This window comes from Plecotus auritus (genome assembly GCF_963455305.1).
Source record: "Plecotus auritus genome assembly, chromosome: 3".
In the NCBI taxonomy this organism is placed as follows: Eukaryota; Metazoa; Chordata; class Mammalia; order Chiroptera; family Vespertilionidae; genus Plecotus; species Plecotus auritus.
In genome coordinates this window covers 159,478,070-159,545,857 of record NC_137772.1, presented here as the reverse complement: position 1 = coordinate 159,545,857, position 67,788 = coordinate 159,478,070, and the positions used below count along the sequence as shown (strand labels likewise).

The 67,788-nt window shown below is 39.8% G+C and overlaps 1 protein-coding gene across 8 annotated transcripts; it reads right to left on the bottom strand.

The window, feature by feature from the left end:
• Positions 1-11,673: 11,673 nt before the first annotated feature.
• On the bottom strand, positions 11,674-54,104 carry MDM1 (Mdm1 nuclear protein). Of its 8 annotated transcripts, XM_080663081.1 has the most exons (15): positions 53,915-54,104; positions 52,799-52,913; positions 48,829-49,199; positions 47,212-47,346; positions 38,717-38,884; positions 37,098-37,201; positions 36,916-37,015; positions 29,410-29,439; positions 28,909-29,084; positions 27,592-27,894; positions 26,182-26,294; positions 25,977-26,086; positions 15,922-16,174; positions 14,300-14,356; positions 11,674-13,024 (listed from the first exon to the last, which is right to left on the bottom strand). In XM_080663081.1, the coding sequence occupies exons 1-15, from the start codon at positions 53,930-53,932 to the stop codon at positions 12,912-12,914; spliced, it is 2,166 nt and encodes a 721-aa protein (XP_080519207.1). In that variant the 5' UTR covers positions 53,933-54,104; the 3' UTR covers positions 11,674-12,911. The 8 variants fall into 8 exon arrangements, with proteins under 8 accessions (XP_080519207.1, XP_080519208.1, XP_080519211.1 ...); XM_080663082.1 differs by lacking the exon at positions 29,410-29,439; XM_080663085.1 differs by lacking the exon at positions 47,212-47,346 and having other exon boundaries at positions 53,915-54,084.
• Between the last annotated feature and the right edge of the window lie 13,684 nt (positions 54,105-67,788).

Here is a 67,788-nt window from a genome sequence, read left to right as displayed (position 1 = left end):
AATTTATCAGGGTGACATTGGTTAATAAAATTAAATAGGTTTCAGGTGTACAGTTCTGTAATACATCATTTTTATATTGTATTGTATGTTCACCACCCCAAGTCAAGTCTCCTTCCATCATCATTTGTCCCCCCTTTACCCTCTTTTACCTCCCCTATCCCCCCTTTTCCTCTGGTAATCAGCATACTGTTGTCTGTGTTTATGAGTTTTGTTTTGTTTTTTTCTTTGCTGATGGGGGTTGAGAGTTGGGTGAAAAAACAAAATCTTTTTAATACAAGTGCAAATAGCAGCTTGGCTTCCCCCCTCCCCAGACTTATTGATACGTTATTGAGATATAACATATGTATGTACAAGGTATGCAATGTGATGTTTGTACATGTATGTATTGTGAAATGATTACACAGTAAGATTAGTTAAAATCTTCATCACCTCACCTTTTTTTTGAGGTGAGAACATTTAAGATCTATTTGCTTAACAACTTTCAAGTATATAATACAATATTGATAACTATAGTCACCATGCTGTACATTAGGTCCCCAGACTTATTAATCTTACAGCTAAAGTTTGTACCCTTTGGCCAATACCTCCTCCATTTCCCCCACCCTCCAGCCCCTGGCAAGCATTATTCTCCTCTCTATTTCTATGAGTTTGACTTTTTTAGATTCCACATATGTGAGATCATACAGTATTTGTCTTTCTCTGTCTGATTTATTTCACTTAGTATGATGCCCTCAAGGTTCATTCAAATCATTATAAAAAGCAGGATTTGCTTTTTTATTAGCTGAATAATATTCCATTGTATATATACACACTACATTTTCTTTATTCACTCATCCATCGATGGACACTTAGGTTGTTTCTATGTATTGGCTATTGTGATTAACGCTACAATGAACATAGAGGTACATATATCTCTTCAAGGCAGTGATTTCATCTTACTCACATATACACCCAGAAGTGGAATTGCTAGATCATACAGTAGTTCAAATTTAACCTTTTTGAGAAACCCCCATACTGTTTCCCATAGCGGCTGCACCAATTTCTATTCCCAGCAACAGTGCATAAGGGTTCCCTTTTTCTGCACGACCTGACCAACACTTGTCTCTTATCTTTTTATACTAGTCATATAACAGATATGAGTAGTTTGGCTTTAGCTGTTGCATTGTTCTTCAATTTTCTTCTTCAATTCTCTCATTCCATTGTTTACGGTAACAGTGATATCCGTATCCTAGAGGTAACTCAGTAAATACCATACTTTGTGACTAAGAATTGAACCATTACCCAGAGAAATCATTTCACTGACACGCCAGTGCAGGGGCGTTTATCTGTTATCTTCTGAGACACCACAAGCTCTAAGAGGCTGGTGCTTATCTGGGAATCCCATTGAGGGAAACCCAGCACACTTAACTCCAGTGGTATTTCTATGGCCCTTCCACAGTTTTGCAAAGGGGGCCAAATTTAGTAAGCCCTTTATTGGAATCAATGCCCTTGATTGACCTAGTTTCACAAGCAGTTTTTGGAATGCTGAGTTTTCAAAAAGCATTTGCAATTTATGTGTGTACAAGGATGTTTATCACGCCCTCAGTGAGACTGGTGGTGGCACCGGAGAAGATGGGGGAGGCTGCTTTGATTTGGAGAGGCAGGACAGAAAGGCAATGGAATGAACAAGCATAGCTTCATGGTCACACCCTGAGGCCCGAAACTGAATCAGCCTCATTGCAAATTCTCCCTCTGCCCTCTACTAGTTTTGAGAACCTCAGAAAGTTTCCAAACCTCTCTCACCTCAGGGTCCTTCTCTGAAAAATAAGGAAAACAGTAGTATTTATCTTATAGGTAATAAGTTCATTCATGTAGAGCACTTAATACAAAGCTCAAAGCTGCCATATATATAACCTGATAAACATTTCAAGTGGAAATAATAATTGTTCTTACTTCATAGGGTTATTGTGGTACTAAATGAATTCATATATATAAAACCCTTAAGCTCAGTTAGTATAAGTGCTTACAGCAACAAAGACTCCTCGTCCTATTATGATACGTAATTATAATCCAGTCCTACTTTGCAGAAGAAGAGAGGTTACACTGGGATTGAAGTGTTAACCTAATAGGTAGTTTGAACTACATAAATTGATTTGGGATCTGAAAAACTGGCAATTTCTTATGATGCAACCTAATTATTTAACTTAAGCCTCTTTTCATTTAAACCTTGTATCAGAGAAGGAAGTGGAACTTTCCCTGTTACATATGGGTAATATTATGGGATTGTACTTTTAAGGACAAGCCCCTCAACCTGGGTGTGTCTATGTATCTATTGATGTCACTCCTTTGGCATTCATGTAGCTGCCACCAGGTGAGTAGTGGTGTCTTAGTCTCAGGCTCCACAGAACAGCCAGCTGGGCCTTCCCCAGGCATGGCAAAAATATAGCTATATGAAATACCTACTGTGGCTATCTTCACTAATTTATGAATTCTTTGTAAAAACAAAGTAGTATACAATTTAGAGCAAGCTATTATGATATTTATTTTAAATAAAAATGAATACATGGGTCTATGGTAACACCTCTCTTATACCGAGTGGCTGAGCTTTCTTTGTCTGTTTAGAATAAACTTGATTTCTATATTCTTCTCTAATAAAAACCTTTTAGTTTTTCACTTATATTTCAAAAGTCAAAAAGATTTTATGTAGCTCCTCATGACTTTAGAATCAGAATCTCTTGCAGTTAGTTTATCCACAATTTTTTAAATATATATTTATTGATTTTAGAGAGGAAGGGAGAGGAAGAGAGAGATAGCAACATCAATGATGAGAGGGAATCATTGATTGGCTGCCTCCTGCACGTTGGACCGAGCCCACAACCCAGGCATGTGCCTTTGGTCCACAGGCCAACACACTATCCACTGAGCCAAACTGGTTAGGGCAGTTTAACAACATTTAACTATCAATTTGTCACTGATATGAGATGTAGGTGCCCCTTGTCCATTTATTTCTTCATGGCAGTGGAGAGGAACATACATGGTTTTGTAATTTAAAAATCTGAGTTTGGATTTCAACATATCTCAGCCTCAATATTTTTTAATTTAAATTATTTATTGTTTAAAGTATTACATATGTCTCCTCCCCCTCTCCCATTGACCTCTCCCCAGCCACTCCCACTCCCCAGCACATCCCCTTACCCCCTATTATCTGTGGTTTGACGGTCTGTTTGATGCTTCTATATCTCTGGCTCTATTTTTGTTCATCAGTTTATGTTCATTATATTCCACAAATGAAGGAGATCATGTGATGTTTATCTTTCTCCAACTGGCTTATTTCGCTTAGCATAATGCTTTCCAGGTTCATCCATGCCGTTGTAAATGGTAAGAGTTCTTTCTTTTTTACCACAGCGTAGTATTTCACTGTGTAGATGTACCACGGTTTTTCAATCCACTCCTCTGCTGATGGGCACTTAGGCTGTTTCCAAATCTTAGCTATTTGTGCTGCTATGAACATAGTGGTGCATATATTCGTTTTGATTGGTGTTTCTGATTTCTTGGGATATATTCCCAGAAGTGGGATTACTGGGTCAAATGGGAGTTCCATTTTTAATTTTTTTAGGAAACTCCATACTGTTTTCCACAGTGTCAGCCTCAATATTTTTTACTTGCAGAAGACAGCATTCATAAGATTGTTCAGAAAGTCTAATTAAATAATGTAGGGCAAGGACAAGCCACATACTGCCTTGATTACTGTTACTTCTCTTCTAATAATAGCTAGAGTTTGCTGTGTACAAGGCACTGTGCATGGAACTACTCATGGGAGCTATTCAATAACGTGTATGGAACTATTCAATAACTTGCCTAAGAGATGATATCAACATTTCAAAACGAAGATCTAAACCCAGAAAGTCTAACTCCACAGCCTATATGCTAAACCACCACATCACCCAAGGAGATGCTTTTCCCAAAAGATATTCCAAGTTTATTAATATTGTGGTGCTTTTACTTACTAAAAGTTTAGAACTTTATGAACTAAAAGGCTTCGAGAAGTGGCTCTCAACTAGTTGATGCAGAGAAACCCCACGGGGTCTTATGACTTTCTTAACAGTTCAAGTGGCAAGTCTAAAGCTCAGGCTACAAACTCAGGTGTGCAAAAAATAATATTTCACTCATTTTTCTCTATAATGGGACTTAACTTTCTTTCAAGTTGCATTCAGGTGGGTGGTAGAATGGAGTTCAGGTCATCACAAGCAATTAGGAATCCCTCTCACTTCTCTATCATTCCTGCTCACCGGTGAGGGCAAGAAGGAGACTAAGTCCTCTGTTGTCACCACTCTTTTTATCTGCTGAGATATACTGTACTAGTACATCTTCTTGACTGATTGGTGATCATCAAAGCCTACAGACATGGCTCCATTTCAATTACTTCTGAGCCCTTCTCAAAAGCATAGGACAAATGTGAGTGCTCTCTCATGCCATCTATGGCCATGGGAAATTCTGGGATACTGTTTTACTGTCTTACAACCTTTCTACTAAAATCAGCCACAGTCATTCCTACTTTTTGCCAAACATGGGCTAGACAGATTTCCAAAGGTTTGCCACTTCTCTAGACTCTACCTAGGGTGTGAAACAGAGATCCCCTTTCTTCTCATAGTTCCCAAACCAGTGGTGTGCTGGTAAATGTTTATCAATCAGTTCTCCAAGAGGAGAAGTCTTGATTTGTTAAAATTTCCAATGTCTCCATGGCCAATTTTAAGCTCTCAATGTGAGAATATTGAAGGTGCCACAGTTGGCTCCCATGAGCAGATGCAGCCAGCTCCAGCACACCATTGCCCCAAACTAGCTGATCTCAGACTTCTAGCCTCCAAAAATGTGAAAAAATAAATATTTGTTGTTTAAGCCACCCAGTCTGTGATACTTTGTCATGACAGCCCTAACAAGCTAATACAATGTTCTAAAAAAAAAAAATGCTTGCCCATTTTCACAAGACTGGTACCGTAGTTGTGGGACAGTCCTCAGACTTTTAGAACTTGACTTCAGACACTAGGAGTGCCCCTCCCTCTGCCTCCCCCCGGCCCTGTCCAGATTTCGTAGTGCACCTCTGCTCACCTCCAACCGCAGCCCCTGCTCTCCTCAGCCTGAGGGCTTTCTCATCCCTTTCTTCCGGCAGAGTTGCCAGGGTATTTATGCTATTAATGCTTATTCACTTCCCTCCCCATCCCAGCATCCTTCAGCCAGTGACTGACAGTGCTCCCCAACCCTCAGTGCTGAGATGTGAGCTCCCAGTGTTCTCAGCTGTACTACGCTCCAGTTAGCCAGCATGGTAGCCGGTTTAATAATACACCTCTTTACTGGATACTTCTCTGATTAATCTCCAGAGTAGATGCATTTGCTGTAGTTGTTTTCAATATGAAAAACATCCTCTGTCTTTTCTCTAACTTCTCTTTCAGGTCCCGTTCAGGTGGGTGGTAGGATGGAGTCAGTGGAGAGAATGCTTGAGATCTGGATCAAAAGATGCCAACACTATTATACACCTGTTAGGGTTGGCCCTCCTGGCCCTTTGGCCACTGCCCTAAATTCCTGTCTCACTTGCTTAAAATATTAAGTTAAAATAATTTTTATTCCTCCTGGAATCCCTCACCTTCTTTAAAATAGAGCAATTTTATAAAATAAGCTAGAAAGTAATAGTAATAATTACAATTATTGAGTTCCATTTGCCAGCACTAAGTGCTTCACATGCTTAAAATTATTTAATTCTCACAATAACCATTTGAGACAAGATATTATTATTCCTATTTAACATACTCCCTAATTGGTGCTCAGAATAATTAGGCAACTTGCCCAGGGTCACACAGCTAACAAGTGGCAGAATCAAGATTCAAACACTCTCTTGTCTGATTCAAGAGTATAAGCTGTTAGAACAAACACTGACGGATATTTCTTTTTCTAAGCTTCTTTGTGGACTTGTTAAGATTGTTAAAGAAAATCTATTATAGGAAGACTTGTGGAAGTTTACTTATTCAGCCAGAGGAAAATACGGTAATATACTCTAACACAATAAATCTTGTATCATCGCCAAGTCTGGATTTGAGACACCTTGCAGAGGCCACAGAAAAGACGAATTTTAAAGTTAACCAATGCCTTGGACCCATGGAAAACCAGAAGGCAAAGACAGGGCAAACACTCTTTAAAGCAGGTGGGTTTGGCAGAGGGAGAAGCTTACAAGACTTATAATTTTCTTTTAATGAATGCGAGTAAAGCACCTGCAGTAAAAGATACATGGCTGTGTGTTTGTGTTATTAACACACATGTAAACACATAATAGGCACACACAAACCATACACAATGTTTTATTGTGACTTGGGTTTATCATTATTAAGAGCTAGGAGTTTAACAAAGGGAACTTGACACCAGAAAAGAAGAGGAAGACTCGCTTGCTGGATATGCTGACCTTCAGAGAGAAGAAATGGAAAATAGTTGTCATAGAAAATTCAAAAATTCGTGAAGCATGGGTGAAAAAGGATCTTTCTCCTTATATGGGATTAACAAAAAACAATTGCTAAATGTCTAGTAACTTATTTTGCAACTTTCAATGGATTTAAGATTAAGTGGATGATTACCTGAAGAGACACTAAGATTAATGTGTTTTGAATAGCAGAAAATACCTGTGCAAATTTTGCATGCAGTTTTAATAAATGAGTGGATGAACGAACATAATCACAATTTATAAAATGAGGGTCATCAGATGTTTTTCTAGGAGCTTCTCAAATCAAAAGTATTTAGCTCTTAATTTTTATTTCTATTATGTTATTTCAGTGATGACTAAAGAACTATACATATAGGTATATTAGTCTCTACTATTCTGTATTTTTATATTTATTCAAATTTTAAAAACCTGAATGAAAATTTTTTTCTTGATTCCCCCATTTTAATTCTGAATGGAAGAAACTGCCATGTTCTTAGAGCATGGATTGGTGATGCTTTTAAACATCAGCTACCATTCACAGTAATTAATTTATGATTAATGTAGGGCGATTGTTTATGCCAGGTTATACTCTCTAGTTAGTAAAGCCCTTCAGATGTTTCATCTTGCAAAATAACAAATCAAAGTTTCTAACATTATTGGTTCTTTGGAACCAAAAGTGTGAGTATGGTCATACAAACCAATTTTCAATTTTCTTTGGATTTTCCACAACCTTAACGGCTTTGACCTGAATAATTTTTAACGGGAACAGCGAATGCAAAGGTACTCATTGTGGGCAAAATTTCTCAGAGTGATAAGCCCAAACCATGACCATACTTTAATGTAGGAATGTAAAGCTTCTATATTTTTCCATAATGTGTGGCATTTTACATTTTACATTTAGTTTAGATTTTTTCTTCTTGAAATTATAAAACTTTAAGTTCTAATTCATCTTTTTAAAAAAAAAATACCTTGAAGCACAGTAGGAAATCTTTGATATTGGCTGCACGTTCATCCAGGAACCAACCTTACTATCTTTCCTTTCATCGGTAATTAACGTGGGTCCTTTATCTCTGCATGGCCTGACTCATACTTGATAAGATCTCCAATTCATGGTTATAACAATACAGTTTGCATATATCAAGTAATTGATTCCACCTTCTGGAGTCGCTGAGTCATAATACTGTAGTCACAGACTTCTTTGCTTTACCACATAACGGAAGCAGACAAATCATTTCAGCACTCCTGCCCCAAATGGCCTCTGTGTGAGCTGAATGTAGGTCATCACAGATAGACTATGATGCGAGATGCCACGATTTCAGGAAACACTGCCTCCTGCTTTCTAAAGCACGCCTTTTTCTCTCACTGTTTTAGAGAGATTTTGCCTTCAACACAATAGAACATTTTGAATTACATAACATTGACTATATGAAACACTTTTACAGACCTTCCAGGCGTCCTCAAACTACGGCCCGCAGGCCACATGCGGCCCGCCGAGGACATTTATCTGGCCCGCCAGGTGCCGCTGCCTGTCCTGCTTAGCAGCCGACCCGTCCCCGGCCCACAGTGCGCATAGGAATTTGTTCATAGTTTGTTTTTGTTTTTTTAAATATAGTCCGGCCCTCCAACGGTCTGAGGAACAGTGAACTGGCCCCCTGTTTAAAAAGTTTGAGGACCCCTGCTTAAGCCATTGAATTGTAAATTTTGTAGATAAGGAACGCAGGCTCAAAAGTTTAACCAGTTTGTTCAAAGCTTAATATAACCCCAAAGCCAGTGGTTCCCAAACTTTCTGCATATCAGAATCACCTGGGGTCACATATACAGAATTCCATCTCTGGCTAGTCCCACGGGTGGATCATGGGTAGTTTCTCTCTACAGTCTATTATCTGCTATTTGTGGCTTGTTTTTATTTTCTAGATGCACTTCAGCCAAGAAAGGAAACTAAACCAAAGTACTTTATTTTTATAAGCCATGGAATATGTGAACAGTATAGTAAATTATTAGTAGCTTATCTTGAGCTGCCTCTTTTCTTTTTTTCTGGAGTGGGTTTTATCAGAAAATGAATGGAAAGAAAAGTCTTGACACCAGTAGTGGCTGCAGCAGTGGGGCTGTAAACTGCCCAGGGAGGGTAATTGGGGAGGCAGCCCTGATCTATAGCATTTGCTCACTTCCATGGTATAAATATGGCCACCATGGCAAATTTTAAACTACTGATGGTTTAATATGCTGCTCACAAAATTTCTTAATATTTTACAATTGGCCCAAAAAACAGATTCAGCATACTACTAGGTTTAGAATATATTGGGGGGAAACTAAACAATTTCCCAATATTATCTAAATTGTCCATTAGGTGGTTCAAATTGGTTGTGAACTTCCCAAACAACACTCTGTTGGCCTCATGCCCTGACTTCCAAAAAACCTGAATATCTCCCACCCCCACCCCGACTCCATCCCCGTCCTCATCGCTCTCTCAGTTTCCAAGGACATGCTCTGATATATCTGGGGCATAATGATGGCATGGATGGAGCTAGTAGATGGAGTGTTTGGTGGAAGAGAAGTGGATGTCCTCTTTCCCTCTTAGCTGCCCATAGAGCAAGGGTAGTTCTATGGGAGAGCTGCCCTCCACTATCTTTGACAGGCCTTGTAGGACCAGGGTGGGAATGAAACAGGAAATACAGTGTAAGCAAGTTTGGCTTTAAACCTGACAGGAAAAAAGGGGGTGAGTCTCTGTCTCCATTCACCACAGGAGAAAGACACATATGGTCAAAGCCGGGTGTAGGATCAACATTAGTGTTAAGTTGACCAGCAAAGGGCCAAATATACCACAGACCTGCCTTTAATTCATGAGTTAAGCTACAGGGACAGACTGGTTTCTCAGAGCCCCCACATGACCCACACCCAGCAGGGCACAACCATATCTAGTCTGGTGACAGAGACTTCTTTTTCCTGAAGTAGCCTTTGTGCAGCAGAAACTGAGTGATGATGGCATTTTGACAAAATATGGGCCCTGAGTATGCCAACATGCCCAATGCTACCACATGTAAAAGTACCAAAACATATTCCAAAACCAAATGTAAATGATTCCAGGATCATTTACATTTTAGATTACTTGTTCCTTTGGTAAATTTCCAAAAGTGGGGATAAATATTTTCTGAGTGTCTACAACTACAACAAAGGTATAAAAATCCATCCTGGGTAGCCAACTATAACATTGTTCTATGTAAGGACAAACTTGTGTTATTAATTCAATTTCATTCTGGTTGAATCCATTTGTACAATATATCTATATGCCCGTATACTCTTTTTTCCTGACTAGAAAGCTAGGTGTTCCATTTATCTTCTAAGAAAGCCAAGTTAAAATTTTTAATTCTCAAATGAATCAACCAGAGAACTGAATCACAGTAGGACTCAAGTTTAACACTAGAGAGTAGGCAACGTGGGTAGATTTCGAGTAAGAAGACCTAGATTTGATTTACCAGCTATGAGATCTTGGTTCAGTCATTTAATCTAAGAGTGTTTTCCCATTTGTAAAATGCAGGTTTTTATGTTTAAATCTCATGATAGCATTCCTAAGCAATTTATCATGTTCTTTATCCTTAATTCTCAAAACCATTCTTTAGGTGTTCTTAAGAGTTCAGATTCCCAGAGATGCAGAGATGAAAGCAAAAATGGACATGCAGTTTCCATATGCATATATGTACATTTTTGTCTGAGTTCTCAACCAGGGACACATGGGAATCTCAGCATCTAGGGTGAAGGTGGGGTGATGGGAAAACAAGGGTGGTAGGTGTATGCATTTTGGAAAAACTTCCATTGTGATTCTGATGTTCTCTCCCCAGTCCAGTTTATGAAGTACCAATTTTGACAAAAATTATTATCGCCACTTTATAATACTGATTTGGGTATATACTATATGGAGGGATGGAATTAACTGCTAAAGGAAATGAGGAAACTTTTAGAATACTAAAAATGTAATGTTTCTTGGTGTTGGTTTCAGATGTATACATTCTTTCCAAACTTAAGCTGTAGTTTTTTAAATGATTGAAGTTTATTATACATGAAAGAATATCTTAATAAAATTGATTAAAACACTGAATTAACAATCCCAGCTCCTAAATACCAAGAAATCTCATGAACCATTTCTCTAGTAAACTACTTACCCAATTCAAATGCAGGTCCTTTGAATTGATCTTTTAGTATGAGTGATAGAATACTGATCCCTCAACATTGCTCTCTCCCCTGGGCCACTCAGTAGGGCTTTTGAGAGGCAGTCAGCAGTACAAGAATGGAGTAAAGACCTCATGAGAACCACACCCTAACCCAACCAACACTCAATAGATCAAGTTCATGTGGAGTGATTTATTCCAGTGTGTGAACCCAGACTTTAGCATCTATAGCTTAGGTAAGATCGACTGAGTTATGCAGTTCCCTGCAAGATAGCTGTAATTCCTTTCTTTACTGTAAATCAGTAGTCAGCCATTGAAAACTCTGTCCTAGCAAACTAACCATCTCTCAGTTCCAAATTTATTTTGCAACTAATATGCCTCAGAAGACATTTATATAGAATCCAAGATGATTTGTGTTCAAAAACCCACTTATACACTAATTTTTAACTTTTATTTCCATATTTAGTGCCTTTGTAACTTTTATCAACAAACTATTTTAAAAGGTCAGTGAAATGTAAGCAAATAATTGTATGTCCCCAGTTCTTTATAACCCCACTAGAGGTCCAGTGCACAAAATTTGTGCATGGGAGGGATCCCTCAGCCCGGCCTGCACCCTCTTCGACTGGGCCTAACCTGGCAGTCGGACATCCTTCTCATAATCTGGGACCACCGGCTCCTAACTGCTCACCTGCCTGCCTGCCTGAAGCTCTCAACTGCTCCCCTGCTGGCCTGATCGCCCCTAACTGCTCTCCCCTGGGGGCCTGATCCCCCTAACTGCTCTCGCCTGCCGACCTGATCCTGTTAACTGCTCTCCCCTGCAGGCCTGATCACCCCTAACCACCTCTGCTCGGGCCCTGCCACCATGACTTTGTCTGAAAGGACATCCAAAAGATGTCCAGTCTAATTAGCATATTACCTTTTTATTAGTATAGATGATAATACTAAGATCTTTAACAAACTTACTGTGAATTGATGATTTTGTATAAGCGCTTTTGACCAAAGAAAGCAATTTAGAACAGATTATTTGTTTTCTAACCAATAAGCACAAATAATCGTATATTTTATCTTCAGTACGTTTTATGTACCATTATAAAACTTTTGTTTATTGTTATAAAAACTCTATTTTAAGAAAATTACATTTGTCATGATTTGCAAGGTAAAGACAGAACATGTCCTATGAGTAAAGAAGTACAGTCAAAAAGTTTGTGTTAAATTTTTAAAAAATTATTCTGCCTTGGAAATTCTATATTTTTCTACATTTATACAAAAATATCATGGACTTGGTTTCATTGCATTTGGATTGCTGCAAAAGCACTATAACATTTGACTAACCCAGTGGTCGGCAAACTCAGCTCTGTTGACTAATGAGTTTGCTGACCACTGGGATAGGGGCTTAATCACAAGGAACAACAGCCTGTAATTATTGGAATCAAGAGTCTAGGTCAGTGGTTGGCAAACACATTAGTCAACAGAGCGGCAAACCGCGGCTCGCGAGCCGCGGTTTGCTGACCACTGGACTAACCTATTATGAGTAAAATGTTTCTAAAATATAGTTATTTGTTCCATGTACTAATATTTTGAAGAAGCTAAACACTTAAACAGGGAATTGAAATACTTGATTTTTATTTTGAAATATCTACAAAGTTTTAGTTTTCCATTATACAAATAATTTTTCAAAATTCAGACATTATTCAAATGTAAGCCAGTACTTATACAAATAGAATACACACAAAGATAAAAAATATACATATTTTCTCAGCAAACTTTGTTACATAAATAAGAAAAATATATACAGCTAGTATTTTAAATCTAAAATAAAGTATCTTAACATTGTAAACACATACAGAAGTTACTAAAAAATAAACACTACAGAAAAATAAAGAGCAAAACATTCATTTTATGACATCTACAATTATAAAGATAATAGAAGCAATCTTAGAGAAATATATACTTCACACTGGGATCTTAATTTTTACTTAGAATATTTTCTGGATAGGTAAAATTCACAATTCTACCAGCTATCCATAACACTAAAAGTCAGGACACGTGAAGAACTTTATAATCTATGTCTTTATAATTTGGAATAAATGTAAAAAGAATTCTTTAAAAGTTAAATTTGTGTAAATCTGTGTCAAAATTTTCCAAGTAAATTGAATTGGCTATTGAAAAAAATCAAATAATTCTTCTTAAGTAGGAATTGTTAGAAAAAAATCCAAATACTTAAAAAGTCTTAACAGAATAAAGCAATAAAGAAAAATTGTGCCAATAGTTCCCTAGATAAAAGCAACTCTAATAGGTGTGTTTAATTATGATTTGCCCCAGAAATTCTCCTTCCTTTTCCGAGCTCGTGCCAGAGTTTGAAAAGCCCGGAGACTAGAAGCTGCAGAGCGAGCAGAAATCTCAGATAATCTGTCTTCATCTGCAATGAAAGAATTATGGTCAGTGCAAAAAATATCTTTTATAAAAATATTGTTTTATAACAGTAACAGAAAAGAAAAAGCATCAAGCTTTGTAACGTCAATATTGACTGACAGAAAAAAGTACTCTATTGAAATATAAGATACTAATATTTTCAGGACAGTTCATAGTAAATTTACCAAGTTTACCATATTCAGAATGAAACATTTAAATGTTAAATGAGCATTCTGTCTCCTTCCTGAAATCCCACAATGTCATCACCTCAACACACAGCTTATGATTTCAGTATTACCTGGAAACAATTCATCATCAAACTGTCCTGTCCTACTTTACTTTAAAAAGTATAGCTGTTCTGAGTGAAAAGCTTTTTAAAACTTCTTAAAAACCAAATGCCATAGCTTAGCGTGGTATTTACATCACATTTCTAAAATAATCTTACTTAATGTAGAAATATTATTTGACTTTAATATGCTACCTTTCATTATTACTGAAATTCCTCACTCTGAGTAAGCAAGTCTATTATAACATTATTTGTAAACGTTGTTCTTCCATTAAAAAGAAAACAGAACTGGATTCAAATTGTCCAGATATTTGCATTTGAAAACATAATAACTTAATTTCCAGCTCACTGAATTCTGAAAAAACGTCCCAAACTTGCTAAGAGGAAAGACAACCTTTAATGCACATGAACTTAAAATACATAAAGTATTAATTTAAATTTACTTTCAAACCCAAAATTTACAAATTCAGTAATTTCATATTTCTAAGGATAAATTAAAATTGTCATTTCAGTTGTTCACATCAAGAATTCAAAATTTCTCCTGGCCCTATTAGAAGCAAATGAATTTGTCATCATGAAAACTACACAGAAAAAAAAAGCTCATTTTTCAAAATTATATTTTTTTAGAATTAAAAATTTATAAAAATATATCGCATTTGGAAAAATAATGGATATAATGCTAGGCCAAATTCCACCTACACAGGGGGGAAAACAGAGAGGGTATGGACCTCAGTGTGATGTGAGGCTCAATCTTTTATCATCTGTTTGCCTTAGAAACTATTCACTGGGGCTTTAGGTCTCAGTTTACTCATTTGTAAAATAGAGATAACTTCACCTCCCTCATAAGATTTCAAGGATCCAATGAAGTAACACCTGGTGGAAGTACTGTGTAAAGTACACAGTGCTGATCAATTGTAAGATGATTATACTATTATAAACTAAATGCCATATAATAAACCTAATACTTTTATCTTGTGTTATTGACTATGGTAATACCTTCATCATAGGCTTCATGCTGCGGTAACTGGAAATTGTTCTTCCTTGCTTTTCCCACTTAAAAAAATAAGAGGCACAAGAAATTATCTTTCAAAGCTACCCAACAGTATATGTTATTTATAGCAAACCCTTAGTGAAAGTAAGCTATCAAAAATTTTATTAGCCCTAACCAGTTTAGCTCAGATAGAGCATCGGCCTGGTGACTGAAGGATCCCAGGTTCAATTCTGGTCAAGGGCACATGCCCGAGTTACAGGCTCAATCCCCAGTAGGGGGCATGCAGGAGGCAGCCGATCAATGGCCCTCTCTCATCATTGATGTTTCTATCTCTCTTTCTTTCCCCCTTCCTCTCCGAAATCAATAAAAATATATTCTTAAGGCATCAGTGGAGGGAAACCATGAAGCAACCATTTTGTTCTCCTAATGGCTCAGCATTTGGGAGTACTGAGTAGCACTGAAAGTTGAAGTGAGAATAAGACTGAACCAGGAAACTGGCTGGATACTGGAAATATTGGGGAAATACTGTGTAAAGTGTATGATTGTCTAACCACTATACTGTACACCTGAAACCAATACAAAATATTAAAAGTAACTATAATTAAAAAATAAAAATAAAAACTTAAAAAAAAAAAAAAAACACTGCCAGATCCTTCTTTAAATTTGCACAGGTGGGCAACTACTCCTCTCCCAAAAGAGAAATGGAGGTTTCGTCTCTAAAGGCTTATCAAAGCTACTCTGAGATCATATATATTATTTATCTTCTAAAAGAGATAAAACATGTGATCCATAAAATAAAAACAGGATGCTGTATAAAAAAATGCAGTGTTAAAAAAAATTCTTAAAAGTTAAAAATACAGCCAATTTCTCTTAAAAAACTCAGAAGAAGATAAAAATGTGTAACCCTTTCAAATTAAAATAAAAAGAGATGGCAAATAAGAGAGGTGAGGAAAGGTAAGAAAATAATATTATGGTTACCTGGTCAACACCTGAATAATAGGTATATCAGAAAAAAAGGAAACAGAATATGTAAGGGAAGAAATTACTAACTAAATAATTCAAGAAAATGTCCCAGAAGTGAGGAACTGAAAAGGCCTACTGAGTATCAGCGATATGAATGAAAAAAAGAACTATTGTAAAATTTCAGATTAGGTATAAAGAAATGATTGCAAAAAGCTTCCAGGAATAAAAAGACCCATACAAAAGATGAAAAATAAAGAGAGCATCAGACTTCTCAACAGTAATGGTATAAGCTAGAAGAGAGTAGAGCAATGCCCTATAAACCTAAAGGAAAATAATTCATTGAATTCTATATCTAGGCAACATTTGGCAATGTATGAAGACATTTTTGGTTGTCACACTGAGGAAAGGGTGCTATTGGCATCTAGTGCACTGCCTGTATGTGTATGGGAAAGAACTTGAGAGACACCTTATGATTATACAAAAGTAAACTTGGGTACAGTACAATGAACTGTTCCAAAGATTAAACTCCTATTTAAATAAAATACACTAATTAAAAAACTAAGTAACATAATTTATTAATATTTAGTAGATACTTACAGGCTTTGTACCTATGTGTATAAGACTTTCATTTTAAACGACAAAAAATTGAAACCAAAATAATTACCATTATGCTGAAATTCTGGATCTCTCAGAGAGCCATTAATTCGATGAGAGGGATGCCAGTAGGAAGAAGCACAGGGCGGAGAAGGAGACCGCCCAGACCTGTTTGTTCGATATTCTGGAATTTTTGAAACCGGAGGAGTGGCTTCAGAAAATTTGGGGATATTGATTTCAGAATCTTCTCTTAAAGGCAGGGGATCAACTGTTTTTATACCAGCAGTTGGAGAAGTCAGGAGGGCTACCACATGACCTTCTTTCTAAATGATCAAAAAAACACAAACAAAAAAAACACGTGTGTGTGTTTACATATGTGCATGTGTGTGTATAGTACCTATATATATACATATATGTGTGTGTGCATATATATATATAAAACATTTAAATACACACAAAAATATCCTATATAATAAAAAAGTGATATGCAAATTAACCATCACTCTGCTATACCCACAAGCCACGCCCACCAGCCAATCAGGAGCGAGTATGCAAACTAACCCAACCAAGATGGCTGCAGCCACAAAGAGAGCAAGGAGGCTTGGGTTTCCCTGGCAATGGAGGAAGCCAAGCTTTCCCCACACCCTGGTGGGCCCAGGCCTCCACTCAAGGCTACAAAGTTTCAATTATAGAAGACAAGCAAAGCCCAACAAAAATGGTAGCAGCCACAGAGCTGGAGAGAGCAGGAGGCTTGAGTTGCCCCTGGTGATGGAGGAAGCCAAGCTTCTGTAGCCCTGGCCTACCTTGGCCTCTGCTTGAGGCTACAAAGTTTCAATTATAGAAGATAAATAAACCCCAGATACCAGGGCCTTTGCTTGGGTCACCGGGGGGCATGGCCGGCCTGCAAACCACCACAGGCCCCTTGCCCAGGCCGCCCCACGCCCCAAGGGAACCCCCACCCTGATCTGGGACACCCTTCAGGGCAAACCAGCCAGCCCCGACCCGTGCATCAGGCCTCTATCCTATCTAATAAAAGAGTAATATGCAAATTGACCGTCACTCCAACACACAAGATGGCTGCTGCCCCCATGTGGTCAAAGATCCTGCCCCCATGTGGACACAAGATGGCTGCCACAAGATGGCCAGCAGGGGAGGGGAGTTGGAAGGGACCAGGCCAGCAGAGGAGGGAAGTTGGGGGCGACCAGGCCTGCAGGGAAGGGCAGTTGGGGGTGACCCAGGCCTGCAGAGAAGGGCAGCTGTGGGGGACCCAGGCCTGCAGGGAAGAGCAGTTGGGGGGGACCAGGCCTGCAGGGGAGGGCAGTGAGGGATGACCAGGCCTGCAGGGGAGGGCAGTTAGGGGAAAACAGGCTGGCAGGGGAGCAGTTAGGCATCAATCAGGCTGGCAGGGGAGTGGTTAGGGAGTGATAAGGCTGGCAGGCAGAAGTGGTTAGGGGCAATCAGGAAGGCAGGCAGGCAAGTAGTTGAGAGCCAGCAGTCCTGGATTGTGAGAGGGATTCCAGATTGGAGAGGGTGCAGGCTGGGCTGAAGGGCACACCTCCCGTGCACGAACTTCATGCACTGGGCCTCTAGTCTATAATAATAAAAGCATAATATGCTAATTAGACCAGACATCCTTTCCGGACGAAGCCAGGACTGCAAGGGAAGCCTGGGTCCCGGGTACCTGCCAGCATTCAGAGGGAAGCCTGATCCCTGGTGCCAGAGGGAAGCCGATGCTGGCAGCCGGGGAAAGACCTACTCTTGCATGAATTTTGTGCACCAGCCTCTAGGATTATTATAAAAGCAGGAGGAGAAAATATGGGGAAACTTTATGTAATGTCCATATGGAGAAGATTTTATAAGCCTAACAACCAATATAAACATATTTAGCTATAGAAAAAATATATATAAACATTAAAAAATAAAAGAAAAATCAAATTTGAGGAAAATATATAACATATGATTGATGAATTACTATAATCACTACATAAGTATTTCTTTATATATAGTAAGGAGAGATAAACCTAATTAAAAAGTAGAAAAAGGATATGTATAAGCAATTCATATACACACAAAATATAAATGTCAAACATATTCACTTCACTTATAATCAAGTATTTCAAAATAGAATCATTGAAGTACTAATTTTTTACCTCCAAAATTACAAAGATTACTTTTTGAAAAAAACAAACTATAATACCCAGAACTGCCAGTGCGGTTGGGAGCACAATCTTTTGGGGGAGCTGGCAAAACATAGCTAAAACCTTAAAATTTTGAATCCTTTCACCGCTTAGAATTTACACAAAAGACAACAGAAATTTAGCTAAAGGATGTATTTCAAAATAGAAAAATTAAGAAATAATAATAGGCATTTACTTTTAAAAAATAGATTTCAACAATAATCATGTGGTTAAAACAATGACTGTAAAATACAGACTGTATATCATATTATTAAAAATTATATAAAAATATTTAATTATATGGAAATATGTTCATAATACATTACTAAGTGATAAAAAATAGATTATAAAGCCTTATCTACAGTATAATAAAAAATACACTATATACCTAAATAATTCAAAATTTCAAAAGTGGATGTCCCTGAACAGTAAGTGTGACATAATTTATTTTCTTTTTTATTTTGACACAATATTTTAATTTTCCAGAATGATAATATATCATTATCCTAAAAGTCTCTGTGTAGTTTCACTTTTTTAAGAGAATGTAAACCAGTAAAATCAAATACAGCTCCAAACTTTCCTGATTAATCCTTGTAATTGTTGTCTTTAATTATTAACTTTGAGTTTATCAATGCAATATTCAAAACAATGCTTTCTGATCTTAGGCATCATTTTCTGTAATTAAAGAGCTTATTGCTTTAAAGTGGACATGGCCTAGGATCTTATCCAACAAACACATATTTTTAAATCAAGATTAATATAAAAACCACAAATCTTCTTGCTTCCCTTTTTTAACTATATGTATCACTTAGGAAAACTGTTCCTTAATATTTTTCATTTTCTACACATATAAATAGAATTTGAGGTCTCTGTGAAAATGATTTTACTATTGTTAAAAAGACCTGACTATTTTAAACACAGAGGGGTCCCAGGTTTAATTTAACTGACTTTGTGATCTATTTTTGAGCTTAAAGCCTCCTTACTGGCCTCACTGCTTCCACTTTCCCCCAGAATAGTCCATTCTCCACTGAGCAGTGAATGATTTTATTTACCATGAAAACCAGAGATTTATATTTTCTTTGTTGCTTCTAATCCTCCAACGGCTTCCCAGTGCCAGCAGAACAACATCCCCACTCCTTATCCAGCCTCCCTTTTCCAAACTTACTCCCTACTCTCTTCTTCCCTCTCCAGGATCCAGTCACACTGACTTTTTCACTCCTAAAAACTCTGTTATACACTTGCACTTGCTGCCCTTTCTACCTGGAAAACTATCTGTGCCCCAGATCTCTGATTGGGCAACTCCCCTCATTAGTCAGGTCTTAGATAAAACGCCACCTCCTCAGAGATGCCTCTCTTGATGGCCCAAAGTAAAGCAGCCTCATCCACACCTTGGAAGTCATCTGTGGTTTTATTTCATTCATAGCACTTACTACTACCTAAAATTGTCTTTATAAAACTTGTCTATTTCTCCCAATAAAAACGCAAGCTCCACGAGGACAAGGATTTTGTTCTAAATATCAATTAATCACCAGATCCTACAACAGTGCCTGGCATATAGTAAGAGCACATTAAATACTGAATCGAGTGAATAAAAATGAAACTCCTAATATTCCCCTCTAAAAGTGGTTCCTGTCCAGAGTTCTCTTCCTCAGTGCATAGCACCCTCCATCAATCCTTTTGGGCAAGCCAGAAACCCAGAAGTCATTAATGGCCTCTCATCCCTATTATCCAACCAGCACCAGGCCTTGACATCATTGCCCTTACACAATTCTTCAGTCTCATCCACTTCTGTCTATGCCAACCCTCCTCAGTTCAAGCCATCAACATTTCCTACCTAGACTACTGCAATGACCTTTTTACAGGTATCCACAGCTTACTTTCACCTTCCATGGCAGCCAGAAAGTTCTTTAAAATATTTCAATGGCTCCCCATTGCTCTTGAGATAATAACAGAAATTCTCAATATTGCTATCTTTTCCAGCCTCATCTCATATCTTCTCCCTGCCACTCTATACTGGTCTGTTTCTTAAAACCCTAATTGTTCCTCTCTATAGGATCTTGGCATATGCTATGCTTCTCCTCCCCGCTCTTTTTACACGGTTAACTCTTCCTCTTCCTTCATATCTCAACTAAATTATGACTTCTAAGAAGCATCCCTGACTTCCAAGAAGCTTTCTGCCTTCTAGAACTATGTCAATTCCTTCCAGAATAACACTGTATACTTCTTTGAAACTTATTTGCTTTAACTTTACCTTTTTAGGGGTAGAATTCTTTGAATAATGTGAATCTCTCTCACTGAACTGTAGGTTCCATAAGATCATGTACCATGTCTACTTTTGCTACTTCGTGTGGATAAATTGATAAGAAACATCTGCCGAATTAATGAATGAAGTGAGCTAACAGATACTGGGGCTTTTTTTGTTTGTTTGTTTAAATATATTTTTATTGATTTCAGAGAGGAAGGGAGAGGGAGAAGGAGATAGAACCATCAATGATAAGAGAGAATCATTGATTGGCTGCCTCCTGCATACCCCACACTGGAGATCAAGCCCACAATCCAGGCATGTGCCCTGACCAGGAACTGAACCATGACCTCCTGGTTCATAGGTTGATGCTCAACCACTGAACCACACTGGCTGGGCCAGACACTGGGTTTTTAATATAATTTATAAAATGTATAAATGTACTTGACTAAAACAATACCATGAGAATTCTACTCTAAAGTTCTATGAGACAGTATTGTTCAGCAGTTAAAAATGTGGATTCTGAAAATAGATTGCCTGGACCCAAATTCTACTACATCATTTGGTGTGACCCCAATTCCATCATCTAAAAATGAGAATAATAACAATATCAACCTCCCAGAGTTCATTATAAAGATATGTAAAGTATTTAGCACAGGGCCTAGAAAAAAGTAAGCACTCAGGAAATGCTACCTATTATGAATGTCCCTATATAAATTACCCAAATTACTGCTGTCCCACAATACTCCCACAATTCAAAGTATGTCATTAAAAGTTAACAGTGAAAAATTTTCTGGATATTATGATAATACTAGAGGCCCGGTGCACGAAATTCGTGCACGGGGTGGGGGGGTTCCTCAGCCTGGCCTGCACCCTCTCGAATCTGGGACCCCTTGAAGGATGTCCTACTGCCGGTTTACAGCGATCGGGCCTAAACCGGCAGTCAAACATCCCTCTCACAATCCAGGACTGCTGGCTCCAGCTGCTCACCTGCCTGCCTGCCTGCCTGCCTGATTGCCCCTAACCAGCCTGCTCGCCCCCAACCGCCCCCCGCCGCCAGCCTGCTTGCCCCCAAATGTCCCCTGGTAGCCTGATCACCCCCCCAACTGGACCCCCTGCTGGCCTGCTCGCCCCCACCTTCCCTCCCCACTGGCCTGCTCACCCCCAACTGCCCCCCTACTGGCCTGCTCACTCCAAACTACCCCCCCCTGTCCTGATCACCTCCAACTGACCCCCACTGACAGCCTGCTCACCCCCAACTGGCCCCCCTGCTGGTCTGCTTACCCCCAACGGCCCCTGCCATCCCATCCTGGCCTGATCACCCCCTGGTGATCCAAGGTCCCAGCCCCTCCTTTTTGTCTTTTTCTTTTTTTTTTCAGCGCCTCCTTGAGCAGAGGCCAGGGCCGGCAGGAAGCAAGTATCTAGGATTTATTTATCTTCTATAATTGAAATTTTGTAGCCTTGAGCAGAGGCCAGGGCCAGCCAGGGCTGGCGGGAAGCTTGGCTTCCTCCATCGCTGGGGGCAACCCAAGCCTCCTGCTTGCTCCAGCTCATGGCTGCTGCCATTTCTGTTGGGATTTATTTATCTTCTATAATTGAAACTTTGTAGCCTTGAGCGGAGGCCAGGGCCAGCCAGGGTGGGCAGGAAGCTTGGCTTCCTCCATTTCCGGGGAAACCCAAGCCTCCTGCTTGCTCCAGCTCCATGGCCGGCCGCCATCTTGGTTGGGTTAATTTGCATATTCACTCCTGATTGGCTGGTGGGCGTGGCTTGGCATAGTGGAGTGATGGTTAATTTGCATGTTTCTCTTTTATTAGTGTAGATACTAAAGGCCTGGTGCAAGAAATTTGTGCACTGATAGGGTCCCCAAGCCTGGCCGGTGATCAGCGCCAATCTATGGAGCGACCGGCAGGATGATGAGGGAACCCCCATTGGCACCTGCCTTGGCCGGCCTGGTGCTGCCCGCTTGCCGGCCCCAACCCCCGCCACTGCCGCCACCGCCGGTCACCTCCCTCTACGGGGCGACTGGCAGGGCGATCAGGGGGGTGGGGCCCCCCACTGGCACCTGCCTTGGCTGGCCTGGGGCCTGCGGGCCGGGGGTAGCTCCTGTGTTGAGCGTCTGCCCCCTGGTGGTCAGTTGCATCATAGCAACTGATCGTTCCACCAGTCATTCAGCTGTTCAGTCGATTTGCATATTAGGCTTTTATTATATAGGATTCTCCCTAATTTCTATAGTAAAAAGAAATGTAGAATATCAATTTATTTATTGAAAAATTAATACATTTTTAAATATTATTAATAATTAGCTTTACTAAGAAAACAAAGGGAAAAAAATGATTGCTGACTCCCAGCAATCAAGGGGGTAGAGAATGGGAAATAACCAAATCTAGCTTCTAGTACAGCCCCTGGTAGTGCTGATGGCAGAAAATTCACATAGAGGGAGTTCTAATCAAGTTAATAAGAAGCCTGCTTATTTTAGAGGAGTTTATAATTAAAATGTTACAACTGTGCTATATACATGATGAGGAGGATATTGGCATTAAAATGTTAAAGGCCAATATTACTCTATTTTAATTAATTAATTTTATTTAGTTATTCAAAAACTTAATTCCATAATAAATAAAAATAATATATATAAATCCAGCTGCAAATATGGATTAGGGTCACTCATTTTAGCTGAGGGTAGTCAGCCCTGTGGGCAAAGCTAACTAGAAGCTCACACCTTCCACATGACAGTCTGGATTCCTGAGGAAGGAGCAGGACAGTCCATGGGGAACAAAGATTCCAAAATCTGATTCCAATCAATACTCTGAATTCCTATTGTCACACTTCCTTTAATAAACCAGCAGGCTCCTTATTAACCACTTGATTAGAACTTCCTCTATGTGAATTTTCTGCCACCAGCACTACCAGGGGCTGTACCAGGAGCTAGATTTGGTTATTTCTCATTATCTACCCCCTTGATTGCTAGGAGGCAGCAATCATTTTTTTCCCCTTTGTTTTCTTAAAAAAGCTAATTATCAATAATGTGTGATATGTATGGGTAAGTAACAGGATATAGTTTAGACATTGTCACTCCAGTCACACTCCTTCAACACAATTTAATGGGTACCAGCTATGAGCAGGTTTGGGGGACTGGACTCTGACCCATTCTCTCGCCTCTCCCCAATACCTAATAACTTTACACTGTGCCCTCTGGAACTTATGAATAGCCTCCAGCAAAATCACCTAAAGAAATTCAACCTCTTCTTTGAATGTTCTCTATTTTACTTTAGCCACTTATTCCCATGATTATATGTTAAGCCTTGTCATTACCAGTAACTGCAACCTCTTTATAATTTCAACTTCTGACCACAACCTCCTAACTTTAAAACTAATCCCCACGGGTACCCCAAGTCCAACAAGTCCTGCATATACCTTAACTCCCTTTCTCACTTGGTCTCACGCCCTTGACAAAACACGAACCCCAGTTAAAATCCAACTCTCTACCTATCCTGCATCTCTGCAGCCAAAAATGCCTGGACAAAAACACACAGCCCATCCTGACTAGTCTTACATCAAAATGGTGACCACTGACCAAAAATGGTTCCTAACGTTGCCCTGCAATGTTTCACTTTCCCTGGCCCATTCACTCTCCCGCTATCTGAAAAAAACTATTTCATGCCTTATTCTTTCCTCAAACCTCCAAAATTTTCTTCCCCTGCCTCATTTCCATCAAGGTCTTGCTTTATATCCCACCAAACACAAAAGAGACTTTCCAAAAGCTCCCACATTTTCCTGTATTTCATCAGCAGTGCCCATAAAATTTGTTCTGCCTTCCCTTTTTTAGCAATGAAGGAACTGTCACAGTGCCTAACGCTAACCATTTCACATCTCTGCCAGGTCCTATGCCCTTTCTCCTACTCAAGAACATCTTTCCAACAATTTTGCTCTTTCCTGCATCATCTTTTCTCTCTCTTTAAAACAGACACCGGGGGGGGGGGGTGAGGGTATGAGTGGGGGGGGGGGCCACAATGAGGGGATAAGGGCACATATCTAATACCTTAATCAATAAAGAAAAAAATATTCAGAACAAAAAAAAAAACCCGTTGTCATCAACATACAAATGTTCTCTTATCTCCTCTTTCTTGATCTCACTTCTAACTCCCACTCCCTTACTCTGCTCCCTTTTCATGGGAAAAACTCTTGAAAGAATTGTCTCTGATGCTGTCTCCAATTCCTCTCCTCTCCGTTCTTTTGAATTCACATGCATTTCGGCTTTTGTCCCACACTACTACCAAAACTGCCCTCTGTCAAGGTCACCAATAACCTCCAGGTTGCTAAATCCAATAATCAGTTTTCATACCTTACTGACCCATCAGTAGCATTAACACTCCCTCCTCCTTGACACCTCCAGGAGACCACAGTCTTCTGTTTCCCATCACCTCATGGCTGTTTCTCTTCAGTCTCTTTGCTGGTTACTCCTCAACTTCCCAATATTAAAAGCCTGGGGCTCAGACCTATATACACCTACTCTTCTCTAAAATCTACTTCCTTGATGACCTTCGCCAGTCTCAAAACCTTACATACCTGTACCACCTACGATAAAGAGCCTTCAAATCTATCTGCAGCCCAGCCTCTCCTCTACACTACAAACTCAATCAACTCCCTACTCAACATGTCTACTTGTATGCCTAATAAGCTTCTCAACTTTAACATGTCCAAAACAGAACTCTTGGTCTTCCCTGACAAATCTTTTCCTCATACTGTCATCCCCATCTCAGTTAAAAATCAATTCCATCCTTATTGCTCAGGCAAAAATCTTGAGTCATCTTTGATTTTTCTATTATTCCCACCCCATATCTTATACATCAGAAAATCTTATCAGCTATACTTTCTATGAATATCCAGAATAAGACTTTATCATATGACCTCCATTAAAATCCAAACTACCATCATTCTTGCCTGAATATTTTAACTGACTCATATCACTCTTCTGCCTCTCCAAAGGCTTCCCATTTCATTCAGAATAAAATTGAAAGTCTTTGCTATGACTTATAAAGCTCTACACAATTTAGTGGCCCATTATGCCTCTGAACTCATCGCCCATACTACTCTCCCTCTCTTGCTCTCTGTTCCAGTCCACTGACTTCCTGTCTGTTCCTGAAGAAATGAGCTACCTTCTCACCTCCAGGACTTTGCACTTGTTCTTTTGCCTAGAATGCCTTCCTAGATATGCATATGGGTCAATCCTTCATCAACTTCAGCTTCTGCTCAAATGCCACCCTCTCAGTGAGAACTTCCCTGGCCACTTCGTATTCATTTGCCATGTTTTATTTTTCTTCTTAGTACTTATCACCATCTACCATACTACATATTTTACCTAGTTATCCTGTTTATTGTCTCCTCCACTAGAATGCAAGTTCAATAAGGTTATATCTTTGGTGCTAAAATATAGCTGGAACATAATTGCCACACATTAGATACTCAATAAACAGAACTGTTTTTCTTCTCTTCCTGTTGAGTCATTACTGAAAGTATATAGCAGAAATACAATGTCAAACACCAGAAAAAACAATTCAATGCCTCTGCCTTACTAAAAATAGTTAATAGATTATCTCCACATATGATACACAAAATTTTCTAAAGTCTGAAATTATCATTTATTACATGTGACTAACAAAATCACTTCCTGAAGAGATGTTTTCCCCAAAAATAGAAATAGTTACCTTTCTAAAATCACTCTTTGAAGTTTCTAAGCCATCCTGCGAAGACATTCTTTTTCTCTGTTCCGGGACTGGAGGCTTCACTTTAGATGGAGACACTAAAACAGCACCACCTGGAAAAATGCAGATGATGATAAGTTTCAATTAAACTAAATTTTCATGTAGATAAGGCAGGTGAAATAAGAGCTGCATAGTGTTTGCCTATTACCAACAGCTGGAGTGGTAAGATCGTGATGAGTCCTTTGAATTCCACCAAGTTCTCTCAGCTTTGGAGTAGGAAGCCTGCCTCCTTTTCCTGAGGATACAGAAGAAGAATCTGACCTACAAATTAAAATAATCTATTATGAAGCATTTCCTCCAGGAAATTTGCTATCATTATGCAATAATAAAGTATAAACTTTTAAGACCATTTTGTTTCTGAAAAAATAAATAAATCCACAGGCAGGCAAGAGTGGCTGAATACTGGAAAAGAGGGAAGATCATTGCAAGTCAGCAAGAACACAGCGGAGAATTTTTTCATTAAATCAGAGCCTAAGTCTTATTTTAACAGCAAAACTCATGAAAGAACAATAAGGGAGCTCGGCTGGCATGGTTCAGTGGTTGAGAGTTGACATATGAACCAGGAGGTCATGGTTCAATTCTGGGTGAGGGCACATATCTGGGTTGTGGGCTCGATCCCCAGTGGGGGGCGTGCAGAAGGCAGCTGATCAATGATTCTCTCTTATCACTGATGTTTCTACCTCTCTCTCCCTCTCCCTTCCTCTCTGAAATATATATTTTTAAAAGAATGATATATTTTTAAAAAGAGCAGTATGAGATTTGGACTATGGACAAAAAGCACCAGTACCAGTGGTAGAGAACCACTCCCCAAAGAAATCTGCATATAAATCAACAGGAATTAGCTATTTGCCAAAATCACTTCTTTTAACTTATAAAACACTAGAGGCCCGGTGCACAACATTCATGCACTGGGGGGTGGGGGGCCCTCAGCTCAACCTGTGCCCTCTCGCAGTCCAGGACCCCTCAGGGGATGTCTGACTGCCAGCTTAGGCCTGTTCCCGCTGCACTCACCAGCGGTGAGCCCAGCTTCTGGCTCAGTGGCACTTCCCCTGTGGGAGCACACTCACCACCAGGGGGCAGCTCCTGCATTGAGTGTCTGCCCCATGGCAGTCAGTGTGTGTCATAGTGACTGGTTGTTCTGCCATTCAGTCTATTTGCATATTAGCCTTTTATTATATAAGATTATCTTTTCATTCTTTTTTGGTATAACCATCTGATATTTAAGAATATCAGCTATTTTCCTTAAATCATACAGAAAGTCATTCTTCCAGACACATTTACAAATCTGGCAAATCATAATTAGCAGGACATAAATGAAAATAACATTCACTACTTCCTCCCCTAATAGCTCAGTATTCAAAGTGTTCAATTACTAAGTTCAGATGACTCAAATACCTGATCAAATAAAATTAAAAACCATACAGAATGCCTACTTCCTGAGATTAAAATAAAATCTTTATTCGTCATAAAACCAAAAGCCCACTATACTTAATTAGTAACAAAATACATATTAACTATGTACAATGCTGCTATATATTGATTAATTTAAAACTCTCACCCTTCTTTTATCTTGTCTGCCTTAGATTTTTCATGTACTTCCAACTTCTCTAACTCTCCCACATAAACCTGCTTGTCCCTTCCTCTGTCCTCTGCATTTTCCTCCTCTCTCGGCTGTTTCTGTATGTCTTCATTGGTGATCTCTGCATCATCCCAGGCCAGGCGCCTTCTAACAGGTACAGTGGGAGCATCTGGCACGCCCAATTTCTCCATGGTATTTTTCTGGGGCTGTTCTTCCAAGATAGGCCTTTTTTCTTCTCGTTTTGTAGAACATTTCTTCAAAGTCTTATGGCTTGTAGGATCTCTGCATAACAAAATAAATTTTATTTTAAACTTGAATAGTTTGAGTTTTCTAGTTATACCAATTTTAATGACTCCATCATTCCCTTCCACTATTCACAACTATATATTTCCCACAGATATTAAAGAAGGAAATCTAAGAGTTCATTTTACAGTATAACATATTAAAGTTATGATCTGTAATTGCCATTAAAATACTCCAAAATAAAATATATTTATCTCCTCTTCTCCTATCTTCACATATACATGCCTGCACCACTACTGACAAAATTCATGCATATCCCCTAAACTGGCATTATACACATAAACCAGGACGAACCCCACATGTTCTAGCTTGCTCAATTACAGTTTGTGCACAAACTCGAATGTACTTGTGGATCTGGTAAGCTGATTCAAATTTTATACTTTAGATAGATTAATCTTTTCCAGACATTACTAAAGAACAGGTTTTGTGATGAACTTAAAATCAGATGTCACACAGTTAGAATTTATAGCTTAATTTGGTATGTGTGACTATATTAATACACTGTAACAACTAAAAACTATTTTATTTGCTACAAATCAATGTGTTATTTCTCTTATAAAAAGTTAGATCATTTCACTTTAAAGCCCAACACAGCAGAGAATTCTCCCATAGAAGTAGGACCTAAGTTCCATTATTAACCATGGAAATGTATTAATAAATGATAATGGATATGTACTAATAGCTTACTTTTAAAGTTCTTTTACATCTGCTGTATAATCATCCCTATTCTATTTTTAATTATTAACAAGGGACATTATAAAATCCAGTCTTCCAGATTTACATTATGTATTATTTATACACAAGTGTTTAAAGTGAGTATGTATGGATTTATTTTTCAGAAAGTAAACTAAAAATAATAAAATATAATATATGGCTGGCATATCTCCATTTAAGTAGAAGATGAATTTTGAGTAGTATGTCATTTACCTATTTAATCCCATGATCTACATAAGCTACAGCATACTTTTTCACCACACACAAAGAACATCTCACCCCGCAAGATCTAGTGCTCTAATGTTACTGCTAATGGTTCCTTCTGAGCTCGTGGTCGAGGAGACATCCCACCAACTGTTGTTATCAGACAGAATCTGATTCAGATGGTCCCGAGAAAAATGTGTGCCCAGAACCCGTTTCCTATAAAATTCAGCCTTCTCTCGAAGTTCTTTAACCTACACAGAATTAAGACATCATACATTATTGTAAATGCTCCTTTGCAAACATCACCAAGTAGCATATCAAAGACATTGCGCACATACAACCAGAGACCAAAGAGAAAGGAAGGCAGAAATAGCCACATATGTTCATCAAATTATGTGAATTTTTAAGCAGAAATTAAAACAGTCAAGCTAAAGCACAATGCAGTTATTTCAAGCCAGCACATAGGGAGAAATCTGTAGCAGCTAAGAAAAATATTGACACCTACTGCTTATTTCAACTGAAATTACACAAGTATTCTATGCATCATTACATTTTAAAAACTCAAAAGCAACGAACCTCTGCATACCACATGGCATTTAGAGAACCCTAGGGGAGAAATACAGAAACATACTTAATGACAGGTTAATACCATAAATGAATATTAATGGGAATCAATGAAATACCTATTATTCTTCCTTCTAAATATATGTACCAAACTTGTCAACCAAATTTTTTGGTATTTTAGTAATATTTAATTCAGTAACCAAGATATGTTAATATAACTTCAAAAACCAGCCACATTATTGCATGGCTAAGATGCTGTCCATGACAGGTAACCTAATTAATATTCCTATTTCCTTACTCTGGGACAATTACTAAACTGCCTCAACCCCCTAAGCCCTCGTTTTAATTTTCTAGTTTTATAAATAGTTACTATCAGTATAGAAGCCCCCAAAATAGTAATTGTAATATATTCAACAAAGTGGCAGAATACAAAAAATGTTTTGATGAACTATAAAGAGATCTGAATTCCCTAATATACAAATAACATACTTGCATATGAAATGGACCCTTACCCTCCTTTGAAACTCTTTCATTTTATATATCATACTGCCACCTACTGGCTTCCATAAATGTAAGTCCATAATGTAAAAATATAAATTATTTTAAATCCTATTTAAAATCATCTGTTAAATGTTATAAACAATGTTACCTCAACAAAAAGTAAAATAAAACAATATTTATTATCAAAATGACCTAATTTTATCTATCATAAAGATCAAATGTTAGCATTCTATCTGGATACTGTCTGATTAAATTGCTTTGCTTTTACTTAAAGACAATAAAAACAAATACTAAAACTTAACGCTGGAGAAACATATCCTCAACTCCTTACCAAGACACTACAGAATTCAAAGAAAAAATGTTACATCTCTAGTGAATTAGCCAAAGTCAAAGGACAACATCTGCCATGGCATAAGAAACCATATAAATGCTTTAATGAACCAAACCTGAAAGATTACTAAAGGATAATTCAAAATATTGTTTTCTTCACTGCCCAAAAAATTGAGCCATGTTCATTTCTGTCAACGCCTATACTTTGAAGAAAATTATGAGTATAGCAAATCCTTAATCTGGTTTAGTTCAACATTGTTTCATTATAACATTGATCAGATGCCACAGGAATGTAACTCTTTTGTTTATATCAATTAGCATATGGTAAAACTGGCTTCATTATATGTAGTTTTGCTTAAAGTCACAGAACCCATCAATGATATTAAGTGAAGACTTCCAGTAGTGGTTTTTGCATTTAACAGGTAGAACTGAGACACATGAGTTAAGTCTGTTGAATTATTAACCAAGGCATTCTGAATGCACTAAAACCTTGTTATAATGTACCATGATATAATCCAGATTTTATTTCTAATACATACCCCATGTTTCAAATGTTTCATGGCTACTCCTAATTACTCCTATTTCTCTGCCCCTGGATGACTACTAAAATGTCCCAACCCCCTAAGCCCAAGTTTTAATTTAGTTTTATATATAGTTACTATCAGTATAGAAGCCCCCAATGAGAAAGTCACAAGGCTTCCCTCTCAAATTCCTCAGCATTCCTTGGAATCAGCAGAACCTCAACTTTTAAAAAATATATTAAATATATACTACTTTTTTTAATCCCACAAAATAGTAATTGTAATCCTAAATAATAAAAGCCTAATATGCTAAGTTAGGCTTAACCTCGTCCATTCAACCAATCAAAGTGTAATATGCTAATGATACGCTAAGGCTGCTCAACCAGTCACTATGACGTGCACTGACCACCAGGGGGCACAGTCGACCAGTTGACCAGTCGCTCCAACAGGTAAGTTAGCTTGCTGCTGGTGTCCAGCCAATCATGAGTGAGCAAGACATGCTGGACACACCCTGGAGCCCTTCCGCGGTCCCTCCCCAGCTGGCCGACCTCCCACATCCCTCCCTGGCCCCGATCGTGCACCAGTGGGATCCCTCAGCCTGGCCTGCGCCCTCTCAAAATCTGGGACCCCTCGGGGGATGTCGAGAGCCGGTTTCGGCCTGACGGCGGAACCAGTTGCTATGACAGCGGAACAACCGGTTGCTATGATGCATACTGACCACCAGGGGGCATACACTCAACGCAGGAGCTGCCCCCTGGTGTTCAGTGCGCTCCCACAGGGGGAGCACAGCTCAGCCAAGAGCCGGGCTCACAGCTGGCAAGCACAGTGGCAGTGCCGGGAGCCTCTCCTGCCCCCGCAGCAGCACTAAGGATGTCTGACTGAAGGCTTAGGCCTGCTCCCTGCGGGAGTTGGACATCCCCCAAAGGGCTTCTGGACTGTGAGAGGGAGTAGGCCAAGCTGAGGGACCCCCCCCCTCAAGTGCACAAATTTCATGCACCAGGCCTCTAGTATATGATAAAATCTGCTGGCCTGACATTGACTCCTCCTCTGTGTTCTTAAAGCCTTTGGTGCATATCCCCATTAGTACTTATTTTATCCTTCAGGAATTTATTACTAGTATCATTCTCTCCCATTAACCTATGAACTCCTTGAGGTAAGGAAGAATGTAGCATTTAAACATTGTTTCCACAACCTGTCCTGAGTGTGGACTATGTGCTCCGCCTGAGCTTAAAGGCTGGTAGCCAAAGATAAGCAAGGAAGTCCCTGTACTCAATGTGCTCAATTTGGTAGAGGAGTAAACCTCCTCCTCTATGATAACTTATTATCATAATATTAGTATGGTTTATGCCATAAGAACCAAATGAGATATAAGTTGAAAGAGTGGATCAAAAGGGGGACTGTAAGTCCTATACTGTGTGTAGGGTGGAGTGGAAAGGAACAGCGAAGAAGGCTGCATTCTATCCACGTGGGAGGACCTTACTGTTTGATAAATGAGAGGATGGATGAACATGCTCTCCACGTACACAGTGATCCAGTTTTATTTGACATCAATTTTTTTAAAGGGAGAAGAGATACAGAAATACTGCAAAACTTTGGTTTACTGTTCTATTTGTTACTGATATTCAAAACAATGTTTCAAATTTACTTTATCAGCAATCTTTATTAATAATTTTAGTGTTAATGTTATGTTTTACAAATACATAATTTTAAACTTCTATAATCCTAAACTAAGATAAAAATTAGGAGGTTGAGCTCTGGCCAGTGCAGTTCAGCAGTTAGAATATTGGCCCTCAACAGCACATACCTCAATTGCAGGCTCGATGCCCAGCCCAAGATGGGGCATATGCCAGAGGCAACAAATGGATATCTCTCTCACATTGATGTTTCTCTCTCTCTGTCTGTTCCCCTCCCTTCCACTCTTTCTAAAAATCAATGAAAAAATGAACAACAACAATAAAAAATAGGAGGTTTATATCTCCTAAGGCGTTCTACTAGAAAGAGTTTTAAAAAATCGGTAGTGTGTACAAAATATTAAGAACAATCCTTACAGCCAAGAACCCGATGCACTAAAAAGGATATAAATAAACCATTCCATACTTAACTGAAACAACACACACATCTTTTTCCAGGTAAAGTAATGTCATCAGATTACATGATATAGTAAACACTATGAGTAGAATGTTTTCATTTCTGAATTTATTTTTCCCAACTAAGAATTAAACTAAATCACTTAAAATCTATATACAGAAAATTCAAACTTAGAAAACTGGGGGAAAAATATAAAAACTCTTTTTCCAAAAATCATCCCCCAAAAGTGAGGAGGCATCATCTTTATATCTAGTAGTCCTTAAAATGTCTATCAAATTATAGAATGTGGAACTTTATCTTAAATAAAGTCCTATCTGTGAAAGACACATTAAAAAAAATTTACCCAGAGAACAAATTGATGGTCAGGAAATGGGAGGGGGTTGGGTGAAAACGGTGAAAGTGATTAAGAAGTAAAAATTGCCAGTTATAAAAAGTCACAGGGATATAAAGTATAGCATAGAGAATATAGTCAGTAATCTATATATATAAAAACCTAAGCAACTGTTCGTTTGTTCAACCAGTAGCTATGATGTGCACTGACCACCAGGGGACAGACACTCAACACACAGACATGGAAACATGGAACAGACTGATGAATCTCAGAGGGACGTGGGGAGGGGAGAGGGCGGGAAGAGATTAACCAAAGATCTTATATGCATACTGGAGGCCTAGTGCACAGATTCTTGTACCAGTGGGGTCCTGCTAGTATTATAATAACTACTAGAGGCCCGGTGCATGAAAATTCATGGACTGGAGGGGGGGTCCCTCAGCCCGGCCTGCCCCCTCTCACAATCCGGGAGCCCTCAGGGGCAGGAGACGACCCAACAATTACACCTCTGCTGCTGCCACTGCCAGCAGTGAAAGCCTCGGCCGGCCATGGTTACCTGAGCCTCGGGTGGCCCCAGGCAGCTAGGCAGCCGCCATCTGAGGCTTGCCTGCGCCTCACCCTGGGTGGCTGGGCAGCCGACATCAGAGGCTTGCCTGTACCTTGGGCCGGCCCTGGGCAGCTGAGCAGCTACCATCCGAGGCTTGCCTGTGCCTCGGGCCGGCTCTGGGTGCCTGGGGGGCTGAGAGGACTGGGCGCCACCATCTTGTGGCTGTGGGCGCCACCATCTTTGAGGGCATGGCAGTCAATTAGCATATTCCCTCCTTATTGGCTGTGGGCGCTTCCATCTTTGTGAGGGAGTGACAGTCAATTAGCATATTCCCCCTTTATTAGATAGGATGTATGATCATTTTATAAGGTATACAAATGTCTCATCACTATGTTGTACACCTGAAACTAATACTGTATGTCAACTGTAATTATTTAAAATTTTTAAATTATCTTAATGTAATTTGAATTATTAGATTATCAAAAAATCAAGAAAAAAGGAAATTTAGCATGGATTCAGTAGCTATTCTGAGGAAAGGCGCTAACAATTACAATTGCTGGTTATTATTAAACACAATCCTTTAAGTGAGCATTTTAAAAAATAATACTTATATTATATTAAGAAATATACAACCACTGGACAAATAAAACCAACTACCTTAATGTTATATGACTAGATACTTAGGACTTAGAATACAATATCCAGTGACTAGACTATAAATAGATTTTAAAAATAATATCTCAAACAACATAGAAGAAAATGAAGATGATATATGGGCTAGAAAAGTGTAATATGATTCAAAAAAATAAGTTAACGTTCTAAGATAACAAAGTCATTGACGTCCAAGTGCACTGATGAGTATGAATAATATTCCTTAATTAAATGTTAGGAGTGGAAAAATAAAGGAGTACCTTATGTTTAGACACTTAACATACAGTAAATGCCTTCCAGTAGGAAAAAAAAAGAACAAAAACCTAAGACTTAAAAAAAAAGTGGCCACATTAAAGTCTATGGCCTGGTTATAGACTTTTATCACCACTGGTGATCACTGACCTCTTTACTAAAAATTCTTATTCTTTTCTAATTCAATTTACTTTTTGAATTATTTTGCTAATAAAGGTCAAGGCAAACTATACCACTAATTTAAATATTTATCACCACTAATGGCAATTAATGCAACAAACTCCACCCAAAAGTCACACCAAGGTTACGATATTAGGAAACCTTGAAAAGGCAGTTCTTAAATTAACAACAAAAATGTTCTCGTTTATCAGGGCAGCATAAGGATTATCAGACATAAGGATCCCCTTAGTCCAGTTGTCGGCAAACTCATTAGTCAACAGAGCCGCAGTTTGCCAACCACTGCCTTAGTCCATTAAGATCTGATGTCTATGCCAAAACCGGTTTGGCTCAGTGGATAGAGCATCGGCCTGCGGACTGAAGGGTCCCGGGTTCGATTCCGGTCGGGGGCATGTACCTTGGTTGCGGGCACATCTCCAGTGGGAGGTGTGCAGGAGGCAGCTGATCGATGTTTCTCTCTCATCGATGTTTCTAGCTCTCTATCCCTCTCCCTTCCCCTCTGTAAAAAATCAATAAAATATATTTAAAAAAAAAAAAAAAGATCTGATGTCTAAATACCAACTCATCTTAGTTTAAAGAAGTCTCAGAGACTAAGATAATTTTCCAAAACAAGGATCTTCTCATGAACCAACCTAGTGAAACACCTAAAAAACAGGATAGGTGGGCCCTCACTGGTTTGGCTCAGTGCATAGAGTGTCGGCCTATGGACTGAAGGGTCCCAGGTTTGATTCCAGTCAAGGGCACATGCCTGCGTTGTGGTCTTCATCCCCAGTAGGGAGCATGCATGAGGCAGCTGATCAGTGATTCTCTCTCATCACTGATATTTCTCTCTCTCCCCCTCTCCCTTCCTCTATGAAATCAATAAAAAATACATTTAAAAAAAAACAAAAACGGGACAGGTGGAATGGCTGACACCACACTGTCCTCTATGGCCACATTCTGTGTCCTGCCTTTGCCCCCAACTTTTCCTCATTCCCCACACCATACTCCTTCGATACAGAGCACCTCGCCAAGGTCTGGCATGGTTATAAACTGCTCAATGCACATATTTTTAACTTGATCTCACCAGAGTGAATATATAAATTTTGCCCCTAATAATAATCTGGAACAGCTTCAAGCTTTTTCTCTTACTCTGACTTTATTGCCTCTGAGCCATGTTCAAGTAGGGAAGTAGAGAGCAGCAATGGTGGAAGGAATCAAGTAACCTCCTGAAACAACATTCCGAGCATAGAAGTCACCGGAAAATGAATCTGGGAGCTAACAGTGCAAAAAGCCAGCAAGCAACTCAGAGTGCCAACGCCTTCCTGCAGAAGCTGATGACATGCAATTGTTAGCCATGGTTTTAAGTATGGAATTAAAAAAAAAAGATTCATTCCCCTCCAAATTACTCCTCTCTTTACAATGATAGGGGGAGGAAGTATTTACTGATGTATAACCTAAACTAATATGTTTTAATTTAGCTAATTCACACAGAAAAGACAGAAAACCCTCAAGATGTGGTTTAAAAGATGCTAACTATGTAACAACCAAAAAGCTCCACTGTTTATCCTTCGACTATAAGAAGTTAGTACTAAACTAGCACTTAATAATTCAAGGATTACTCTTTCTCTTATACCTTTCTTTAGGATTCTCAGAATTTCCCCCATTTGTCAGGGTATCCTGACATCATAACTCAAACCTCTATCAGCACAGGCCACTCCTTCCCTGTACTTACAGACTGTAATGGTACATAATGATAGGTGCTACCACTGTCAGACAAACTAATCTAGAAAATTAATTAATCTTTAGTTGCAAAGGTAGAAGTCTGGATGTTATAAAATAATCAAATATATCATACCACAATTCTATAAACTGACTTTATTAACACAACCAAATATGGACTGTAAAAATATTTTTAACTTTAAAGACTTTATAATAATCAATTATTATTATCTAAGGAGCTAGTTGGTGTTTTTAAAAAGTAAACACACTGATAAATTATAGCCTAATACATACAACTTTAAGTTCCTGATACTTTTATTGCTATTATTGTATCAGACATCTTTATATTGCCTCTGTTACTAAATTTATTACTGATAAAGGCTCAAAGAAAATGTGGGCTTACTGAGCTTATGTAAACTCACCTGATTTGGTATATTTTCCTTCACTTGTGTCCATGCCCCAGCTTTATATAAATACTGGGCTGGGCTCAGAAATTTTGCTCTATATTCAGAATTCACCTTCCTAACAGAAAAGAAATAAAGAGTAAATATTTCATCATGCCAATCATCTAAATATTATGGTATTAATCTTATAAAATATGTACCCAAGCCTTTGATGTTTCCAAGGAGTGAGCTTCTTTTTAAGCTGGTTTAAGTCTTTTGATTCCATTTCTGCTTCTAATTTTAAAGAATTGTCTGTTTTATTACACTAAAATGAAAAAATTTAAAAGCATAAATATTATAAAGTTTACTTGAATACTGTATTACAATTTGTTTTTAGAAAAAAGCTTTACTAAAGATAACATAGAAATCACAAGAAATCAACAAAGAAGTTTCAAAACTAGTATATCTGGTTAGTTTTTTGAAGCATAGCTCAGGATATAGTTTCATTTTCTAACAATTAAAATTTTAGCTCCTTGGCTAGAAAAAAAATTTGAATTAATAAATAAATACCAAAGTAAATAAATTTTTCGTTATTACCTTTTGAGCAGTGATCTAACATTTGCCCTTGATACTCTAAATTTATATTTAATTATGTTATAGTAATTAAATATAAGACCCCAATTAATAAGTTACCACATTGCTTTACTTAATAACTTAATCACTCTTTTTTCTCTCCAAGAACAACATAGGCCCCAAAAGTTTTACTTTTAGTCATATAATTTCTATTTTTAGAACCCAAAAAGCATCAGATATAATACAGAACTTATACCCCATCTATAATAATAAAAGCATAATATGCTAATTAGACCAGACATCCTTCTGGATGATCTTCCTGACGAAGCTGGGGCTGTGAGAGAAGCCCAGATCACAGGTGCCTGCTGGTGGCCAGAGGGAAACCCGGGTTCGAGGGAAGCCGGTGCCAGCAGCCAGGGGAAGGAAGGCCTACTCTTGCACAAATTTAGTGCATTGGGCCTCTAGTTTACTTATAATTTACAATAATTTCAACCTGATGCTGCAACTTAAATAGCTATAATTTCAGAGAAGCAGCTTGTATATCCTAAGGTAAAGCATGTGAATTACACTGGCTATAATTTGGCATGCTAAAACTTTGATTTAAAATACATATGTTGAGCTGGTGTGGCTCAGTTGGTTGGGCACTGTCCAGTGCACCAAAAGGCTGCTGGTTCAATTCCTGGTCAGAGCACATGCCTGGGTTGTGGGCTCAATCCCCAATGGAGAGCATGCAGGAGGCAATCGATCAATGTTCCGTTCTCACATCAATGTTTCTCTCCCTCCCTCACCATTCCTCTCTCTATATATAAAATCAGTAAAAATATTCTAAAAAATAAAGGAAAATACTAGTGTGTATGTGTGTTTATGTTTTATTTCCATTATTTAATTTAAAAGTATGTGTTTCTGTTACTGCTGTGACCTGTGGAGCCCACATCACTGTAAGGTCAATCATTTGATATTAGACATAGCAGACTTACCTGCTGTATTTATGAAGCATTCATCACTCTGTATTGCATTTAGCTATTTTCACTTCTGTCTCCCCAATAGCTCAAGAACTGCTTAGAACTTAGCATAGTTATCACTGTATTCTCAGTAGCTACCCAGTGCCCAGTTCCTACTAAGTGCTCAATGAATCTGCCATTTAATGAACAAACAAATGACTTAATGAACTAGCTAATAACAAAAATGCCAAGTAGTGGTAAGTGAAAGAAAAAAATGTGAGAGTCTAAAATGAGGATTTTGTTTTGTTTAAAGAGTTGACGAATACCTTTATTTCAGGAGATACTGTTTCAAAATGTCCGTTTTCTTTCAAATCATTTCTTAATTTTGGTTCTTTCACAGGAGACAAACCCTTGAAATTTCTTTTGTATTCACTTTCATGTATTATTGAGTTACCTTTGAATTGTGGAACAAATTTGCTTTTATTGTGGAAAACCTTAAAACAAAAATTAGTTTAGTTTAATTTTTTGTTGTTTAATTATACAGAACTCAGTTTTTCAATAGCTTAAAATTTTTCACGCACAAAGTTGAATCACAGAAAATAAAAAAGGCCAAATTATATATGACTCTGTAATTTCATTTCACATGTCTAAATAAAATCCAAAGAGCAACAAAAGCAGAAATAGAGAAATGAGATTGTATCAAACTAAAAGCTCTTGTACAGCAAAGAAAACAACAGAATGAGAGATAATGTATGAAATGGAAGAAAATATTAGAACCTTAGATCTCATAAGGGGTCAATATTCAAAATATATTCAGGAACTCAACACAATAGCAAGAAAACAATCCAATTTAAATATGGGCAAAGAGGCATAAAAATAGACAAATAATTAAGAGCTGGCAAGAATATGGAGAAAAGGGAACCCTAGTGCACTCTTGGTGGGAATGCAGACTGATGCAGCTACTATGGAAAACAGTATGGAGTTTCCTCAAAAAATTAAAGATAGAACTGTCTTTGACCCAGCAATCACACTTCTGTGAATATACCTAAATTAGAGGTCTGGTACATGAGATTCGTGCACTCAGGGGGTCCCTCATCCTGGCCTGTGTCCTCTCTCAGTCCGGGAGCCCTTGGGGCAATGTCCGACTCATGGCTTAGGCCTGCTCCGCGCCTAAGCTGTTAGTCAGACATCCTTAGTGCTGCCACGGAGGCAGGAGAGGCTCCCACCACCACCGCTGCGCTCGCCAGCCATGAACGGTGAGCCTAGCTTCTGGCTGAGCAGCACTCCCTCTGTGGGAGCGCACTGACCACCAGGGGGCAGCTCCCGCATTGAGTGTCTGCCCCCTGGTGGTCAGTGCGCATCATAGCAACCAGTCATTCCGCCATTCAGTCAATTTGCATATTACCCTTTTATTATATAGGATATCCTGAAACACCAATCAGAAAGACTATATGTTCCCCTATGTTCATAGGAGTGTTATTTATAATAGCCAAGACCTAGAAACAGCCCAAGTGCCCATCAGTAGATAACTGGATAAAAAAACCTGTGGTACATTTTACACAATGGAATACTATGCAGTTGTACAAAAGAAGAAACTCTTACTCTTTGTGACAGCATGGATGGATCTGGAGATTATTATGCTAAGCGAAATAAACCAGTCAGAGAAAGACAAATACCATGGGATCTCACTCATATGTGGAATCTAATGAACAAAATAAACTGATGAATATAAGAGAATTAGAGTCATGGGTACATGGAACAGACTGACAAATGTCAGAGGGAAGGTGTGGGAGGGTGGGTGGGTGGGAAGAGATCAACCAAAGAACTTGTTGATTGGACAATGAGCAAAATAAGCAAAATGCTTATTTTTAGCTTAAGTGTTTTAAGCTACATACTAGATGTAATAAATGAATTCAGCAATGTAGCAGGATACAAAATTAACACAGAAATCGATGGCATTTACTATTTCAACAAAAAAGTTTATTCCTAAAACAATTAGGAATAAACTTAACCAAGGAGGTAAAAGACTTGTACTCAGAAAACCACAGGACATTGAAAAAAGAGATAGAGGAAGATATAAACAAGTGGAAGAATATACTGTGTTCATGGATTGGTAGAATTAACATCATTAAAATATCCATACTACCCAAAGCAATCTATAATACCAACAGCATATTTCACAGATCTAGAACAAATATTCCAAAAATGTGTATGAAACCAAAAAAGACCCTGAATAGCCACAGCAATCATGAGAAAGGAGAACAAAGTTGGAGGGATCACAATACCAGATATCAAGTTATACTACAAAGCCACTGTAATCAAGAGTCTGTACTGGCCAAGAACAGGCATACAAATAAATGGAACAGAACAGAGACCCCAGAAATCAACCCAAGCCATTTCACTCAATTAATTTTGACAAATGAGGCAAGAACATACAATGGAGTAAATAAAGTCTCTTCAATAAATAGCGTTGGGAAAATTGGACAGACATAGGCAAAAAAATGAAACTAGACCACTAATTTACACCATACACAAGAATAAACTCAAAATGGATAAAAGATTTAAATGTAAGTCATGAAACCATAAAAATCCTAGAAGAAACCATAGGCAGAAAAATCTCAGCCATCTCTGATAGCAATATGTTTTGGATACATCTCCTAGGAAAAGGGAAACTAAGAACATAAACAAATGGGACTACATCAAAATAAAAAACTTCTGCACAGCAAAAGAAACCATCAACAAAATGAAAAGGAAGCCCATTATATGGGAGAACATATTTGGCAATGATACATCTGATAAAGGGTTAATATCCAAAATATATAATGAACTTATACAACTGAACAAAAGGAACACAAACAATCCAATTATAAAATGGGCAAAAGACCTAAATAGACACTTCTCCAAAGAGGACATACAGATGGCCAAGAGACATATGAAAAAATGCTCAAAGTCAAACAAAATAAACTGATGAAAAAATAGATCCAGAGACATAGAAGCATGGAACAGACTGTGGAATCTCAGAGGGAAAGTGTGGGTGGATGGGTGGGTGGGAAGAGATCAACCAAAGAACTTGTATGCATATATGCATAACCCATGGACACAGATAATAGGGTGGTGAATGGCAGGGGTGGGGGTGAGGAGCCTGAGGTGGGCTAGAAGAGGTCAATGGGGGAACAAAGGGGACGTATGTAATACTTTCAACAATAAAAATTTAAAAAAAAAATTCACGAGTATACATCATAGTCTAAAAAAAAACCTCTTTTTTCAAAAAAAATATAACAGGTAAAATGTCAAAATACAGCATATCATTAAGTTTAAATAAAAAGGTAGGGATATAGAATTATATGTAAAATACTAGAGACCCGGTGCACGAAGTTCATGCACTCGCAGTGGGGGGGGTCCCCTCAGCCCAGCCTGAGCCCTCTCATAATCCGGGACCGCTGGCTCCTAACTGTTCACCTGCCTGCCTACCTGATCGCCCCTAACCACTCACCTGCTTACCTGTTCACCCCTAACCACTCGCCTGCCTGCCTGATCGCCCCAACCACTCTGCCTGCCTGCTTGATCGCCCCAACCACTCTGCCTGCCTGCCTGATCACCCCTAACCACTCACCTGCCTGCCTGATCGCCCCTAACCACTCACCTGCCTGCCTGATCACCCCTAACTGCTCACCTGCCTGCCTGATCGCCCCTAACTGCCTCTGCCTGCCTGCCTCATTGCCCCTAACCGCTCACCTGCCTGCCTCATTGCCCCTAACCGCCTCTGCCTCGGCCCCAGCCGCCAAGGCTCCATCTGGAAGGACATCTGGAAGGACATCTGGAATGACATCTAGAAGGTTATTTGGCTGTCCGGTCTAATTAGCATATTAGCTTTTATTATCATAGACTAGAGGCCTGTTGCATGATATTCGTGCAAGAATAGGCCTTCCTTCCCCTGGCTTTGCTCCCAGCCACATGGGAGCCTGCAAGTCCTCGCTCCCGGACAGAGCACCGCTCCTGTAGCTCCCTCCACTGTCCCTCCTCCCCCTCACAGCAGGCATCCCGCCCCTCCCAGCCTCACCATGCCTGCATATGCAAACTAACCCACCATCAGCAGCTTAATTTGCATACTCACTCCTGATTGGCTGTGGGCATAGTGGAGGTAGTCAATTTACATGTTTGTCTATTATTAGGTAAGATGATCTCATGTATACATATACATCCTATGTAATAAAAGCCTAATATGCTAAGTGTCCGGTTGTCTGGTCAACCAAACAAAGCATAATATGCTAATGACATTCTAAGGCCACTCAACTGCTCACTATGATGTGCACTGACCACCAGGGGGCAGATGCTCAATGCAGGAGCCAGGCTCATGGCTAGAGAGCACAGCAGTGGTGGCAGGCCTAAGCTGTCAGTGGGACATCCCCAGAGGGCTCCCGGACTACGAAAGGGTGCAGGCCAAGCTGAGGGACTCCCCCAGCAAGTGCACAAATTTCATGCAACAGGCCTCTCATGTGTGCATGTGTGTGTGTGTGCGTGTGTGTATATGTATATATATGTGTGTATATGTTCAGAACAAGGCTAAAAACACATTGAAATATGTACAATGATTATTTCAGTAATCATTTTAGAGGGGTGATTTTAAGTGTTCTTGCTTGTATACTTTGTTATATATTTACATATTCAGAATATTAATCTTTTATAATATTTCTATAATATATTACATTTATGCACTTATGTAAAATTATGTATGTTATGTATATAAATGAAAATTCAATATAACATTTTAAATATTAAAATAATTACAGAGAAACCCGAATTCTATACAGCAAAGGAAACCATCAATAACAACAACAACAAAATTTACGAAATGGGAGAAAATATTTGAAATCATATGTTAATAAGGGATTAATATATAATAATAGGCTGGTCAGTGTGGCTCAGTGGATTTAGCATCATCCCGTGCACCACGAGGTCACTGGTTAGATTCCAGGTTAAAACACATGTGGGCTCAGTTCCTAGCAGGGGCCTGCAGGTGGCAGCTAATTGATGTTTTACTCTCATCGATGTTTCTATCTCTCTCCCTCTCCTTTCCTCTCTCTAAAATCAACAAAAACATATTTTAAAGTAGGTATATAATAATAATAGAACTCATACAACTCAAAAGAAAAAAAAACAATTCAATTAAAAATGGGCAGAGAAACTGAATAGACATTTTTTTTCAAAAAGGACATACAAATGGCCAATGGGTATACAAACAGATGATCAACATCATTAATCATCAGGGAAGTGTAAATCGAAACCACAATGGGACAATTACCTCACATCTGTTAGAACTGTTATTATCAAAAACACAAAAGATAAATGTTGGCAAGAATGTAGAGAACCCTTGAACACTGTTCGTAAGAATGTAAGTTAGTAGAGCCATATGAAAAACAGTATGGAGGTTCCTCAAAAAATTAACAACAGAACTACCATATGATTCAGCAATTTCATTTGTGGGTATATTTCCAAAGGAATTGAAATCAGTATCTTAAAGAGATATCTGTACTCCCTTGTTCACTGCAGCATTATTGACAATAGCCAAGATATGGAATGAACCTAAGTGTCCATCCACAGATGAATAAATAAAGAAAATGTGGCATGTATATATAATGGAATATTATTCAGCCTTAAAAAGAAAAGAAATCCTGTCATTTGCAACATGGATGAACCTGGAGAACTTGTGCTAAGTGAAATAAGCCAGGCACAGAAAGACAAATACTCATGATTGCACTTACATGTGGAATCTATAAAAGTCAAAGTAAGTAGAGTAGAATGGTGGTTGCCAGGGGCCAGTGGGTGGGGGAAATGGGAATATATTGGTTGAAAAGTCCAAAATTTCAATTACGCAGGACAAATAATTTCTGCAGCTCTCAAGTATAGCATGGTGACTATAGCTAATAATACTGTATTGTATACTCAAAACTTGCTGAGAGTAGATCTCAGCATAAAAAAAAAAAAATGTTCTGCCCTAACCGGTTTGGCTCAGTGGATAGAGCGTCGGCCTGCGGACTGGAAGGTTCCGGGTTCGATTCCGGTCAAGGGCATGTGCCTTGGCTGCGGGCACATCCCCAGTGGGAGGTGTGCAGGAGGCAGCTGATCGATGTTTCTCTCTCATCGATGTTTCTAACTCTCTGTTCCTCTCCCTTCCTCTCTGTAAAGAATCAATAAAATATATATTTAAAAAAAAAAAAAAAAAAAAAAAAATGTTCTCACCATAAAAAAGGTAACTATGTGAAGGGATAGATGTGTTAGTTTGATTGTGGAAAACATTTCATTATATATGTACACATAAATATATCATTTTTGTCAATTATACCTCAATAAAACTGGAAAAAATCCAAAGATCAACTTTCTATATTCATTATTACTATGTTCTGAATAATAGCTATTGTAATCAAAATAATGCTTAACCCAAGAAAAATAATGCACCTTATCTTTTCTATCTTTTCTTCCCAAAGTCTCGCATCAGTTTGGTAATGGAATTCATAGAATAGACATCTATATATATAAAAGCCTGAGGAACCATTCGACTGTTCAACCATTCGACCAGTAGCTATGACACACACTGACCACCAAGGGGAAGACGCCCAACGCACAGGTAGAAAAGCATAGAACAGACTGATGAATCTCAGAGGGAAGGGGGGAGATTAACCAAAGATCTTATATGCACACTAGAGACCCAGTGCATGGATTCATGCACTGGTGGGGTCCCTCAGCCTGGCATGCGGGGACCAGGCCAAAACCAGCAGTCCGACATCCTGCAAGGGTTCCTGGATTGCAAAAAGGCACAGGCCAGGCTGAAGGGACCCCACTGGTGCATGAATTCATGCACCGGGCCTCTAGTATTTTAATAATATGAACATAGAAATTAGCTTTACGAGGCAACTCTGTTCTCAGCTCTACCATTTTTCCCCCCTCGACATGTATTTTTTTCTTCCTGCAATAGAAAATGCTTAATATTTTGAATGTCTGGTATGTTCATTTCTTCAGTTTTTGTTTCTTTGCTTATTTTTAGTTTAAGGCAAGGGAAAAGTCACATAATTATTATGTTCCTATTTTTCAATGTTTCCTTTTATCCTTGATACTTCATAACATGGTTTCCATTTTATGGTATATTACTACTGTTTACAAGGAAAGCAAATTAAAAAGATGGAAGATCAAATAATATTATTTCTTTATAACTCTGAATACTACATCTTCATAGAAATTGAATCCAAACAGTGTATCTTTTTAAGATACAATATAACCTCAAGTACTTTCCTGCCAAATATTGCTTACTCCTTTACTTACTAATGTAAGACATCCTTTCAGAAAACAGGAGTCTGATAAAACAGAACTAAACAGCTCCTTTAGGGGTTCCCATCAGCAAGCATTTCATTTCTTCAAAGAGCTCTTCAGTCCACAGACCCTGAAACTGATATGCTTTGAAGTAACAAAGGGTATTTACTTCCCCAAAAATTTATTTGGAAACTTCATAATAAAAGCAATAAAACTACTATAGTATTGCTAGTAATTTACATTATACTTCTAATCCTATGAAAAAGAACATTTCTATACAATAGTCTCATTGAAATATGTAAAAGTTGTTAATGGGACTTTAATTGGAATCATCTCTAGTTTAAAGGTGACATACCCTATAAAAGCAGAAGAATTTACAATTTTTAGGTATTAAGTAATTTTTAGGTACACTTACTATCCAAGAATACTAGTAAGCCAGCAAAAGTATTGATCTTACTTACTAGGTTCATAAAGGGTATATATCATTTTATATGTTCCTAAAATGTTATATAAATTTCAGGCATTTTAAAAACTGAATAACAAGTAAATAAGCCCAAAACTTCCACAATATATAAATCACTGGTATTATTATCTTAGTGTAAAATGATTTATGTTCTTGCCTACCTAAATCTAACTAACCTCTCAGTACTTGGGTTTATAGTGAATGTTACGATACAGGAGAAAATGAATGTGAGGATGTGTAAAGAGAAGTGTGTGTGTGTGTTTGTGTGTGTGTGTGTGTGTGTGTGTGTGTGTTTATGAAGAAAAACACAAAGATGAGGAGAAACAAAAGTCTGAGCTGTCATGAGCCTCTGAGGATATTCTAAATGGCAGTATTTCCTACCTAGGTCTAGGAGTACGTTTAAGAACATAAAAGAGTTAAGAGCCTAAGAACTGTCTAGAAGATGACAGTAGTAAAACAAGAGTATTTATTGGTTATGGTAATCCAATACTAAAATTGTGGAAGAGTACAATGAATCTAATATCACATTTAGTCATCATTATAGCTTTTGAATTTTATAAATGTCATTAACTGTGAATTCCTATTACTGTTCCTTTAATAAAAAGATAAAATTGTATATCTTCTGTTAATATCAAGATATTTTGTATTTATTAAAATAAATATCCGAAGCAGTTATGCCTTTCTTAGAGGACAAAAAACATGTAATGTATTAATCAACTAAACACATTTTAGAATAAAAGCGAGTTAATTTTTAAATAAATAAAAGAACTCACAGCATGTAAAAACTTACTAGTTGAGAAAAAAGTTTTCATTACCCTGTCTCATATTTAGCATATATAATAGATCTGGCAACAATGATCATCAGTAGCCTAGGACAATATAATATGAATCATAAGTAATCAAATAATTTTAGCAAGACTCATTTTCACTTCTCTAGAACCTACCTCCAGGCCTACTTAAGTATCTAATTTCTTTTAGCAATTAGTTCTATGTAAATCTACATAACTAGATTAAATGATGATATTCAAAAATATATTACATCCATTAAACTACCTGATTGGCTGCAAAAACTGGAGCAGTTTCTTTAGGGGTCTTCCAAACAAACTGCCTTTGATATTCAGAATTTCTCAAGATACTTTGTGAAGGAACAACAGTCAATCCAGCTTTCTTCTGCAGAAATCTATCCAACTGTTAGAGGAAAAGCAATCCCACCCAAAGTCATTAAAAATTTCCATTCAAATTTTTCTTTTTTACTGTGGTTAAAAAACATAACACGAAATTCACCCTTAAGAGATGTTTAAGTCTACAGTACAGCATTATTAATTATATCCACATTGTTGCACAACTTTTCTCAACTGATAATCTACCTTTTAAATTGTCAATCTATTTAAAATTCCTTTCCTAATACTGTCAAGAAAGTATTATGCATCTCAGAAAAAGATTAAAAAGTCTCAGTTCCTTCCTACCAATTATTTATAATTAAATCTATTACTGAGAAATAACAGCCTCTTGCTTCACCCACACATTGCTTCTGGGACACCACTTGCCCCTGTTAACCAGCTTTACACATCACCTTCCTTGATTCCCCTATGCACCCTGGTTTTCACAAGCCATGGATTCTTCTCCAGCACTTCTAAATGCCTCTCCGTGGTTCCAGTCAGCAGTGCACATGAAATGGGGAAGAAGCACAATGCAATGGAGAAAAACGTGGGAGGCAGTGAGATGTCTGCACAGGTCCCTGCAGCCTCTGCTTATGTGCTCGCAGGGACCTTCTGCAGGCCAGCTATGACATAAGAGAGAACTGCAAGATCTTTGAGATCCAGCCAAAACTCTCCTTTCTTTTGCATTTCATCAATTGAGATTCTGTTTGTTTTTTTCTTCCTGGTATACAATAATAAATTGAAAAGAGCCTAGGTAGAAGTCAGCTCCCCATCCCTGCCAGAGGTAATGACCTACTCCCCTTCTCTGTCTCAACTTGATCTCTCCCTTAGGACTCAGGCACTGATATATGATGAATAAAATCCAGAAGCAAGCTGTCCACGCAATGAAGAAATACCTTAGTATAACCAGTACAAAGTAACTATTAAGAATAGAGAAGGCAGGGGAGGATAGAGGTAGGGAGTAAGAGATCAACCAAAGAACTTGTATGCATGCATATAAGCATAATCAATGGACACAGACACTAGGGACGTGAGGGCATGTACTGGGGGGTGGGAGTGACAAGAAGAGGTCAATGGGGGGAAAAGGAGACATATGTAATATTTTAAACAATAAAGAATTAAAGAAAAAAAAAGAATAGAACTAATTTACAATAAAGTCAATAGCCTCTTGTTAACTATGCTATAGACCCGTGGTCAGCAAACTGCGGCTCGTGAGCCACATGCTGCTCTTTGGCCCATTGAGTGTGGCTCTTCCACAAAATACCACGGCCTGGGCAAGTCTATTTTAAAGAAGTGGCGTTAGAAGAAGTTTAAGTTTAAAAAACTTGGCTCTCAAAAGAAATTTCAATCATTGTACTGTTGATATTTGGCTCTGTTGACTAATGAGTTTGCCAACCACTGCTATAGACAGAAAACAACAGAAAAATTTTAAGCATTAAATAATACTGAAATGATGAAATCTACAAAAAAATTATATACTTTTGTAAGGAAATACAGTCAATATACTTACCCTATTATCTGTTTTTTCTGAGAGAAGCTTGGTACAACTTTCCTGATCTACATTTTCATTAACTGGTATGTGGTTTATTATTGCATCCGTATTATTTTCCACGATATCTGAAGCCCTTTCAGCTCTGGAGTCTGGAGAGTGACACGTGGTTCTCTTGGGAACCTTGGTGGCTTCTAGTGCAAGAACTCTTTCTTGGTTAACATCTTTTTGTTCTGCCCCTTGTGATTCCAGTGCTTCTGGGGCTTCAGGTTCTGGTGATACAACCACACTGTTCTCTGAGGTAGCTCCATTCCACTCAAGAAATTTTGAAATCTGTGGGTCATGGTGAGGGACTCTTCTTTTTGAAATAAAACTTGGCTCTTTTGTGATTCCTACAAATCACAGTATACAAAAGTAGCAGATACCAAAGCATAAGGTTACAAAGACAACTTTTAATAACACTTATGAGAGAAGAAATGAAATATAAAATTCAGTTGAGAATCTAAGCATAGTTTTTCAACATAAAATCTTTAATTTTGCTTTAAAGAAATATTAAAAGTTTGACCATAAAAAATACTAAAATTGGGGTCACAATGTTCAAGTTATCCTCACACAAGTCACTAGAACCACAACGTGATGGGCCTGGCAAGTCAAGCAGCACATGCTGCTCCGTTTCTAATTTCTTTCCTGTGCTACTTAACAGAACAATGGGCCCTGGTACTGTCAAAATCTGGAACTTTTCACAAAGCTTCTCTTATGCAGAGCAGACCAAGATGAGAAGGGATGAGATGTCATTATGATGGATCTTGGTTCTACATTTGCCTTGATTTCCTGAGAATTAAAGAGAATGAACCCTTTTAACAAGAGCTAAGATACTATTTCTCTATATTTCTGTCTGGCAACAAATGTCCAAAAACTTAACCTGCTGCGAGGTAAGAGGAGCTCGGTGGAATGACAAACACTAAGATACTGCCCCAGTTTGGTGCCATTCTTTATATAGAAAGAAGATTGTACAGAGTGAGAGAGAAAGATAGACTAGAAGGGAAGGGAAGGAGAAGGAGGTGGACAGAAAATCCGGCATGAGGTAAAAACAAAACAAACACACACCATAGTTCTTTAGCCTCTATCGTGGATGTTTCAACCATTGGCCACAGAAGCCTTTCAAGGCTTCCCTAAACCAGTGGTCTTTAAAATGGGTGCATATATGTCTGGAGGCATATATAGATATTCTGTGGGTGGGGGGAGAGGGTAAACAGAAATGGGCAGCTTAAGGAAATCATTTTCCAGATCCTAACTTCCATGTGTTACTTCCTGACACTGATCTGCCTAAGAGATGCACCTGCCATCTATAGTTTTATTTCCCACCACACCTTTCATAATCATCTCTTTCCCACTTCACAAAAGAAAGACACACTTCTCAAATAGCCTAGGGAATAAAAACTATCTCATAGGTAGGGAAGGGAAACAAAGGAACAATTCAAGAAAACATAAATCCTGGCAGCAAAGCAAAGAAGGCAGAGATTAGAAATAACGAGATTAGAAATAACAAAGGAGCCACGCCTTACTTCACCCAGCTCCACATCTTTTCCATTACCTATCTTAAATTGAAATTCAGGTGTGGAGGGTCATCAAGTGAAATGAATATATGCATATTAACACATTTATTTGGATTGAAAAGTTAGACCTCTTTTTTCTCACAGAAAATGATTTTGATTAGTTTTGCCAAGGACTAACTTTACCAATTATATCTATGATGAACATTTACCATAAACTGAATGAGCTAAATTGGAAGCTCCAATTTTAACAAAATATATGTAAAATACATGTACAATATTTAATATACCAGAAATCATATTTTTTAAACTTTATCACACTTCCGATAAAAAAATTAAATAGCAACTTAAAAGTGTGAAGGAATATAAAGACCTTTTAAGTTCTTTTAGGGGTATAAAAGCTTGAAGTTTGAAGCCCACTAGACTTTTCTCTGCTTTAACACAGACAGGAGCTTCTGGTAGAAGAACAAAATAAATGGAGAAGATTTTCAAGTGGCCTGCCCTTATCTCCCAGCACCAGCAAAAATACACTATGGGGAAAAAATACACTTGTTAACAGAACACCAAGCCAGTCCTAGTTAACACTAATATTGTTCCTGGCAAACCTCCCACTTTCCTTTATGAACATCCTGGAGTTCTCACTCAGGCCTCCCCCTTACCTAATATTCTCCATTAACATGCCTCCCTAGACCATTCCTCCTTTTATAATGTACTAGAGGCCTGGTGCATGACATTCGAGCACTGGGGGTGGGTCCCTCAGCCCACCCTGCACCCTCTCGCAGTCAGAGACTCCTCAGGGGATGTCCACCAAGGGGTCCTTGGTGCTACTGCGGAGGCGGGAGAGGCTCCCGCCACCGCCCCTGTGCTCCTCAGCTGTGAGCCTAGCTTCTGGCTGAGTGGTGCTCCCCCTGTGGGAGCACACTGACCACGAGGAGGCAGCTCCTGCATTGAGCATCTTCCCCCTGGTGGTCAATGCACATCATAGCGATCGGTCATTCCACTGTTTGATCGATTTGCATATTAGCCTTTTATTATATAAGATCATTCTCCAAAGTATCATTTCATTACCTCTCAACCCTCAAACATACCTCATCTAAGTTAAAAGGACATGGAGGCAACTATTTGGTTACCCAATTTCTCTCTAGACCCTCCGTGGAGCATCCACACTATAAGAGATTTATTTTGGATTCTTATCTAATCAAATTTGTGGGACTTCTGATCATTTGGAGAGGATTATGAGCATCACCCTGCCCAAGAAACAGGGACATCCAGCCTTTGAAGTCAGGTTCTGGGCAAAGGATTCCGACATTTCAAAGGATCCCTAAAAGAGCCACCCTTCTATTCAACTCTTCCCTTTATTTCCCAAACCTAATCCTGGAAACACTCTCATTTTACTAATTTCCCAGGCCTGGCACCCACTCATAAGCCTTTCCTTCTCCTGGCTCAAAACATCTAACATTTGAGGAACTTATCTACCACACATCAGGCACTTTCACATATCACATATGAGGCACCAAGCATTCATCTGTATGTATGGGTCTGACCCTTAACAGGCAACAGCTCATTTAATCCCTCCCAGCAGTTCTGTGGAATGTGCTTCCTAAGTCTCACTTGGTGAAATAGGCCAAATTTTCCCAAGGTCACACAGCTAATGTGGATTCAAACTCAGGCTTATTCATTCATTCAGAAATTAGTGTTAATAAAAACTAGAATGTGTCAGGTACTGCATGGTAACAAGGTGGTGAAGACAGACTGTCAGACAAAGCGCTGCTCTCAGAGATTTTATATTCTAGTGAGGAAGAATTAAGTAAGCAGGCAGAATAAAGTCAGTCTCTTTCCCCTTCTGCCACACTCGGGAAACCTTGGTCCAGGGCTCTGACTTCCTTGGTATAAAGGGAGGAAGCATGTATGATGACAAGAATGTGGCCTCTGAACTCATGGTTTTGAACAACAGTACAGACTTGATTTCAAATCATGGTCCCATCATTTACTAGCTGTGAACCTTGGGCAACATAATCTATCTAAGCTTCAATTCCTCAATACCTTGGGAATACTCCTACCCAGGCTCGTCTACTGTTTCCATGTATCAGCTCAAATAGCGAATCTAAAGTATATTTCCTCCACTCATCCCTCCCCAAAGTTATCTATCATGCTCGCCTACAATTTTAAAAAACAACCTGAAATCCCCTAGCTTATTTAATAAGTTACTTGTTCTGCTCTTCCCTACACTTAAGGGTCTTTGTCTAGTTCGAGACTATTTCCCTAGAAGCGAGGAATGGTCCTGGCCTATAGTAAATCCTAAAAAAAATATTTGTTATATAAACAAATGCAGAAGTCAACCAGGCCAACTGATCCAATACTTCACATTTTTTAATCATTTTGCAAACTTACCCCAAGACGTATTCAAGTAATAATGACTATTAATTTCCCCATCTTACCTAATTGATCTGATCTAAGTCCAGCCCAGGGGTACCTTCGACCCACTGAGGCATTACAGGACTCTGATAAGTATGACTTTTTCCACAGAAAGTTCCTCTGGTATTCACTCAGCCCCTGTAATACAAAGTACAATTTGAGTACAATGTAATTAACGAGCATTGCTTTAAAGAAGGCATCAGTAAAAATCATTTCTGAACCTCTAAAAGGTTTGCAAGACTTAAGATTGATAAGTAAACAAAGAAGAGCTCCTTAACAATAGCTAATATTTACCCAGCCCTGTGCTAAGCAGTTCACGTGCGTTATATCCTTTAATCCTCACAACCACTTGAGGCAGATGCTAGCAGGAATCTGAGACTCAGAACATCTACCCTTCCGCCGGCTGCCTGATTCCAAAGTCTGAGCATCTACTCTAGTAACAGTGACAATCTAAAGCCTCACCACTATAATTATCCTAATGAAGGTCTCGAGGAGTACACAATATTATGTATTATGCCTACTACCTTTGAAAATTTTGTCAAGTCAATTGAAGAAAGACAAATTCCCCTTCCAATCTGGATACAGGTCCTTAAGATACAAAGCTAAGGCAGTCAGGGTTTGTGGAAAGCTTGGTCAAGCGTCACGTTGAAGGGTGCTTGACCCTGTCAGCTACCTAGAAATTTTAACGAACCAAATGCACGACTACGAATAATGTGCATTTCTCACACCCCGTCTTTATCCTGTCCAAGTCCTATTTCTCAAGCCTTTAAAAGATATACGCACTTTAAAGTTTTAAAGGGGAGGGGCGTTAAATGCTAAACTGGGAGGTGGGCCACAAGTGTCCCAATCTGAAGCCCATTCTAAGGTGCTCTCCCTCCCTCTGCACTGAGCCTCCCAAACCCATCTCAACACCATCTAACTGGACCACATGGTTAAGTCGGAAATGAGTGCGAGCGGAGAGGGAGCTAGGTAAGAGGAGACGAGCATCCTCCAGAGCTGTGGCAGGCAGGCTCGGAGGCTGGCAGGTTCTGCGGGGGCCGAGAGGCGCGGCGCAGAAAGCCAGCAAGGCCGCCACGCCTCGCACCCGCCCCGCCATGGCTCCCCCCATCAGCCTTCGGGCCCGCGGACCCCGGCCTCACCTTGAAGCGCACCGGCATGTCGCCCGGCCCTGGAGCCCCCCGCACCCCGACAGTTAACGGGACAAAAAGCCCCGAGGGGGCGGGGCAACAACAGTCAGTTTCCTAGCAAAACCCTTGGCTCGGCGTCCCCGACTACGCGCCGGCGCATTCCGCGCTTCCCTCCTTGAGCCCTGTCGCTCTGCCTTGCCCCGCCCACTCGGAGGCTTAAGAACCAATAGAAATGTGGAAAACTGCTTGCCGTCATTAAGATTTCACCAATCGATGCCCGGGAGGGGGACTCACGCCTCCCGTGACAAATCCCGAGGGCTAATAGAGACGGCGGGCGGAGAGCCGGCCAATGAGGTTCCCAGAACCGCGGTGGGCGGGGCCCCGCGGGAGCTTCGTCTTGAAAACAGCTCACAGGTTGCAGGTATCGCCGTTCCCGCGCAACAATGGGGGTCGATGGTGGTGAAATTCGTGAGTCGCAGGCCTCGCTGGGCCAGGTTCCTGACGTCATAAGGTGTGTTCGTAATTCCAAAATGTATGACGGAACCGAATGTTTGTTTTTCTGAAGTGAAAGTGATCAGTTCTGTTCTGAATATCAGTTCCTAACCGAAAGCCATGTTAGACTACTTACTGCCACATGGAAAGGGATAGGCCAAAAAATACAGCTTAGGCAGGGCAAAAAAGGTATTTTTTTATTAAGTCTTGAAAGACAAACTACTGATTTCCAGTGGTGTTCTTGCCTCCTCCAATACCCCCTCAAAAAAAATGTACATATAACTCTTACATTAGAAAACGTTAATGATGCTTGTGAGTCTCCCTGTCTCCCCTCCCACCCTTCTTTAAAAATTCTATTTCATTTTAATAGACTTTAATATATTCTACAGACCCTGAGAAGGGGAAAGAAATAAATCGTGTAGACAGTTCTCTGATATACTTGAGGAGTATTAACAAATATTCATTAAATAAGAGTATAATGCATCATGTGGTAAATTTCCAAATGACTGGTATAAGTGATAAGGGCTATCGGAATTGGACGAGGGAGTCACACCAAGGGCGGAGATGATTAGAAATGCCTCAAGGAGAAATATTTGGACTCAGCCTTGAAGATCAGAAGGGCTGAAATAAGTAAAGAGGGAAATGCCACAAACAGAGGGCAGATGTCTGAATGCTCTGGGCCAGGCTTCTTCCAGGAGCAATGAAGGCAGTGTCTTTTACTTTTGTCGTTTGTTGACTGAAGGAAACTTTCAAATATTAATACCAATCCTTGATGCTCTTTTTAAAGCATGTTCTGCAAAGGCTTGTCTTCCTGAATCCTGACTGATGTCTCTGTTCTTCTTCTTCATCACTGAGATACTTAAAAATTCATTTGAAGGATCCACCTGATATATCTGAAGCAAAGAGAATATTAAATTAGTCCCAATGTGCCATGCATGCAGGGGGCCCTTGAAAAATGTTAATTGATGATGATAGCATCTCTACCATGTAAATTAAGAATGGCACAAACAAGACACTGTGGAACTTAAAACAAAAGGCAGCCCAGATCTTACAGAGCAGGGAAGACGGAGCTCTGGTTGAACACAGCTTTGTGACCGAGTGATGCCATGGTGAAATCAGTAAAATCAGGCATGTGGGGTGTAGCCTGTCTACTAAACAAGAGCAATAATAACTGCAGTAGTAGAGCTCTACTGAACAGGGAATAAACGACCAGAAAAATCTAACAGCAGATGGTAAAAATAACTTAGTCACAACCTGAATTTGCTAATATGTCTTATAGGGAGAAGACTATTTTACTTTATTTTTAAATGAAAGTCTACCCCAGTTTTTTGAGACAAAGATGTAGAAATTAGAAAAAGGGACAACCTTAGCAAATGAGAGTTTGTAGCCTGTTTCTCCCGCTCTTACATGCTCCAATACTGCAGGAAACAGACACAGTACACTAGAAAGTACACTAGAAAGTTCCACCCCAAGTGTTTTGGGGAGTCCCTAGGAAGAGTCTCACCTGTGCTTATAGCTACCACATAAACTGTACCCAGCAGCACTGCCAATAGCTGTGCTATTCCGATAGCCACACATCTGTAGATGTCATTCTTGGTACTGGCCACCACAGCCACACTTGTTAGGTACTGAGTCTCCCTGGGCACAGCATGAAACCTCCTCAGGCAGCTCAACCTGTTGGTGATCTGTGGCAAGCCTCTCTCCCTTTTTTGTGTTACCCTCTATTAGGTGAGTACCAAAGTATTGAAAAGAACTTTTCCACTTGTATTTTATCCTCCCTTCTCTCCAAAGGGAAGTCCATAGAGTCTAAGCCAGAAAGTAATTCCTCAAATTATAGATCTCATTCTGTACTTAGATGAGCTCTCTTGTACCGGTTAAGGCCCTCTTACTGGGACAAGGGTACCTGCTATACCTGGCTCCCTCATCCATTTGTTAATTTCTCTGTTTCTCACACAAATTTGTTTATTGCCTTCAAGAGACTAATTGGTACAACCTCTATAAAGAGTAATTGGGAAAAAAAGTAAAAACAAGAGTAACTGGGCAATCCTTTTAATTCAGCAATTCCACTTTTGTAACTTTATCTTAGAGATATTCTTGCCCATATGTGAAAAATCTTTATTTGAGGTTATTTGCTGCATTGTCTACAGTAACAAAAGAGAAACAACATACGGTAAATATCCATCTGCAGGGGACTAGTTAAATACATTATGGTTTCTTTAGGATCCAGAGTAAGAACCGGCTCTGCAGCAGGTCCACATGCCAGTGCAGGCTGCTCTGCTCCTTCAGATCTTCTGACCCTGCAGATTCAGGGATGGACCCCTGTGGAGTTGGACCCCCATTCAGGTCTTAAGTACCATATTCATCAGGATCCAGCCAGAAAAACAGAAACTGCCAGAAGCATTTCAACAAATAAAACTTAATGTAAGCTATTGGTTAATTAGTTACTGGAGAACTTTAAAAAGCTAAAAGGAGAAAGAAAAGATAGTAATTTCAGGAAGCAACTCACTCCCCTGAGGCTGGAAGAACAGAAGGAAAATGTTGAAATTTGTTGAACACTGAGGTTTGCTGGAGAGGCCTCGTGGAGTTGGTCAGCTCTGAGAAGGGGTCACTGCTTAGCTGGTGCTGGTCCCTCTGAAGGGTCAAAATGAGGCTGCCTTTGGGGAAAAAAAAGAAAAAAGGGGAGGGGGTCGGGACTGCAATGAACTGCCCACCCTGAAGTAAAAGGTTATTGATAAGGTGTTACTGAAAGAAAAAAAAGAGTGCATTCAGTCAGTAGTGTCCCCTCTTAGCAGACCTAACAGGGTGGGATCTAAAAAAAGCAAGGTGTGGAAGAGTGTAATACTATATAGCATAAGTTGGGGTAAAAGAAAAGTGAAGAAAAGTAAGAAAAATGATATAATAAAGTGACATCATTCACAGATACTTTGCCCCTCACTCATGAGTCTAACATCATTAGCAGTAACTATAAAGATGAAAAACATTCAACTTATAACTATATGGAAACTTTAAGATATTGGTAACTATCATTAGTGGCTATCCTCTTTACATAACTCCTTCCATTGAGCCTTTCTAAATTCGCTTTCATTTATATATATATATCACAGTAAGGCTATTCCTTCTTTAAGAAAAATACATATCAAAGTCCTTTTAATCAACTTTTATTTGCACTTGAAATATAAATCATTCTATTAATAACATGAAGTCTATCATGTCACAAATCTAATAATATCTCTTCATTTTCTCAGTAGCAATTGAAACATTGGATAATATGTATTTGCCTCTAACTATTTAATTTTATTTAACAAACAAAAATGTATTATATATAAGCAAAAACATTGTCAGACAACAAGGGTTGAAAGAAAATATACAAAGATGAGTTGACACACAGCCCCTGCCTTCAAATCTGATTGCAGTCATTTTGGGGGGACAGACACAAAGACCACAGGAAATCAATAGAAAGAAGGAAGCAAGGAAGGGCTAATGTGAGTACCCTCCTATCCTGAAGATGCTTTTAAATCTAGTGCCAAAAAGTTTTATCTAAGACAGAGGACTCAAAAGCAGACAGGATAAGGGAGCTGCTTTTAAATTCCATCCTGGGAAACACCTGATCTAGAGGACCTTTCACTTTCTCTTTTGTTCTGCCCTAGATAGCTGAATCCAGGCCAGATGATCTAGGGGAAGATTTAACTAACTTTTCTCAATATTGGTCCCCAAAAAGGCAAATTACTTGCTGTCTGTTGTCTCTCTTCTTTTTCCTTATTGTTTCAAAGTAAAGCAGTTTTAGAAACTACAGTTTTCTTAACATTTCAGCCTGTATTTGCATATATATAATTTTCTCTGAAATACCTTACAAGGTAACTTGAAAATTCAGTTTCCAGTCTTGGTAAAGCTCTTGAGCTCTTCCTCTAGGCTCACACTTAACTGGAGTTTCCTTGGTAAATCCTGAGCTCAGCCTTTGCCAAAAAGCAATCGGTCTGAGAACCATTTTCTTTGGTGTTTTTCCATAGGTATTAACTTCTTTCTCCTCCTTTGAATGGATTTGTGCTTGCACAATTAAAAAAAAAAAAAGACAAAATCAACAGATTCTGTTTCAGAAGCAAAATTGCTGATATTGTACATTAATGTCAGTAAGAATAAACAGGGTCTGTGATTAAGACTTACCACTGAGTCAAGTGCAATTTGCCTCCACACCTATAGCTATGAATTACCTTTGTTGACAAAGAAGTGTCTGCATTTTGAATTCATAGGGCACCTTTTGGAAAGACTCTAGGTTCTCTCGACAGTTTAGACGTGTGTGTGTGTGTGTGTGTGTGTGTGTGTGTGTGTGTGTGTGTGTTTGCGCACACGCCTGAAGGACTCCTAGCCATATAAGGCTATGGTTGACTATAGTAATTCTCAGTGAGGTATAAACCTCTGCAGGCCACCATAATAATATGTTGGACATCTGCTGAACAAGACACAGGGAACAAAATCTAGCCTCATAAAATTTCTTTCATTTAACACCTTCACTGCTGATGATTTTGTTATCTAAGAATTGCCTTCCTTTTCTTTACTGATTATTCATTGTCTTAAATTGCCATCCCTACAAAGGCACCTACAGGGACACAGATTTTTCTAGAATTGCCAACTCTACAGATTTGGAAGCATTCATTCTCTGACCACTTAAAACCAGATGTCATGGTCAGATCAAAGGATGCTACCGACCTGCCTTCCTAAGAATCTTGGCCCTAGAGCAGTGGTTCTCAACCTTTCTAATGCCGCGACCCTTTAATACAGTTCCTCATGTTGTGGTGACCATCAGAAAACACAGATGTGTACATTATGATTCATTAACAGTAGCAAAATTACAGTTATGAAGTAGCAACGAAAATAATTTTATGGTTGGGGGTCACCACAACATGAGGAACTGTATTAAAGGGTCGTGGCATTAGAAAGGTTGAGAACCACTGCCTAGAGCAGGGATGGGCAAACTTTTTGACTCGAGGGCCACAATGGGTTCCTAAACTGGACCAGAGGGCCGGAACAAAAGCATGGATGGAGTGTTTGTGTGAACTAATATAAATTCAAAGTAAAGGAGCGGAGGGGAGAGCAAGAGAACCGGATAGAACAGCCGGATCCGGCCCGTGGGCTGTAGTTTGCCCATGGCTGGCCTAGAGTCTAATTCATCTCTCCCAATAATGTAAACTACTTGTATCATCATCTATTGCTACAATAATGCTGTATAAAAAACATCCCAAATACAGCAGCTTAAAACAATAATCATTTATTGTTGCTCATTAATCCATGGGTCAGTTGGCCAATTCTACTGGTCTAGCTTGAGCTTCACTGACCTGACTGAGCTTGCTCATGTATTTGTGGTCAGCTGATGGTTAGCTAGAGGCTGACCAGTTTCATATCATCACTGCTCCATGTGGGCCTTCATCTTCCAGCAGGCTAGCCTGAATTGTTTTCATGGAGTTCCAAGTGGAAAAACAAAGTCTGCAAGAACCCTTGAGGATCAGGCTTAGAAATGGCACATCATTTCTAGCACATTCCATTGGCCAAAGCAAGTCAAAAGGCTGGCCAGATTTCAAGGGCTATGAAAATAGATTCCACTTCTGAATAGGAGGAGTTACAAAGTCACATTGTTAAGGAAAGGTGCAAAATCGGGGCTATTATTGCAATAAATCTGCCTCAGCACTGAATATCCTGAAAATAATATTTCTGTTTTAAATAACTAGAATAAATTATGTTCTCTGACCAATACAGTGGTGGGTTAGACACTTTCATTTATCTCTATTCCCTCTTAAAACTCTATAAAATGATAGTAAAGGAGTGAACCTGCGAGGTCAAAGAGAATGGCAGAGGAGACAACAGCAACATCGAAATATTGACAGATACTGGTGAAGTGGAGAGCAGAGTCTATTCCAGGCTGGGTTCTCTGGGAAGCAGACCCCACAATGAAGGTGAATGTGCTGAGTGTTTATTACTGAGAGCTTTTGGAATCCACACCTGTGGGAGGGACAGCAAGGGAGCAGGACTGAGTAGAAGTCGAGCTGCAAGGCAAGCCTGACAACAGCCTCACTGTCCCCACATGGGGAGTCCAGAACTGAAATGGCCTGTCACAATTGTCCTTCATTGGACCATAATGGACTTCCTTAGGAAGGGCATAGCCTGGGGGAAAGTGGCTCTCTGTAGTACAAGTCCAATAATCCCTAAAGAAATGACAATAAAGAGCATTCCCAACTATCCTTCCTTGAGGCAGGATATGAACAGTACTCATAAGCTACTAAGCAGTCAATGTTCCTTAGGAGCAACACATATTTGAAGCCATAGACAAAGATACCTCCTACTGAGAGCTAGTCTCAATGCAGCTCTGTCTTAGTCCCCAAACTTTCATTAGTGAAGGCGGGTATCTATCAACACTGGTGCCCTTAGCTCTGGCTCAAAACCCCAGACAAAACTCTAGACCTGCATTTTGCTGCCCCTTTCCCCTCCATAGGTATCTCCTTTACCTTTCCATGTGGCATGGTATTATGCTTGGACCCTGTGGCAGACCATCCACAACCTTGTGCTTCCAGAGATGCTGGTGGTGTCGGTGCCATTTAAACAATTAGAAAAGCCAGATGCAGGGGCTAATAGGACATGAATTCCACCGGCAAAGGAAGGATGGGAATGGCGCTGAGAGGAGCACAAGAACCCCAACCCTAGAAAGGAGCAAGGGGAAAGGAACTGGACCTGAGGAGCTGAGTCCAGGACTTGTAGGCATATAAAACACAATATTAAGAAAAATTGTCGGTATCAGTGAACCAAGAAAAGAAAAGAATATTGGCTCTCTAAAATTAATTCCAATTATAGTCATTTATAAACTGGCTACTACCATTTATGTCTAATTACCATGCAGCACAATAAGGAGTGTACATCTCATAAAGTGCATTTTATAAACTAATTAGAAATCTAAACCTGTGCTATATGGACAGGTGTTAGGTTTTGTTACTTATTCCTTGTAATCCAAGGATCCATAACACTAGAGGGCACATGAGCCAGAGGGCCATGTCATTCTCTCCTGATGAGAGAAAACTCTGTGAAACAAATCCATGTTTCAAATAAATGTTCTCTGTACAGTATAAGCCAGTTGCCTAGTTAAATTGTGATGCTCTCTTGATCATGGATTTTTATTGTTAAGAAAGCAGTGTCTATTTCCAATTATGCTTCATCTTAGCCAAACGTACTAGTAAAATATGTGCAGATACTTCATGAATTGAAAAGTGTTAAAGAAATGTGAGCACTTTGGGTATTAGTATTAAGAATAATCTGCTTTTATACCACACATCTTTGCCATTCTTAAACAGTGGAACTCACATAGTTTAACATTTATTAATCTCTCAGGCTCAAATTTATTATTATTCTCCAGTGTTTATTGAGTGCTTGCTGCATGTCTTAAGAATATGCTATATTAGAATGCTTCCACCAGGAAAACAGCCACTGCATGTGGAAGAAAGGACTTCATGTATAGAAATGACAACTTACATGGTTGAGAAAGGAGCTGGGGGAGTAAAGATCTCGAACAGAGGTGGGGACCTTTTTTCTGCCACGGGCCATTTGGATATTTTTTACATCATTTGTGGGTCATATAAAATTATCAATTTAAAAATTAGCCTGCTAGCCCTAACCGGTTTGGCTCAGTGAATAGAGCGTTGGCCTGCGGGCTGAGGGGTCCCAGGTTCGATTCCGGTCATAGGCATGTACCTTGGTTGCGGGCACATCCCCAGTGGGGGGTGTGTAGGAGGCAGCTGATCGATGTTTCTCTCTCATCGGTGTTTCTAACTCCCTATTCCTCTTCTTTCCTCTCTGTAAAAAAATCAATAAAATATATTTTAAAAAAATTAGCCTGCTATATTTGTTCAAACAATTAATCAACTCACCCCTAATGCCTTGACAGGGCCAGACCAAATGATTTCATAGGCCTTATATGGCCTGCAGGCCAGACATTCCCCACCCCGGTCTAGAAGGTGGCAGCCAGATGAGTGGGAAAAGAGTCACTGATGTCTTCAGTCTGAAGTGCTGGAGTGTGGGTGGAGAAACTCAACTCCTGGGGGAGGGGAAAGAGGAAGTTGTCCAATAATTCTGCCATAGCTTCAATGAGCCCATGTCTGGTGAAGCCCCGATGAACCGTAGCAACCATTATCTCAAAAACAATGGTTTCTTTTCACTTCTGCCTTCCAAGTCTTGCACAAGTCAGCTCAATCTCATTCACAAACTCCAACCCAGAACCACATAGGAAGGGGGATTCTGAGAAAGGTAGTTCCCAGCCTTAGACAGAAGTGATGTTGATAGGACCAAGTTACCAACAGGCATGGCAGCAACCAGACAACTCTAATATCTAGGAGGTAGGTGCAATCATTAACATGTCTCGGCAGTTAAAATTCTGAGATGTTCAATAACTTGCCTGAGGTTACACACTAATAGGTGGCTGAGCTAAAACTCAAGCCCAGGTCTGTCAGATGCCTATGATCATACTTAACAAGTATTCTCTAATGGCCCTTAAAAATCTTTATAAATACTGATTATCTGTCATAACATTTCTCTTAATATTATTTTCTGTCTCTGTGAGTACCAGATGCATGTGTTTTGACTATTCTAAAACATTGTGGGTAAGAGTTATAGATCTCAAAATTAAAGTGTTATGTCAGGGACATTTCTGCTGCCCGTGGTATCAAGTGAATTGCTAGGCAGCTTACTGAGCTACATTATTAGAAAGTCCCTTTTCTTCCTCTGGCTGGGGAAAAATTAATGTCTATGCTCCTCAGTTCCCCAGTCCTTCCACATACTGTGCCCTACACAGTACTACCTTGAACCCTCCTTTTGGATAAAGGGAAGGGTATGCTTTCCATTATCTCAAGCTGAATGAGAAGAGCTTCAAGGGAAAAATTGGAGAGCTTGACACATCCCTGGACTTTGTGAAACAGAAAGGCTATTGTCTATTTCCTGCCTGGGGTAAAGGATTACAGCTAGAGTTGCTAGTGTAATGGCAGAATGAAGAAAGTGGTAGGAACAAACTACACTTCTGCCCACAGTAGGACAAGAATGTCTGAATTGCCTTGTGGGTTAAGTTAAACAGAGAGGAGGGAGCCAACTTGGGGTCATGTTCACTCCTACCTAAGGGCATTGCCTAGAGAGTAAATGTGACACGCTGGTGGGTTGCTACAGTCCAGGTGCCAAGGGTGGGATCATGGTGGCTATGGTGGTGCAACCCCACCCACACCAAGGTAGCTGCAGTCAGAAGTCTTAGTGGGCACACCTCCAAAACGTCCCTCAAGGGAAAGAGCAATCGTGCACCTACCACCTCAGAGGAAATCATCAGATTACAGACAGCACAAGCCACAAAAGGTATTTTTCATTAATCCCCTCTCCTCCTGAGTCTGGCCCTGGAAAAGTCAGAAATGGCACCTAGAAAAAAGGAAGAAATAGAAGAACAGGGAACACAAGGAAGCAGAGAAGTCAATTATGCATCTGTCCCCAATCAGGCACAATTTGGGGCTTGGAGAGGGATGGCAAAAGGAAAGGAAAAAGGAACTGGATCATAGTTTTATTCTACTTGGCAACTTTTTAAATCACCAATAGAAGGCTGTTCTTGTGACTGAACATGACCAAGGCTTTTTCTTTTCCTAAGAGTGACTGAAAAGTTTGGGAGTTAACTGAGATTACATCCAGGAATGGGATTTAACAGGGAGAGATGGGAAAGAACAAAGTCAATTTCTGCTTTATCTTTTTCAGTCCAGCTTGTAGGTAAGATGATTATACCAATACAGTAGGAACAATGGGAGAACATGAAAGAACTCTTAGCAACTAAAAACATAAAACAATCTTAAACTGTCATATAAGAGTTAGAAAATACAGTTCAGGGCACCTTCTAGAAGTTAGGTCAAAAAGAAAAATCCATAAAAATAAATAAAATACAATAAAAATCAGTCATTGAGGAGGTTCAAATTCTGACATTATAGTAGGAGTTTGAGAAAAAAAAAAGAGGAACAAAATGTATAAAAATAAATTACCAAAAAAAATGCAAGAAATCATTCCATAATTGAAAACATGAGTGTCCAAATTAAAAGTGCTCACCAAGCATTTGCCTTAATTCGTTTAGCAAATATTTAAAAGCACCCTATTCTAGAACTACAGCAAAGGCTAAAACAAGGTAAAGTCCCTGCCAAGGAGTTTGCATTCTACTGGAAGGAGACAAGTGATGTGATGTGTCAGATGGTAATAGGTGTTATTAAGGAAAATAAATCAGGATAAAGGAATATGGAATAACTAGTGGCCCGGTGCATGAAATTTGTGCACATTAAAAGGTGATTAGAGGAAATATTTTAATATTGCTATTTGCCTTTTCTCTATAATAGAAGTGTCAGAGATGAAAGAAAATTAGTAAAATGTATATGAAAATCTTCCTCCTGTCAGAGTCTGGGGCGCACCCAGAGTCAAGTCCCCGCCCACCCACGTGTGCCTCAAAATTGTGCGAGACCCAGACCTGGCCGCCCCCCCCCCCATTGGGCTAGAATTCAGGGGTGGGCAAACTTTTTGACTCGAGGGCCACAATGGGTTCTTAAACTGGACCGGAGGGCCGGAACAAAAGCATGGATGGAGTGTTTGTGTGAACTAATATAAATTCAAAGTAAAGGAGTGGAGGGGAGAGCAAGAGAACCGGATAGAACAGCCGGATCCGGCCCATGGGCCATAGTTTGCCCACGGCTGGGCTAGATCCAGACCCGGCCAGTCCCACCCTTGTCAAGCCCCACCGGACAGGGGGTGCAGCCTCAGGTCCCCTGGCCCGGCACCGGGGTAGGGGGCACGACCTGAGGTCCCTCAGCCGGGGGGAGAGAGCGCACCTTAAGGTCCCCCATCAAGCCCCGCCGGGCAGGGGGTGCGGCCTGAGGTCCCCCGGCCTGGTGCCAAGGTGGGGGGCATGGCCTGAGGTCCCCTGGCCTGGAGCTGGGGCAGGGGGCTCGACCTGAGGTCCTCCGTCAAGCCCTGCTGGGTGGGGTGCACGGCCTGAGGTCCCCCAGCCTAGAGCCAGAGTGGGAGGCAAGGCCTGAGGTCCCCTGTCAAGCCCCATGGGGGTGGGGGAGGGAGCGCAGCCTCAGGTCCCTGCTGATTGCTCGTTAAGGCTCATTACAGGAACTTGGCCTCTGCTGTGGGTGCAACCATCTTGTGTATGGAAACCCCCACCTCCGCTGTGGGCGCTACCATCTTTGTTGTGGAGTGACAGTCAATTTGCATATTCCCTCTTTATTATATAGGATGGGATTGCTATCGTAGGTCATGTGGTCAGGGAAGGTCTTGCTGATAAGGTGACAGTTGAGCAGAGGGAACAAGAGATGCAGACATACTGTAAATATAAGCACAGCAGGGACAAGATTCTTTATCCACCTTGTATACTGATATATCCCAGCTACCTGTGCCTAACACATAGTAGGCACTTAAGAAACATTTGTTGAATGAATAACTCAAGGCATAGGAAACAGCATGTGCAAAGGTCCTGACATAAGAACTTCCTGTACTTGTTCAAGAATGCCAGTGCATATGGAGTAGAGGAAGCTTGGGGAGAAATGGTAGGCAATGACCTCTTATAGACAGACCATGGCAAGGACTCTGGATTTTATTCTAAGATAGATGAAGATCCACTGCAGAGTTCTGGACATCAGAGTGTCAAGATACAATTAACATTGCTACAGAACTACCCTTGCTTCTGTGAGGCAAATAGTAAGGGAACTATGGTGGGAGTAGAAGACCACACTAGTCCAGGCAAACATTATCAGTGGCTTAGGGTAGGGCAGTGATTTTCAACCTTTTTCATCTCATGATACACATAAACCAATTTCTAAAATTCTGCACATGCCAAAAATGTATTTTTTGCCTATCTGACAAAAAGTAGATATAATTTTGATTGATTTACACAAATAAAGATAACAATAGTAATTACCTACCCTTTTAGCTCCAAAGTGACTCTTTTAAAAATCTGTTGCCTGTATTTGTTTATCAGGATTTCTGGTACCAAGAATTAACCAATCAGACACAACCTTATTATGTGACTAGAGGCCTATTGCAGGAAGATTCCTGCAAGAATAGGGCTTCCTATGGCCGTCTCTGCCACCCCCACCTGCTCCCCTCTGGTCTCTGCTGCACCGCCTGCTTCCCTCCAGTCTCTGCCACCCCACCTGCTTCCCTCCCTTCTCTGCTGCCCCGCCTGCTTCCCTCCCTTCTCCGCCGCCCCACCTGCTTCTCCGCAGCTTCACTCCCTTCTGCAGTGCTTGGCTTCCTTCTACACTGTCTTCAGTCTTTGCTCTGCGCCTGGATATGCAAATTAACTGCTATCTTGGTTGGGTTAATTTGCATACTCGCTCCTGATTGGCTGGTTGGCGTAGCGGAGGTACGGTCAATTTGCGTGTTTCTCTTTTATTAGATAGGATGTGACCAATAAGATGCAACTCTACTATATGACCTACTGGTATATATTCATGGTTCAAGACAGGGCACTCACACTCGATGGCTATTGTTGTGTTGTCTGTTGTCATTATCTATACTAATAAAAGGGTAACATGCTAATTAGACCAGGAGACCTTCCGGACGTCCTTCCGGATAAAGCCATGGTGGCAGGCTGAGGCAGAGGCGGTTAGGGCCAGTCAGGCCAGGAGGGGAGAGCAGTTGGGGGTGAGCAGGCCAGTGGGGGGGCAGTTGGGGGCGAGCAGGTTGGCAGTGGGGGGAAGTTGGGGGTGAGCAGGCAGGCAGGGCGGCCAGTTGGGGGCAATCGGCCGGCAGGCAGAGTGCTTAGGGGTGATCAGGCAGGCAGGCAGGTGAGCGGTTAGGAGCCAGCAGTCCTGGATTGCGAGAGGGATGTCCGACTGCTGGTTTAGGCCCGATGATGGGATCAGGCCTAAACCGGCATTCAGACATCCCCCAAGGAGTCCCAGGTTGGAGAGGGTGCAGGCCAGGCTGAAGGACACCCCCCCATGCACGAATTTCGTGCACCGGGCCACTAGTCCTATGTAATAAAAGGCTAATATGCAAATAGACCGAACAGCAGAACAACCAAACAACCGGTCGCTATGACGTGCACTGACCACCAGGGGACGTGCGCGGAACATGGCGAACATCGGCCACAGCGGGATGGTGGAGCAGGTGAGCAGGGGCGCCAGACCAAGGCGGGATGCTGGTCGCTGTCATCAGGGTGAGCCTCTGGTGGTTACTGAAAATTCTTTGCTCCCACATGTGCCACAGTCCTGCCCGGCGCTTGCACCTACTGCTGGTGCCAGCCCCACTTGCACCCGCAGTCGGCACCGGAGCCGCCACTCACGCCCGCTGCTGGTGCCCAGCACTGGTCCCAATCGCTCAGCGCCAACAGCGGGTGCGAGCAGTGG

Bases quoted from the DNA above. Each gene is read 5' to 3' on its own strand.
- MDM1 (XM_080663081.1), bottom strand. The intron at 37,016-37,097 runs GTACATATTTTA...CTTTTCTGTTAG, and splicing joins TGGAAACATCAAAGGCTTGG to GAAGGTGAATTCTGAATATA. The intron at 13,025-14,299 runs GTATTACCATAG...CTTTCATTGCAG, and splicing joins GCATGAAGCCTATGATGAAG to ATGAAGACAGATTATCTGAG.